Source organism: Phragmites australis, chromosome 2, assembly GCF_958298935.1.
Source record: "Phragmites australis chromosome 2, lpPhrAust1.1, whole genome shotgun sequence".
Lineage (NCBI taxonomy): Eukaryota > Viridiplantae > Streptophyta > Magnoliopsida > Poales > Poaceae > Phragmites > Phragmites australis.
In genome coordinates this window covers 47,260,961-47,331,458 of record NC_084922.1, presented here as the reverse complement: position 1 = coordinate 47,331,458, position 70,498 = coordinate 47,260,961, and the positions used below count along the sequence as shown (strand labels likewise).

General features: G+C 47.0%; 5 protein-coding genes and 1 pseudogene across 9 annotated transcripts; 2 read left to right on the top strand and 4 right to left on the bottom strand.

Annotated features, from left to right (window-relative positions):
• Positions 1–8,329: 8,329 nt before the first annotated feature.
• LOC133909351 (uncharacterized) lies at positions 8,330–10,865 on the top strand. Of its 4 annotated transcripts, none has more exons than XM_062351748.1 (10): positions 8,330–8,490; positions 9,041–9,105; positions 9,205–9,260; positions 9,355–9,409; positions 9,523–9,562; positions 9,719–9,816; positions 9,954–9,999; positions 10,082–10,206; positions 10,286–10,501; positions 10,592–10,865. In XM_062351748.1, exons 2-10 carry the CDS (start codon positions 9,052–9,054, stop codon positions 10,733–10,735), a joined length of 834 nt encoding a protein of 277 aa, XP_062207732.1. In that variant the 5' UTR covers positions 8,330–8,490; positions 9,041–9,051; the 3' UTR covers positions 10,736–10,865. The 4 variants fall into 4 exon arrangements, with proteins under 4 accessions (XP_062207732.1, XP_062207729.1, XP_062207731.1 ...); XM_062351745.1 differs by having other exon boundaries at positions 9,202–9,260; XM_062351747.1 differs by lacking the exon at positions 8,330–8,490 and adding an exon at positions 8,492–8,631 and having other exon boundaries at positions 9,202–9,260.
• Positions 10,866–11,557: 692 nt separating this feature from the next.
• On the bottom strand, positions 11,558–13,595 carry LOC133909350 (uncharacterized). Of its 2 annotated transcripts, none has more exons than XM_062351743.1 (4): positions 13,230–13,595; positions 13,036–13,130; positions 12,242–12,628; positions 11,558–12,150 (listed from the first exon to the last, which is right to left on the bottom strand). In XM_062351743.1, the coding sequence occupies exons 1-4, from the start codon at positions 13,483–13,485 to the stop codon at positions 11,728–11,730; spliced, it is 1,161 nt and encodes a 386-aa protein (XP_062207727.1). In that variant the 5' UTR covers positions 13,486–13,595; the 3' UTR covers positions 11,558–11,727. The 2 variants fall into 2 exon arrangements, with proteins under 2 accessions (XP_062207727.1, XP_062207728.1); XM_062351744.1 differs by having other exon boundaries at positions 12,242–12,625.
• A 205-nt stretch (positions 13,596–13,800) lies between these two features.
• LOC133909349 (uncharacterized) lies at positions 13,801–18,144 on the bottom strand. The gene is made up of 6 exons (XM_062351742.1): positions 17,942–18,144; positions 17,718–17,854; positions 16,464–16,843; positions 16,038–16,134; positions 15,677–15,964; positions 13,801–14,954 (listed from the first exon to the last, which is right to left on the bottom strand). Exons 1-6 carry the CDS (start codon positions 18,063–18,065, stop codon positions 14,004–14,006), a joined length of 1,977 nt encoding a protein of 658 aa, XP_062207726.1. The 5' UTR covers positions 18,066–18,144; the 3' UTR covers positions 13,801–14,003.
• A 5,963-nt stretch (positions 18,145–24,107) lies between these two features.
• On the top strand, positions 24,108–24,803 carry LOC133909348 (uncharacterized). Its single transcript, XM_062351741.1, has one exon. The coding sequence runs from the start codon at positions 24,266–24,268 to the stop codon at positions 24,587–24,589; it is 324 nt and encodes a 107-aa protein (XP_062207725.1). The 5' UTR covers positions 24,108–24,265; the 3' UTR covers positions 24,590–24,803.
• Positions 24,804–32,172: 7,369 nt separating this feature from the next.
• Positions 32,173–37,605, bottom strand: LOC133908274 (pentatricopeptide repeat-containing protein At2g33680-like; annotated as a pseudogene).
• A 10,988-nt stretch (positions 37,606–48,593) lies between these two features.
• Positions 48,594–49,390, bottom strand: LOC133910191 (uncharacterized). The gene is made up of 2 exons (XM_062352702.1): positions 49,232–49,390; positions 48,594–49,139 (listed from the first exon to the last, which is right to left on the bottom strand). The coding sequence occupies exon 2, from the start codon at positions 49,120–49,122 to the stop codon at positions 48,703–48,705; it is 420 nt and encodes a 139-aa protein (XP_062208686.1). The 5' UTR covers positions 49,123–49,139; positions 49,232–49,390; the 3' UTR covers positions 48,594–48,702.
• Positions 49,391–70,498: the final 21,108 nt, after the last annotated feature.

Below are 70,498 nucleotides of genomic sequence, written 5' to 3'. Positions count from 1 at the left end.
CGGAATTTTTTATGCCTATTTCGTTTTGAATTTTGAGAGTATTGAAATATTGTATTTTTTTAATATGTCATCTGTTGTAAGGACGATATATGACCATTGCTCTTTTAACGACGATAATAACATATTTTTATAAATTTTCAAATGCACTCTTATTTTTATAATTTTTATTTCCAAATAAAAAAATAATAGTAAATTTGGATAAATAAATTATGGCTATCATTAATCTATATATTCCTATAGACGTACAGACTCCCCCTTTGCCTGACATGTCACCCTGATTTTTGTAGAAACTACAGTCCCCAACCCTCCCAACCCTCGCACAGCGCTGCTCTCCGTCGCCCGCTCACCTCCGCACCCGCCCGCTCGGGCCAACTCGCTCTCCCACCGCCCACTCGGGCCTCCTCACTAGGCCACCACCACCTCATCCGCTGGCGGCAACGGCGGTGGCGAGAGTTGGTGTGCGAGGGGAGCGGGACCGACCCATCGGAGGCCGTCGCATCGCCCGCTTAGTCGCCGCGCTCGCCCACTGCACCGCCTCCTAGGCCGTCGCGCTCGCCCCCCTCATCGCCTGCTAAGCCGACGCATCACCTGCTCGGGTCGTCGCGCTCGCCTGCCACCCGCCTCAACCGTCGGTGGTAATGGCGGTGGAAGGAGCAGGTGCGGGAGGGGAGGCGGGAGCTTCCTGGCCCAACTGCCACCAGGGCTTTGTGGCGAGCCCCCGAAGGAGAAGCACCAGCCGCGGGGCTGCATGCGCGTAGCCTCGCCACCGTTGTCTGCTCGACCGCCCACCCGGTCGCTCGCTCGGCCGCCCACGTGCTCGGGAGAGAGAGGGAAGGGTGAATAAGGGAGATGAGTGGATAAGGGACAGAGTGATGACGTAGTGTGCTAGCGCTCAGGATCTCAATCGTTGTCAAATCCATCTGTCTCGACCTGTCGGTGATTGATACAGACATCCCAGGCTCCGCCGGTGCCAGATCCAACAACCTCGATGTCATCGTGGCAGATCTCACGCGGCGGCATGACAATGAGCGCCTTTGCGTCCACACTGGCACCCTCCGATCAATCATGTATCCCCAACCTCTCGATCGTTGGGCCCAGTTTTCCCAATCGCTGCCTCGCCGTGTTCGCCTTCTCTCATCCTGTTGATCGTAGAGGCGAACCCGTGGTGGCTGGGTGTTGAGGGACAACGTTATCACCAAGGCTAGCCCGTGCGACTTGCTCCTGTGGAGCTGCAGCTCCCCGTTGTCTTCGGTGACATCCTGACGGCAGCACGGTTTTCAAGAGGCGGTCAACCTCTCTTGTCGCCACCCTATTATCCTCCGATGACGTCTTCGAGGCAACACGGTTAGACACCAACAGCTCATTATCCTCCGATGACGTCTTCGAGGCAACATGGTTAGACACCAACAGCCCATTATCCTCCGATGACGTCGTCGAGGCAACACGGTTAGACACCAACAGGTGTTGTGCACTATCCTCTTTCTAGTGGCCTATTTGGTAGAGTAGCTAAGCAGCTTTCTGATTAGAATCAGGGGAGTTTTGCTAAACAGCAGCTTTCAGTTTTTAGCTTTCTGAGTGAAATCCGTGAGAGTGATTCTATCAAATAAACTATAAGCTGAGGAGTAAAAAACAGCTTCCACTAGTTCACTTTTAGTACAGAATGCGTCATGCAGTTTGATTTGCAAAAAAGAAAAGGGGGTTGATCAGGTCGCTGCTTATTGGAGATGTGCAATTCCGAGTTTTGTCTTCAGATTTGTATTCACCTCATCACAATGCCATTTGAATGGTGTGTCCCTCTACTCTTCATCGACTGTATGAAATCACGCTCTAACCAATTGTAATACAAACACCTTATGTCGGAGGGTGAACTCCTGTCGCAGGGATCCCGAGATACCCCTTTTTAGAGATTCGGCCGGGGGGATGATCCTGAATAAGTTCGTCGGAGAAATAAATGGAAGCGGAAATAAATGCCACGGCCGGTGGTGGGGGAGGATCGACCTAGTGCAAAGGGAAGTAAATGCACCGGAGTTTAGACAGGTTCGGGTCGCACAGGGGCGTAATACCCTACTCCTGTATGGATGCAATAACTTTCCCTGAGGGGGATCCCTCCAGGAATATGTCTGGTTACAAGAGTATATTGTCTAACTAAGAGTTTGAGGCTCCTTGTTCTAGCTCTGCTCAGGCTTGCTTGCAGTGTTCTTCGCCTAAGTGTGGCACGACCGATTGCTTGGGCTTGTTCTCTCTTTCGATGCTTCGAGTCGATCTTTTTCCGATGATGTCTGATTCTTCGATGTCGTCCTCTTTCTGTATACCCCTCCTTTTATGCACTCGCCGGCCACGACATACCCCGAACGGGAAATAAGGGGCACAAGTTCCAAGACGCCACGACTGAGAAATGCGTCATCATTTTCTCTGGGCGAAGTGACGGGGGCGGTGGAAAAACGCGGCGCACGTCCGGTCACTCGTCACTGTGGACGCCCTGGCGCCGGGCGCCGTTGAGAGGGCCCACCGAGCAGCCACAGAGGCACCCGTTGCGCCCACCCTGTCTTGTTCGTCTGCCACGGTAGGGTGGCAGGCGGAACGCCTTGATCCCGGCAACGTTATCTCGAGATACACCGGATGATACGGGACGGGACCCGTGCAATTAATGGCCCTCACGCCTCTCTGCCAAAGCATGATAGGGACTGACACTGCGGCGGGAGCAGTTGGGAATACCAGAATGTCAGGCCGCGCACGCCCATTAAATGCGGCCTCGGACCTCTGACTGGTTGACACCTCGTCGGCGGGCCCCTCGGGGGCCCTTCTGGGTCGTCGGGGCACCGAGTGCTCGGGGTACCGTTTACCTCCCCGAGCACTCTCGTACGAACCTTCGGGGAACCGAGTGCTCGGGGGCTGCCTCGTGCAACCCCGAGCACTTTCTCCCGAACACTTTTGTACTGACCCTCGGGGAACCGGGTGCCCAGGGGCTGCCGCACGCCCCCCCCCCCCGAGCACTCTTTCCCGGAACTCAGCTCTTCTGATCGTCGGGGGACTAGGGTGCTCGAGGGTGACCGGACACCTCCCCGAGCACTTTCTTCCCGGAACATGGACTCGGCGGGTCATCGGGGAACTGGGGTGCTCGGGGACCAGAGGCTGTGGCCCCGAGCACCCTCTCCCAGAACTTAGATTTTCCTCATCCCGCAGGAGGGACCTCGCGGGATGGTGACACGTGGCGGACGACTGGCCTGGCCTCGGGACTTAGGGACCCCCGGTTCCTGATACACCGACAACCTACAGTTTGATCTTATTTATTACACATGTAAATTCTATAGTATATGTTCTCCCAATGATTAGTGATTTTAACACTGTCATGTTTATGTATGCAGTTTTACAGACTATTCGTTATGCAGTTTTACAGACTATTCGTCACATTTTTCTTTTTTAGTTGAACCATGTTTTGCCCCAGTAATCATGTGTTTTTATATGATTTGTTTAATGATCAATGTGCAGCTATGTAAAGACTGAAATCAAAATGGTACCTTAGGTGTTCAATAGGAGTTCAGTTTTATGTCGTGTTTGTTTGGACTTAGATTTTTGGTTTTTGGTTGAAAAGTTAGCTTCTTTTTTACTTCTCAGCATGTCAAAAACAAAAAAAGTTCATTTCAATTAGCTTCTCAACTTTTAGTTTATTTTATCAAAAACTAGCTTTTCAAAAATCAGTTTCTCAATAATCTATTTGATTTAACTCCTAGCTTCTAAGAAACAGAAGATTGAAAAAGTCCAACAAAAAAGGACCTTATACTCCCGGAACCGGTTCCTTACGTTGTGTAATTCACGTCAGAGGGCAGTAGAAGCTCCGATCCACGTCCGCGGCACATCCAACGGCCCATTCTTTTCGCTCGTTGCTCTGGCTCGCAACGCTCGTCCCGGCTCCTCAGGCTAAGTCCACGAACCCGACTCACGTTGGCGCTCGACTTCGCCTTCCCCTCCTCGGCTCCTCCTCCTCTTCCTAACTAGATGCTTCGCTGCCGCAACCCTAATCCCCACGCCTTCCTCCCCTTGCGCCTTGGTCGTGGCTCGCCCGCGCACACAGCGGCCGATTTCTTCTCTCCATCCTTTCCTTGAACACCTCCTGGGCAGCGGGGCTGGGCTCTCCTACACCGCCTCCATCGCTGCCACAGCCGGAGGTCGTGGCGGTCGCCGCGCACGTGCGCCTCCGCTCCACCAAGAATGCGCATGCTGTCCTCACGCACCTCCGTGGCCTCGGCCTCCTTCCCGTCTCTGTCGTTGCCTTCCCCGCCGTGTTATCCTCCACCACCAACGGCTCCAAGTTCGACTTCTATCGCCGCGAGCTCAGCCTCTCTGATGCCGAGGTCCGCCGCTTCCTCCTCAGGGACCTCCTCAACGCTAAGCTCGGTTGGTAGCCTAGCAGAGCCGTTGTGAGCGGAAGCCGAGAGGAGCGTTGCTAGCCAGACTCATGTTGGGGACTGCTGGGCGTCGGATGCGAACGGACGGTGGATGCGGGTGCAACTGCCCTCTACGTCAGAGGTTCTCGTTCCTAGACTCCCCCATGGTGTTCCCAATTCAAATGATAACTATGAAAGTTTTCTTAACACGAACGAAGTAAATTTTATCACATACAATATATGATAGATTGCAGCCATAATTTCTTGCAAAATACGTTTGGTAAAGAAAAAAGTGATTTATATTATATGAATCTATTACGTATCTTCATTCCTCCAGTGGCAACGCGCGAGGTACCTACTTCAAGTTGTTAGGCCGATGAGATCCTGTTAAAAACTGAAACTCAGTAGGAAGCTTCTTGTGCCAACGCGGAAACGTGAGGTCCACTTGTGCTGCTTACACAACGTTCTCTGTACGGCCGTACCACCACCGGAGCCCAAAAAAAAAAAAAATCTCTACCTGTGTGGTGTGATACGTTTTCAACCTTACTGTTTGCAAAAATAGAAATAGAAAGGAGTTTCCACCTTGCACAATGTGTTCTTTTGTATAGGAAACAATTACTAATTAGATGTGATTGTCCAAGCTAGCTAGAGGCAGAAATTAATATCCTTCCTAATTTCTACCCCGTTTCCCACACGTAAATAAATGGTTTTAGTTGGGCCTAGCTCAAGTACTATATCTACTAGAAATAGAAAGAAATCTGGGGGTGGCAATCCTGGGCGAATCCCGATTACCACTCGTATTTATCTCTGACAAAATCGCGTCCAATTCGCGAGATCGTAACAGATCCGTTTCCAGTAGTCGGTGCCTCGCTGGAGTCCGCATCCCACTCGACTTGCTTGGCGCGCAACTCGATCCGACGCGCGCACGCAGCCCTCCTCCGCCGCTATTTAAGGCCACTGCCGCTCCCGCACCAACACCACACCGCAAGCCCTAGCTGTTACTACTCGCCACAACCAAACCCTAGCTAGTCTGATCCTTCTCGCTCTCCTTCTCGTCGCCGCCTCCTTCTCGCTCCATGGCCTCCTCCTCTCGCCGCCGCCTCGCACTTGTGGATGACGAGCTCGAGGAGGGCGAGTGCGCCCCCTACTCCTCGGCGTCCGACACCGATGAGGACGACAGCCGCTATCTGCTCCAGTCTCGTGGCCCGGAGAAGAGGCGCCGCCTGGAGGACATTGTCGCGGCGGGCTTGGATGCCCTGCCGTCTCCCACTCCCTCGTGCGACTCGGACAAGACACTGAGCGACGGCGGCGGCACCAGCCCCTCTTCCGTCGCGGGGCCGATGCGGCTGTACGGCTGCCGTGTCTGTGGGAAGGAGTTCGGCAGCCCCAAGGCCGTGGACGGGCACATGAGAGTCCACGACCGGCATAGGCGCCATGGCCAACAGCAGGGGAGGGGGAAGGAGATCGATCGTTATGTCGCGGTTAATGGGGGTTGGGCCGCCACCGGCAAGCGAGGCTGGACGGGGGACGACAAAGCTGTCTCTTCGAGTGCCGAATCGAACCACTCCATGTCCATTGTGGCCGCAGAACCCAATCTTCCCTTTCAGCCGGTGCCCGTGGCGTTTGCAGTAACCGATCTATCGTCCGAGTCCATGGCGTCCACAACAACCAATCTTAATTCCGGCGAGAGAAGCAGTGCACAGCCGAGACACAATGAGCCCATGGCCATTGTGGTCGCAGGAGCCAATCCTTCCACCGATCCCGTCGTCAATCAGCCCGCTGCGTCGTTGCCGCCTGCAGCCGAGCAAGCTCAAGTCGCCCACCAGCTCGCTGTGCCATCGCATGCAGCGCACCAAGGTCAACTAGTTGGTCAGCCCGCTGCGCCGCGGCGGGAGTACAGTTGCAAAGAGTGTGGGAAGTCGTTCCCGACGCACCAGGGGTTAGGTGGCCACGCCGCCGGCCACATGAACAGGAGGAAGGAAGCTGAAGCCGCGGCCGCGGCCGCGGGAATCCTCCAGGACGGCAGCGTGATCGCCGCTGCTTGCCGACGCGGCACCAAGCAGGCGAAGACGCACGGGTGCCGGAAGTGCCACCAAGTGTTCGACAAAGGAGTGTCACTCGGCGGCCACATGAGGAAGCACTATACTGGCCCGCCGATCGTGCACAGGAAGAACAAGAAGCGGTGTCTCGCGCCGCCCGTGGTAGTTGTAGCGCCTGCATCTGCCCCAGCCGCCGAGGACGTGGCAAACGCTGCATCGGCGCAGATGATCAAAACAGAAGTGCCACCGCTTGCGCAGAAGGTGGAGGCGGCCGAGCCTGCACCTATGCCGGTCGTGACTGGCAGAGTGCTTCTCTTTGGCGTCGACCTCGCTCGGCTGGTGCAAGCGCCGTCGGAGCAACAAGGCGCGGGCACGACAGAGGGCTCGCCGTCGAAGCAACAAGTCTCGGGCACGACAGAGGGCTCGGCGTCCGCCGGCGAGCAGCAGTAGGCGAAAGGGGTAGGATCTCGTGTGGGCTCTCCCGTTTAAGGAAAGTTGAAGTTAATTAGGATCATTATTCTTAAATTAGGTTGCTCTTGATTAGTTTTTTTATTGGGTAGATTGCATGAGAAGTTACCATATATGGTCACGGGAGAGATCCGATTTTGCACCCATGCATGTAATGGAAGCTAAGCATCTTCGTCGGTTAAGCTACAAACAAACAACTGTCTGTTCTACTGTGTCTTGTGTATCTATCTATCTAAAACTATAAGGAACCCAGAAATCTCAGCGTGCATCGCAACCAATTCTACAGCTGGAGAATTGTTATACGCGGATACTTAATAATCCAAATATAAATTGATCATTGATCCAGTGACAAAAGGCTAGCTATACGAGTGAGGATTCGATTGGAAAGATTTCTATCTTTTTGACGAACGGATCGGTTCGATTTCTAATTTTCCATGTATACAACGGGACGGTATTTACGTACGTAGGTACGCATTATAATTGCATTGCAAGTTGAAATACTCAACTTTTGGAATACTCGTATGCATATTACAATTATAATAATACTTTGCAGTACGGGTGAAAACAAGCCAGATATTTCCCGCCCGTCCAACCGAATGCTTATGAAGCAAATATGAGATGCAATAATGACTATTCAATACTATCTGTGTCCAATTCTAGATACAAGAAAAAAATAAAATAGAATACTTGATGACTCGTATCCATCCGAAGTATCCGAATACGAGGTGTTATGAGAAAGCTATTATAATTTCACTTAAAACATGATAATATATATGTAGATTGTCACATATTTATAGACTAATAATATTAAATGCTCTTATTTTCGTATTTCAATGATCACTCTTTGTGTGCTCACTTTAATTATGTCTCTATATTATTTAATGTGCTATATGAGGATATAAATAAAGTGAAAAAATTTCACCTATCTAACTAAATAAAGTTTATGGCACTAACTGTTCAGATTGTGACTTTAAGAAAAAATATAATAATAATAATAATAATAATAATAATAATTCAACACTACTTAAAAAATAAAATATAATATAAAATAAACTATATCCATATATATCACGCAGCAATACACTATCACCCACTTGGTCACTAGTCATCGGGGTCCACACGGCGTAATCCCCGCACTCCCAATCTAACCAACAAGATAGCACGTCGTCTTCCGTTCGCGTCGAGGCTTCGATGCTGCGGACTTCACCGACTCACAAGTCCGGTGCCCAGCAGCCTCCCTGGGGATCCGATCCCCTGTACCGTCCACACCAAGCTCTAACCATGCACCTAACGCCACAGGTCGACACGTGTCCTACCCAGCAGTGCTTACCGTCTTCCCTGCATCCCGCGCCGCACACGATCCTCCCGCTAGTCTCCGGCGCCTCGCTGGCTGGACCGGCTCTTTGGGCCACACTCACTGCATGTGGGTCCGATCCCGGCAGTCCACCGTAAAACTGTTCTACCCTGGCTTTTCCTTTCCCTCCTAAGCGTCCCAAAGCAGCAGCGAGGAGACCTGCGATTGCAGCTCGGGAGCAGGAGCTGCCATTTCTTTGGAGAGGGAGATCTCTAGCTCTTGCTTGCTGCCGTAGAATCAGCAGGTACGCGTGCTTCTGAGCAGGGGAGTAGTCAGGATTTTGCTTAGGAGCAGCGAACTCTCTGTTCCTTCCTTGCTTTGTTCTGGGTTTCATGGCTGTGCGAGCCCTAGACCAGTTCGGAATTCATGGGTGCAGAGGGAAGAGGTTAGCTTTCTTGCTCTCGAGAGGCACTTGTGCTAGGGCAAAGACGTCGTTTTTGGTGTGTCTTGCTTTCTTGCCAGAACCAGATAGCTCAGTCAATTTTGGACGAACAGTGGTTTTGGGAGGAGGGAGATTGTATAGCCTTGTAGGTGAAGTGCACAGATCCTTTTAAAACCTACATGAATTGCACAGAAGTATGGCCATAATTCTGACTGTGTAATTATAAGAAGGTTCCTGACGAAGGTTGAAAGAATTGCTGACAGGACTGAGAGGTACAGAAGGCTTAAAATTCCTCAGACTGGTAGTGAGACAGGAAAGCATGTAGTTGGGCAATAGAAGATACTAATCAATTACTCATCACTGACTCACTGATCAAGTGCTTATGCTCTTAATTCTTAATTTCTTATGACAGATTAAACAGAAATGGATGCAGATGGTAGCTCCAAGAGAAATCGTCCAGTTCGCCGTCCTACCAAGGTGGTTCACCAATATTCTTTTTATAGTACAGAGAATTGTCAAGAATTATACTCTGCGTTAACGTCTTTCTGTATTTCTTTTTCACAATCCCTTCAGAAGCTTAAGTTCAAACCAAAAGTGCCACCGCAGAAGCCGAAGAAATTGACTACAGAAAAGTAATTTCTATTTAGCTGCTAATAGTATCTCTCTAGTCTTTTCTAGCTAGAGTCTTACAGTCAATATTTAGTGGAACATATTCTGCTGTTTCAGGCCACAGCAGGAAGAACCTAAACCAATTGATGAAGAGTTGATGAAGATACTAAGGGTAACTGATTATCCAATTGTTGTGTCTTGATGTCAGATAGTATTGTATCGTTTTCTTAGGAGGGGGAAAATAGCATTCCTTTCCATGGCTGAACTTATGTTTGTTCTTTTCAGACTCGCCAAGTGGCTGCAAAAACTTCGCCAAATACAAAGGGTATTTACTGCCACACGTGCACCGAGATCTTATTATCAGGCGGTTTTTAAGATTTAGGAGCAACAAGCGTTTCAATCAGATCAGAACAATGCATATAATATCATGGGTTGTACTGTCATACATTCAGTAATCTCAAAGAGTCTACATTATTTCCAGACGAACGCTCAACACAGAATTCCCCCTCGGCACCACCTTCTGCAGCTGCTGTTAGCTTGTCACCGCCACAATCAGGAGTGCACAAGCAAAATCAGTCGGTGAGTGCCCCAAGATGGCAAAAATCTCAAGTTTCAACCTTGCTCTGTTAGAAAACATCCCATGTCCTTTTCTTGACAGACTTATGACTTGTATTATGTACCTTTTTCTTGTCTTGTTGGCTGTTGCTATGAAAAAGAAGGCACCACAAATTCCCAAAGCCTTTCCTGTTACTGTTAGTCCAGGTAAATTTGAGGCTCTGTAAGTTGCATTGTTCTGAACAGTACATTCCATTAAAATTCCACGTGAATATTCAACTCTTGTCAGGAATGTTTTACAACGAAAAAAGTGATGATGATGACGATGATGACAATGTTGAGTTTCAGGAGACTCAGCCAAGTTCAACTGAATGCGAAGCTTCAACACGTCCACCAGAGGAGCTTAATTTGCTCGTATGAACCTCTGAGCTCTCCAAAGTTACATTCATTTTGTCTGATACTCACGTGTTTCGCTTACAATTTGGAACAACAGGCACAAGATAGCAAAGAAAGAATGTTTCTCTTCCAGCTCCCAAAATCTCTTCCTTTGCCAAGAAGGTCCAGTGTAATTGAAAGGAAAGGAAAGATCACCGGCAAGGAGGTGAAAGAAGGATCCAACCTGCAGCAGTTGCCACAGGGTTATTTGGGCAAAATGCTGGTATACAAGAGCGGCAAGATCAAAATGAAGATAGGAGATGTCATGTTTGATGTTAGTGCAGAACTTTCTCATCTTTTTTTCTCCCCCTTCAGAGCTTAGCAAGATATTGCATATATATATGATGCTTAAGTTCTTCTGCAGGTAAACCCGGGAGTGGAGAGCAAGATGGTGCAACATGCAGTAGCTCTGAACACAAGAGAGAGACATTGTTGCTTACTTGGGGAGATAGAGAATCACCATGTTATTGTGACTCCAGATGTGGATTCTTTGTTGAATGGCAATTAGGGGTTAGGTTGTGATCTGTAGCAATTGTAGCAGCTTTGCATATATTCTGTAGGCTAGTAGTTGTGCAGTTGTACATGTGCTTGTTGTGGTTGTACTAAGTAAACCTTTAAAAGGACTGCTTCTCGCAGTTTTTTTTTTCTAGAATACGCAGGAGATGTGCGTATCTTTGCATTAAGGAAGACCCGGAAGAAAGATCCGGTAGCAAGCCAAGTTTTTAGAGATTAGATACAGCAGACCCTTAGGTCCACAGAAGAAGAAAGAAAGAAGAAAGAGGGAAAAAATACAGGGAGGTAAGCAACAAGAACCAGCCAGCTATAGCGCACTGCATAGATTATAAAACTGACTAAAATCTACGCAAGTGAGCCAGAAGCGTAGCAAGGTGAACCGCTCCGGCTGCGCACCATTGCTCTGCCGCTCTCCAGATGGAAGCCGACATTGATGCGGTAGAAAAACGGCTATTATTGAACACGATGTTGTTACGCGTCACCCAAATTGTCCAAGTAGCTAGGAGGATAAGAGAGTCCAAACCACGGCGCAGATCCCTTGCAACTCTACCTCTCAAGTCGAGCCATCAGTCACAAAAAGACGGATGATCTAGAGGAGGTTAAACTCCTAGAAGTCGCCACCAAATTTCCCTCGCCCAGACACACTGGAGAAGCAAGTGGTCCGTCGTCTCAGGAAGTTGGAAACAGAACGCACAAGAGCCATTCGCCTGCAGACCGTGGCGCTGCCGACGAATTTGAACGCACAAGAGCCTTCTTGCAGTTGATGAATGTTTGAGACTTTGTATTTTTCCTGACTCGAATTTGAAGAATAAAAGAATTCGTCATCTGAATTTCATTTTACCATTGTACTTGTGTGCTGAGGCTATTTTCTGTCCATACATTCATCAGAGCTTCCACAATGATACTCGTCATTTGAAAAATTGAAGTGCGGTTCCTAATAAAATGAGTAAAGTGGCTAAACTGCTGGATAGAACAGATCAAGAATGGTCACAGAAGGCTAGAGAAGAACTTAACTAGCCAATCCTTGCGAAGGTCTGGGCTACGCACAAGGAAAATCTTCCCTTCAACCTCGTTCTTCAGAAAATACTCGAATGCGGTGATTGACATCCTCTCGTTGTAACCGCAAGCTGTAACTGCTTTCCACAAGTCGTCGGCGAAGTCTCTGGGCTTTAAGCTTTTTAGAGCATCTATTAACTCCCCAATCTTCAGAACTAAGTAGCCGATGTCCTCACTAGCTGTCTTCTGCTCCATGGGATCGTCAAATATCTTACTATCAACAGAATGGGCGTTTTGGTCCTTTTTCAATTGAATTTCATCTGCTGATGGATCATATTCATCACTGAAGATGAAAGAAAGCTCATCATAATCTTCAATAGGCCTATTCAGCAACCCTGAATCCTTCGGATGAACCTTCATTGCAAAGTAACAAATAAATTTAGCCGTTGATACTTAAGCGTGAGATTTACTGCAAAACAAGAGGAGTTTTTTATATTCCCATTACCATGGCATACTGCTGGTTATCATCTTGTCGCATGCTTATCGTCCTAGTAGCACGTTCCCATGACGCAGAACTAAGGGCTTTCATCTTCTCTATCCTTCGCCATTTCTCCCTCAGAGTTGTCAATCTCCTTTGCACATCGGCGACGACGCACTCCCGCTGAAACTGCCGAGAAACAGCCTCTGCAGCTTCTACCAGAGTATCCTCCCTGAACAATGCATCTTTTCCCTTAGCATCTGAAGCCTGTTCCATCAAGTAATTGGTGAGGAACTTGGTCCTCTCTTTGCTCCACGTGAATCGCTTCGAAGAAGTCCTACTGCCGCTAACAATGACCTCTCTCTCATTTCCAATCACTTTTGGGTGCCATGCCCCTGTTCTCTTGCTGCCCTGCTGAACGCATATATAGTTCGGTCAGTGAGGATGACTAGCATTCCACTTACATCCAGTTCCTAAGAAGAATTATAACTGAAGTTTTCTTTGGGCATTTTGATGGCTATGCCTCATTGCTTACCTTGATTCAAAAGAAAAAAAAATAATGACTAAGCCTGATCGAAATGCGTCATCAATAACATTGACGTATAAGCACACATGTATTTACTTCTGCCAGACAAATTCTAAATGAACCCGTATCTTTTCATAGATTGAGATTTTGGCATATCGACCAACCAGTTGCCATATAATTGATAGAGGATTTACCATTCTACTCGGAAGAAGTACAGTACCCAACAAAAAAAGTGAGAAAAGCCAACAGAGAAATGCTGCAAAAAAAAAAAGAAAAGAACATGAGTTAGTGTTACCGTTCTGAGACGCGGCAGAGACGAGGCGGCGAATGAACTACTCCCGGCGGAGGACGCGGGCCGTGCATCGGGAGCGCCCCGACCGCGAGAGGTTGCTGGAGCAAACCGACCGAGTCACAATCTCCTCTGTACGCAACGGGGAGGTGTGGGAAGAGCGGGGACGGGGAGGTGTGGGAAGAGCGGGGGAAGCGCACCGGTGAGTCGCCGGTAGGAGGGGAAGCCGGCGGCGAAGGGCGAGGAGGGGAGATTGCGGGTGCAGACCATGCCCCGATGCCCGTGCATCAGCTCGCTGGCTCGGAAAGCGCTCCGTTGTGGCTGAGCGACGGACGGCGAACAAAGTGTTGCAGTTTGCCTTTGGGTGGGACTTGCGAGTGTGCTTGGGAATTTATTTTTCAAGGAAGCAAGCACGGACAAATGCCTCTCCAGCCTCCCACGTTTATATGTGGACATATGCACTATCCAACCTATCCAAAATGCTTTGGGATTTCAAAGTGCATTACAGTAATTAGAAGATGGATCAATTTCTTTGAATATTGCAAGGTTGCATCGATTTCAAATGCTCATTTGACAGTAGTGACAATAGATGAACTCGTATGTATCCTCGCAAAGGAAAGATGTAACCGTATGTACATGCCGCATGCAGTGAAGCAGCGTTTCTGAAACTGATTTTTGGCCAACCAGCTGGGTACCGGTTAGTATTTAATATAATGCCGTCGGAGCATATGCATGCATGAAGTGACTAAAATGGATAATTCAGTAACATGTAAAAAAAAACAGGACCCTACTGGGACATCCCATCGCGACACATCTCAACAAAATTTTCAACCGTCTCAGTCGCTTCAAACATGACTGTAAAAGCAAAGCAAATCAGTAATTGAATGCAATCCAACCCAAAATTGCAAGTCAAGAAGGTAAATGAGCATATCATTTTGCACAGTCAACTTGTTGTATCTAAAAAAATCGGTCAACTAAGGCCTCGACTTCTTCCTCCTGGATTTGTTGGAAGCCTTTGGCTGATCAGTACTTGCCGCTGGGCTTTTCGATAAACTGGAATTTGCAGCCGCTGTCCCTAATGAATCATGCTTCTCTCTGGTCACAGCTCCTTGAGCACCTCTGACCTGAGCCCTCTTATCCTTCCTCTTTGGACGGTAACTCGACCTCTCTCTCTTGGGCAGCCATCTCTCAGGATCTGGTGGTGGCCCTGGGTTCACTGGATCGAAGCCTTTCGGGTATCTAGGCTTCCGCTTCCTCTTCTTTGCCTTTTGTTTCTTCACTTCTTCGGGAACGTCTACCTTCATGTCCACATTCCTTGCACCAGATGTCTTCTCCAAGCTCTCAACATTAATTGCCTTAAGACCTGGCAATGGCTTCAGCTTTTTCTCGTATTGTTCAGCCTTCTCCAGGTTAGTGCGTGCTGAAGTTGTTACTAGCCCAGCCAAAGCATCGATGCTTCCATGGCTCTTTACAAGTTCCTCGTACAAAAGACAGGCCTCTTCATCACGTCCATGGTTGAGCTTAAACGTAGCAGCCTCCCGCATAAACACATCTAATTTGTTATCCTCAGTCATGGAATTTTCCCACCACTGGATAGCAGAATCAAGTACAGAAGCAGCAGCATTGGAGTCACTTAGACGCTCTTTTAGAGCTACTAGTGTAGCAACTGTAGCAGGCATATGCTGGATGTCAGGTATTTTAGACAGTGAGTCAGCAGCAAGCTGAAAATGGTTGGCACTAGCAGCAATCTGAGCAAGTGCAAGGAGAACCCCTTTAGAATTCTCAGGATGCTTCTCAGCATACTGTCTAAGAACTTCTTCAGCTTTCTGAACCTTCTTTTCTCTCACATGAACAGCAGCTTGAAGTAAAACAGGGAATACACTATCTCGAAACATACCAAGCAGTCCACTCACCAACTCATGTGCCTGAAAAAAACAAGATACCATCAATCCCAGTTAATCTGCCCTACGAAACAAAACATAAATTCAAGCAATAGAACATGTCTAGGAAACAGAAACGAGCAATCACTAAAAGACTATCACCTTAGAAAGTGCCCTGGTTATATTGATAATGATCATTTTCCTATGAAAGAGTGATTATATAGACTATAGAGTTATGCAAGGGCAATCTTATTGATGGTGGTCATTTTACTATCAAACAGTTATCATACCGACCATGATCATGTTGAATGTTAACTGAATCAACAACACTGAAGCTCAATAATACCAATGAAAGCAAACAAGCTATGGTCAATTGCAACTGAAAATTTGTAGGGATATCCTTGCTAAAACGTTAGGCTAGAGGTTCAGGATGTGTATGCGACAAATCCAATTTAGTAACAGACCTTTCCCACCAGTCTGCAATCCAACGATCATTCCTCATTTCTTAAGTCAAAAACAACAATTTGATATTATACATCACTGCTAGGGGTAAATTCATCAGAAATTCTTACTGAAAGAAGATTTAGAAATGTCACAAGTATGTGAGACGAAATTCAAATAGCAGAATGATTCTGGATTAGTAATAGATTAGAACCAAACAAAAATAAAAGCATAGAACTTAGTACACTCCGCACTAAAAATAAATCAAACAGGTGATCACTTCAGAAAAGGGAAGCGAGACATGAATCAACTTTGCAGAAACAAACCTGGTCGGTTTTATTTGCATGGAGGAGTAAAAGAACACGAGCAGAATACAGGGCTTCCTTTTGCCTTGGAGATAACTTGAAGTCAAGGCTTTCACTAAGTTGCAACTGGTTTGGAGAAGTAGATTTATCAATAAGCCGGTCAAGCTTCCTCAAGCTATCTGCAGCATCTTTTGTACCTTTTAGTGAAATAAGGTTTGTTGTTGCCACAGCAAGTGATGATAGATCCCCTGTTTTCCCATTTAGCATATTAACATAGGTTTGCATAGCTGCTTGAGATTGTCCTTGTAGCTGAAAATACGATGAAGTTGTTAATAGAATAAAGATTGGAATTTATTTTAGAGAAATTCCACAGATTTTTTACCTGCTGCACATACGCAAGCTGAGCAGAAACAGGAGCCAGTTCATATTCAATCTCGTCATCCGCATAATCTTCCACCATAAGCTCTTCTTTCCCAATTCTGAAGTACAAACAAGAAGAAAATTATAATCGAGCTAACAGTGTAAGCTTAAAGACTGGCCAAGGATGATATAGATCTTGCAAAACTTCACTAGTTGAGAGGCCTCTCCAACAATAAAATATCTGGGATTGCAAAAGAACATTTTAGCCATTCCTTGATCTCATGTCAAGGTAACTTAACTGAAAGAGTTAAAGTAGTTAACCTATGAAAAAAAAAGATTTTTTAAATTATCAAGCTAACAATATTAAAAGGGATGTGGTATGAATGGATTTGTTCATTAAACAGAATGGACGCATGCATTATAGCTATCTGTTCACCAGCAAAATCACCTTTTAGCCAAGTCCAACTGCTCTTTAGCTTCTGAATACTTCTTGTTTTCTATCAAGGAGCAAGCAGAATTGTATGCAAGCTCAAAGCTACGAGCATCCCTGAGTGCTCTCGTGGTAAGATCAACCTTTTGTGCAATCATAGTTGCCTGAACTTCAGAAGCCCTTCCAGCAGCAACCAGAGCAGCAATGATATTAATCTTCAGATCCATTGAGTCAGTCTTAAATTTTTGAAGCTTCTCATAGCTACTCATGCAATCATTCATTCTTCCTAGCCGGTAAAAAATCTGGGATTCCAGCTGGAGAACAGCAGAAGTTTCTTCTTGACCTCTTAAAAGCTCCAGAGCTTCTTGCAGTTTGTTTTGCCTGTAGTAGCAGTAGGCCTGAATAATAATGGTAGTTAGTACAACCACACAATTTGTTATTTTAGTAACAAAAATAATGATGCCCCAACGTAAAGTTTGGTCAAAATTGGTAATGAGACGTTTGAATACAAACTACTAAAAAGAAACAAATAAAACATAAGTAAGAACCTGAAAGAAAAGGCAAAGATCCGCACTCAATGTTGAATTGAGTCGTATCTTACTTCAGCACGTAATTTATTGCTTAAATCCAACAGGACCCTTACCTAAGACTTCACAGAAGTATGATAACCATAAATATAATGGCATGAAAAAGTAAAATTAAAAGAGTTGATCCTGTCAAGATTTTTAAGCTAGATTGCATTTTCCAACTAAGGATTCAAAGAGCATGTTTGCGATGATGGATCTTATATGAACAATAGTTACACTGGGCACTATTAGAACAGATGAATAAATACCAAATATATACTATCTCTTGCGTTGGACTCGCAGGAATATCAAATCCCTCAAATTTAAGTTAAAGCATTATAACATAAAACATAAGCTTCTTTGCATATATTTAGCTTACGTAACCATCAATATTCTTGCCAGTACGTCACAGATGACTGCATGTATAATTTTGCCTCCCCTCCCCTCAATATAGTTCTCCCAACATACGAATTGTAAGTTTTGGCACAGCACAGATTCATAGCATGCAATGCAACAATTACGTTGGCCAGCATCAGCAGTTTGCAATATAATCAGCACTAAACTACATTGGAAGCTCTTCAAATGAAACTTCCGTTTCCTAATCATCCTAATCACCAGATTTTACTACAGGACATATGCACAAACAGATCTGACCACTCCTATATCCACCGGGCCACCAAGAGTAAAAGGGGGCAACTAGCATCACCTTGCAGTAGCTGAGGTCGATGGGGAGGCGCTCGGCGGCGCGGATCGCGGTGAGCGCCTTGTCGGTCTCGTCGGACTTGATGTACGCCACCACCTTGCATCGCACCGCGTCCTCGTCCCCCGGCGCCGCCTTGAGAACTGCGGAACCAGTCGGGGGGTCAGATTCGAGTAGGGGTTAGGTTAGGGCAGGACACTGGAGACGCGAAGGGGGAAGGAGTGCTTGACCTTGGTCCGCGACCTTGACGACCTGGGTGAAATCGCCAGCCTGGATGTGGCGGTGGAGCGCGGAGAAGAGGTTCTCCACAGCCACCGGCTCCGCGGCGGCGGCCGCCTTCGATTTGGGCGGCATCGGGAGGTGGGTTAGCAGGAGGAGGAGACTGCTCACGAGGGCAGCACGCGGTGCGAGAAAACGAGCTCACGATTTTTCTCTTTTTAAGAAAAACGTCCTTTTTCTTTCTAGTATTTTGATTTTAAAAATAGCAATGTCTCTCTGCAAGAAATATTTTTTAACGAATTTTCAATGAAATGTGAAAAAAAAACTGAGCTAAATATTAGAAGAAACCTTTGTGCAAGACGTGCACGGTGAACTACAAAGACATTTTTTTAAGGCCATCAGAGTAATCCATTAAACCGAGGTAGTTTCCGAATTATAAGAAATACAACTTTGAATCCCGTCATGGCATAACATATAACACAGTGGCTAATGCAGATTCAGTAAGTAGGAATGCTCTCTCTCTTTCTCCTTCATTTTTTTTCTCCTTATATCTTCTCCGCCTCTAATCTTCAATAGAGTTTCAGTTGATAGTGGAGCTGGAGCCACCTAGCCCCTTAAGATCCGCCTTTGAGGCAGTATGTAGATCTAGATCAGAACCGTTAAGTACTGAGAGTATATATCATTTTGTTGCAGAAGCAAGAGCATACAACACATTAGAATTTAGAAAAATAAACTTTGCTAACTTAAAATAAAACTTTTTAGGAATTATAAACGTATAATTTTTTAGACGAACAAAGATAGAATGTGGAATACCTTTTTCTTTAGTGGGGTCGTTTTCTTAGAGGATTTTGAGTGGAGATATAATTTCTAAACCAAGTCTAAACTTATTTGCGGTATAGCTTATTTGGGACCTATTCAATAATGTTACCTGGGTGTGGGTGTTTATTTTTATTTTTACTGAATCGGATACTTCAAATTTAAGTTAAATTCTTATTTAGTGTGTCTAATTTTTTTTCGAATCGAGCATCCGAATCCGAATTGATACTTAGTGCCCGGATAACACTGCTATTCAATTCTGGTTGCTTTTAGCAATCGACCGGCTTCTCTGTGGGCGTAAAGAGCTACCGTGCTAGATTGCAAGCTGCTGTCTGCTGTGAGACGGGGCAGCCAAACCGCAACTACTCAGGCTCGATTTCTTCAGAGAACGAAAAACCGGTTCAGGCTCGACGAATCGGTACTCCGTTGTGGCGCAGAGCAGAGCAGAGCCCGCCAGTGCTCGATCAATTGCCCAAATGAATGTTTTCACATGTCATAGATGTTTGCTCCCTTGGTTTTTCCTGCCTTCGCAATAGTTTATTCTTCAGAGCTTTGAACTCTGATTCTCTGAAGGATTAGGTTAGGTTTATTATCCAATCCTGAAGACAAACATGTCACCGTCAGTCCAATGGATTTGCTCAGCTTGTCAATTGTCATCCTCCCTGCTCGCTGCCTTTCCGGCTTCGTGCACTCGCGGTGAAAGGAAAAGGCGGCGAAACAACGGCTTCAACCGGAGTCCACAGATTCTCCCCAACGCCGGTCAATGCTGATCACCTTTGCTGACCGGACACCTAATTCTATTTCTACTAGTATATCACACCTGAATAATGGATGTTGAACGGCAGGGCATAAAGCCTACCCACGCCTGACTTTCTTCAGTGCTTCAGATACCAGCAACATGTATATCTAGATCGGTATAACCGGGTGAAAATCACATAAGCAAATAAAAAGAATGAAATATAAGCGTGTCATGCTCGTCTCCAAAGTTGTTCGATCAAGAACAGACACATACAATCACAACTAGCTTAGTGTCCGTTTGTTGTAACAAAAACATAAATATCAGATATAGTAATATCAAATAAAAACTCAAAGTATATAGATATGGATGCGTAACAGGAGTATTATCGAATGAATATACCGAGAACGATGTCGTAGTTTGATTTCAAATAAGATAAAAAATAGAAGGAGGTTATTCACTAATTTATTTATTTATTTTTATTAGTAAAACGAGTTCTAAATTTGTAGTCAGTAATACGGCGGGAGGTTGGAAGTTGAGGATAGGTAGTAAAAATAAATAAATTATTTAAATTTTAAAAGTGTTTATTAGACCGAATAAGAGTATAGAAAGAGGTGATATAAAAACCATCTCGTGTTTTATATAGTAAAAATTGACAACTCCTTTCATTACATTCTTTCACATCCTGAAAGTGATGGTGTTAATTGTATGCTTTGTTATCGAGCCGTTCCTCACGCAGCTAGCTGATCATTCTGTGTAGACGGAGTCGGGAAAGTTGAAACCAGCTATTTGCGTTAGGTGGCCGACCTATTGCGCACTGAGTTGCAGCTGTGCGCCACGCTCAGCTCGTCAGCAAGGCAATCACACCACCTAAAACTTGAGAACAACGTGTGCTATTATTTTTCAGTACAAGGGTGGCTGGGAAACCTTGGTCGACTGGACCACGGCTGATGCTTGGTGGATTGCACTAGCAAACTTCCCACTGAATTCTCGCATGTCTGTTGCGAGCAGCAGCGCGACTTCGGCGGTGACCTGCCTTCCATTCATTAAGATTTCTTCCCTGCATTACCTGGTAGCTTAAGGTCGATGTATACCTCTCTCCCTTTGGAGCTCAGACACTATAATCTAGACTTGTAAGAGCAACTCTAATCGGCTCCGTACTCCTCTCTCTATCCTAAATTTTAGTAAAAGTAATTAAAAAAATATATATATCCAACTCTATATTTTAAAACTTCTTATTTATTTACCCTCTCTGGCTCTCCACATCTAACAAATGAGAGAGGTTGCCTATCTAACTGTTATTGCTCTTGCGTAGGTGAGGATATGAGAGGGAGAGAGAGTATGTGAGGGCTGACAGGTAAATACGTGTTGTACAAACAGTTAACACACAAACACCCGTGTTATAAGAGCAGTTACCTTATAAGCACACGTGTTGTAAGAATTTATACGAGTAATTGTCACACAAGCATATACGTTGCAAGAACAGTTACCACACAAGTACATGCGCTATAAGAGCAATTGCCTCACAAGTATACGAATCTGTAATAACAGTTATCACACAAGCACACACGTTGTAAGAGCAATTTCCACATAAACATACATATTGTAAAAACAGTTACCTCACAAGAACACGTGTTATAAGAGCACTTACCATATAAACATACGCGTTGTAAGAGCAATAGGGAAGGAAATAAAATAACACCGTTTAAATATAAAACGATTATTTGTTAGTTACAAGATATTAATAAAATAGATATTATGAATGCAAAATTTAAAAATGGGTTAGAGCACACTGAAAAATAGGAAAGGAAATATAAATAGAAAAATCTCTTTTAAGGAAAATAAGGAACCATAAATAGAGAATAAGTTAGAGTTGCTCTAACATCCACTTGCAGAGATGATGCGATCAACTTACTTGCTTATGTAGTACTCCCTCTGTTTCATAAATAGTAGTTGTATTTTTTTCAATCATGAAAGTTAGATTTTAATTAAAGTTTTCTCACAAAATATATCACTTATAGTTACAAAATCTATATAATATGAGATCATTTTAAATTATATATCTAGTTATATAATTTTTAAACACTAAACATTTTTTAAATTTGATTAAATATTAATCAAATTATATAAAAATTGATTTTTTTTTAAAAAATACGTATACTATTTTTGAATGGATAGAATAGCTCACAAAACATTTGCCGCTGTTTTCAGCCCTGGTGGAGTGCTGAAGAGTGGAGACCGCTGATGACTACGATATCTACGTATTTAATCATGGATTTAATTTTTTGTCAGAACAAAGGAAACACCGATGTGCGAATTGAGTAGTAGCTTAGTTAGTTAGCGTCTCTAATAATGGGGATGGTCACTCGAGCTCTAATTCAGGTTTTATCGGTTCATAAGTATCTCCTTAAAAAGTTGGTTTCAACGAGTTTTTTATCCATCAGGTTTAGTACTTCTCTACTTTAAATTTTAAAAAAAATACCGAAGGAGTCTCGGTGGTTGAGAAAAAAAAAAGAAACACTGGAGCAGCGAGTATTGAGTGGACAATATCCAAAACTGATGATGCATCGGCTACAAAGTTTTTTACCCCTTTTTTTATTTGATTGCTACTTGTAACTGCTCAGCCATCTTCTTATCATAGCTTCACTTGATCGCTTTCTACGTTCTCACGGTGGACAGTCGCATGAAAGGTGCAGGATATAATTAGAAGTTGGGCAGCCCAGATAATTAAAGTCAATTTATAATTAGAATTTGATGCAAACATTATCAGCAAAACCTGCAAAATTAGCAAGGGAATTGGTTTTTTTAATCGAGTTCCGACAGACTCTGAAGGATGAACAGCTGAAGATAATCTTGCTTGCCAGTTATTTCCATTGCTATTACTTCACTTGATTGGAACCAAGCATTGGCTTTCATCAATGGCCTGTTGCAACAAAAATGGACCTTATAACTTTGGGCAACTCTATCTGTTTATAAAAGCACTGGTTGCTATTTTTCTTTTCAAACTGGGTTAGGTATCTGTGCAAATCAAGTTTGCTTTTCTGGAAAAAAAAAAGGGCGACAGGCAGAACAAACAACACCATACATTACGACATGCATCCAGATGAAGTGATAAAATCATTTGTTTACCATATCTGTTACTACTATATAAAAATACTATCAGGATGATAGTCTAAAACCTTCGGATCAAGGTAAAATACTATCAGGCATGATCAATTACCTTATTCTTTATCCAATCATGTCTCCACATCACCTTTGCAATTAGTGTTCTCTGATGTTTGGGGGGAAAGCTCCAACTAAGTAAAGAAAGACGTTAGAAATTAAACGAGACAATATGCATGTCATAATGTGCATGTCATAAAATGGAGTTGGGTCTCTCTCTCTCTCTCTCTCTCTCTCTCTCTCTCTCTCTCTGTTCGTTGTCGCCGAACCACTTTGGCTTGTTCTTATCCAGGCCAGGTCTATTGAACAAACTTGCCGTGTCGAACCAAGCTTTCCTCCCTTCCCATGTTCCACCTCGGCAGCACGTCATCCAATCAAGATCGGAATCCCATAGAGCGATCTTGTCAGTTCAGCAAAAAATAAATAAAAAAATGGAGCAATGTTCGCAGTTCAAGTCTCAATGCTGATGCTACCAGATTAATAGCCAATAGAACAAATATAAAATCTTTTAGGGTTTTTCTTCTATTCAAGACGCGAAGACCTCGGGATTAGCATGTCGTTAAATCATGTGGCGTTCCAGAATTTAGCTTAATTGTGCAAAATTAAGCTGAGACCTGTAAAATGATCCAAAGCGTAGAGTACTCGTGATCATTTCCCTCCTTCCAGAATTTAGTGATTTGTTCCTTATGACCCAAACATTGGAATGAATCATTGAGCTGTTTTTTAATTATTATTTTTTGATAATAATTATTGAGGCTGGGTTGCTCTGGGATACTTGTCAAACTTGTCTAGCAGCATGGCACATTGATTAGCTGGTGCAAATCTGGAGAACAGCCTACCTGAAATGTACCGTATCTAGTCTCTAGAAAACTTAAAACTTCATATGGCGATGGCGTCAGATGTCAGGGCACCGTTGAGCTGACTTTTCGATGTTATCCGATCTCTCTCCACACACATCAAATCAAAAGTGACTTAACAAGCAACACGACACGAACTCGGTCATATCACAATCCTAATTGTACGCATTGTTTTTCTTATACTCCTTTTTTACTTTATCATTTTCTTCTTGACTCGCCATAACGAAATGATTGCCTGATTTCCGAGACTCTAGACATCCTAGGTAGTAGGTAGAAGCGTCAACAGAGCTTCAAGTTGGCATACCGAGCAACCTGCTAATGCCTCTGTGGCGTTGTTTCATGACTCGTAAGCAAACCAAACTCCGAAGGGAAACAAGCAACCAACCAAAACCATCTGCTGGACGAGTACAGTTACCTGGCGGCCGTCCAAATCGATACAATCACAGCACGAGCTATGTATCATCCTAGCTAGAAACTAAAGAAACCATCAGCATCAAACATGGCCTGGCAGAAGCGACCGAAGCCGAAAAACAAATGCAACACCCAGAAGGCAATCGACCACACGCAAGAAATATTGAGCCCAGGTCAAACACCTCCTGAAAGTGAAACCATTACAAAACCAGCGCGGGTGGCAAGAACAGAGCTGCAACTTCCTCACCTATAAAACAACGAAGCGTCTAGCGAGCAAGAAGCTGTTACCACCAAAGCGGCAAAGCCAACCAGTTCTTCAGCCAAACTAATTGGCATCGCCTTGAGCCAGTCAAATGGAGGGGCTCATCCCGTTCATCTACAAGGCCATCAAGGAGCGGCGGACCCGGAGCTACTCCAGGTGCAGCTCCACCGGCTCGGCGCACGGCCGGTTCGGTGGCCGCGTGGACGACGGCGTCTGGGGCCAGAAGCAGTGGGTGGCGCCGGTGCGTGAGGACCTGGCCGATGGCAAGTTTCCGGCGGAGAGGGAGATGACGCACCGCCGTCACCGGTCGCTGGAGGAGCTGGCGGGGGAGGTGGGGGCCTCGCCACAGTGGCGGCCGGGCGCGCTGCCGAGAGGGCGGAGCCTCAGGATCTTCTCATGCATCGGCGGCATGTGAGGACGCTCGCGGCTCCCGTGCTTACGTGCATGCGCTGGCGCAGGAGGAAGGTTGGTGCGTGCAGGATCAAGGAATTTGCTCGTGATTTGCTTAATTTTGAGGTAAGATTCAGTGGAAGGAGTAAGGAATTAATGTAGTGGTTGTACCGTGTTATCCATCCAACTACCAAAGTGTACATGCTCATGGTTTCGATCTATGCGTTTGTTTCGTGCTACTGATCCAGCACTACACAGCGGCGATTTCCTGAGCAAATTTGCTCTGCGTCGGTCAGCATCAGAAACAAGTTCAGAACCGACATCTTTAGCCTTCATCTTATTTCAAAATTCAAACCAAACATCGGGACCCAGTTCTCGATCTGATGTACGCCTGTATTGCTCGAAGCTTTGTGGTTTGGTGGCATGCAATGAAAGTACCATGAGTCACGACGGCGCACGGCGGTGAAAGAAGCTGTCAAATCAATCTCTATGGTTGTGGCCAGTGGCTAATGCTTCTGAAGCTGTCAAATCAATCTCCATCATGGTATCCACGTTACTGTTTCACATGGGCGATGCTTTTGAAGATGCCGCGTACGGTACCAGGCCGTAGGGTGGGCTGGGCTTAATTTGCAGACGAGACAACTCGTCAATACACGTGTTGAATCCCGTCAGGACGGGCGGACGGCCCAACGCTTGAATATACAGGCCACACTCGGTGGACTTGCTGCCTAAGGCCAACTCCAGCAGTTCCACTATTCAGTACTACAGTACACCGTAACGTACCGTGCCAGTGGAAAGTCGGGCAGCAGCTACTCTATTCGGTGCGACAGTGCCGCATAGTACTGCTACAGTGCTGCGGAGAGTATAAACCTGTATTTTTCGGGGTTACTGTAACAGTACGCAACACTGTACACAGTGCGGGTCCGGAGAGAGGAAAACACTGTAGTATACTGTAGAAACAGTATTTACGGAGGCTGACAGCGGAACCGAAGAGAGAAAAAAAATAGTAGAAGGTACGAAATAAGATAGCTGCTGGAGATAAAAAAGGATGCTGTAACAGTGATAAGAGATATTTTAATAATATTTTTGAGGATTAAAATTTAAAATAACTGCTGAAGATGTTCTAAGACCATCTTCAATAACAGTGTTACGGGGTGTGGATTCCTTCCCCAAATTTGCCAGCAGCTACCACGGATCGGCTTCACTGTAGCACCGTTGCCAATTCTGCTGGAGCTGCTCGATAAAAAAAAAAGTACTACAGTAGCTTCAGCACAGTGTTTTACGGGAGCTGCCCTAAACTGGCAACTCCATGCGTGCCTCCTCCTATATTTTTTTGCACGGAGCAACTCCATGCATGCATGTCAATCCCGCCCTAAACTGGCAAACCTTTGCGCACCATTGGAGGGAACTAAGAAATCTTAGACTTGGGCTAATCTTCCGGACCGGCAAGACAAACCCGTGGCAACACTGTAGAAAGGACGACGGGCGATCGAGGAGGCCGTGTACCAACGGCACGGGGGCATGAGGCCATCCCAGCCGCGGGGTAATCTTGCCGGCCCGCCCGGCAGCTCCTCGCCGCGGCCACGCGGGGCGCAGAGCCGGGCCCCGGTCGCAACTCGAGAATCTCCACGGGCAAGCCACAAGACGGTGGTCGGCGTCGGCCCGAACACGCGCGCGCACGTACGTACGATCCCACGACCGAAACCGTAAAAGCATTCGTCCGAGCCGCGCCTCCGGCCCGCTGCCCCGCGACGCTGGCCGAGGCGCCGAGCTACGAACGTCGCAACAGCCTCACCACAGCCGCACAGGGGAGGGGAGCTGGTCAGCCAGCCAGCCAGGAAAGGAAGGCATCAGTGTGCCCACCCCAGCCTGACAGGCCAGGCGTCAGTGCGTCACTGTCGAGGATCTAAACGCATCTCGAGGCGTATCTCACGGCTAATTAATACCACCCGGTGGTCGTTGCCGGACAACCTGAAAAAGCTCCAGTGAAACCATTCAGGCCTTTCCACTAACCTGAGGATCCAGCGCTGTAATATATGAACAGGAGACTGAGTTTTTTTCCCTACGAAGAGAAAAATTGATTGTTCTAGTAAAATTGTGAAAGGTAGCGCATCTCTCGTACCCCTTCTACCCGTAACTCCGTAACAAGTAATTGAGAGCAGCCGTGCAGCGCAGAGAACGCTTTTCACCGTGGAGCCAAAAACTGGAGCCCTTTTACGCCAAAACTGAAGTAGCTGGCGCTGCACCTACATGGCTGAACTCTTGTTCCTTCGTTCTCTCTCTGAGAGGAAGGAATCAATACCACAAAGCTCCCTTCCTCTCTCTCCCCCCTATAGCTCGGCGTCCTCTACTCTAGTCTCACTCTTGTAGCTCCTCCTCTCTCTCTTAAACCCTAAAGAGCTCTCGTCTGGAACCGCGCGGTCTGAGCGCTCCGCCGCAGCCCGCCAGCAATGTCGACGTTCACCCCCCCGGCGCCGCCGGTGACAACTCCGCCGTCGCTTATGGTGCCGGTGGCGTACGGCGGCGGAGACGGGGCCGAGGTTGCGGCAGCGAGGGGGTCTTACGGCCCGGTGATCGCCATGCTGGCCGTCGTCTTCGTGCTGGCCGCGGCGGCACTGGCCGTGGGGCGGTTCTGCTTCGGGCGTCGTGTTCTCGGCCACGCCGGCGGCCACGACCTGGAGGCATGGGTGGAGCGCACGTGCGGCCCGTGCGTCGGCTTCGTCTCCACGGCCCCTGCCAGTCGAGGCGGTGGTCTGGCGAAGGAGGAAGGCGGTGGCAGTGGCACTACCGCGGTGGCGGTCGCCGCAGCGACGGAGCCGCCGCCGGAAGGAGCAGAGCGAGGGGAGTGTACTAGCGGCGGCGGCGGCGGGTCCTGAACCACTCCTGATACGGGTCTTGTAAATTTTTCCATGAAACATGTCGGGGAATTCGTGTCGGGATTTTTGGAGTTCTAATTTGTACGCCTCTGTCTGGAGGCGACGGGCTAAACCCCACCTGATTCTTGGTGATGCCGCGGGAGATGCGGCGAAATGGATTTGGTGTTTGTTTGCATGCTCCATTTACTCAGTGTTCGACGCGTTTTTTCTTCTTTCGTTTTAGACCCTGGCCCGTGCGCTCGTAGAGGTTTGCGGCGCTCCGGTGCTCGCCGCCGTCGCCCTCAGTTCGCTGCGGCGTAGAGGTCTTGTGCTCTGCTGTGACCCGTACGTGCTGACATGATGGAGCAGGGCGGGCGCGTCCCTTTTGTTTGGCTGGCATCGCATCGGGTTGGATGCATGAAGCCTTGTGGCAGCCTGGCAGGAGCGGCACATGAGCAGGTCAGAGGACACAGCGTTGACTGTCCTTGGCGGCACGGGACTAGCCCGCAAATACGCACTCTTCCAGATGGTCCTTTTCACGTCCGCCGCACGCGGTGATGCACACACAGAGAGATGGGTAACTGCATGCACGCGAGGGTTGAGAACTTGGGACTGGGTGCAGCGCAACAAGAAGACTATTTTTGACGTGATTTTCTCCTCGTTCCTCCAACTCGATCCTGGCAATGTACCGTATACAGTAGAGAAGTTGCACGCCGTTAGCGTGCAATATTAACCTGTTTCCTAAGATACATGAGCATCAAATCATTATCCCATGTTCTTATCATAGGTAGCTCTTTTTCAGTACCTAAAATAAGAGCATCTAGCAATTTAACATGCTATGAAAAAGAGTATGATATGTATTAACAATTATTAAAGCAAGTGATATTTAACTTGATGAGGAGTGTGTGTCAAATGAAGTAAAAACTTCCGACGTTGATTATATGATTATCACATAAGCCAACTCAAAGCTTTACCCAAAAGTCATATGCTACAGTGATTTTCACATACATAAACTACCATAAGTTGAGATATCAACCCTTCCACTTTTAGGCAAACTTTGAATATGGAAGCAGTACAAGTCCATTTCAGCCATAATAATGGATATTGCATGTTTTCGATTAATTTCAAGACAAATATGTAGACTAAGAAAATGAAGGATCATGACCCTACAGATTTCAGGATTTATGATACGTGTACTGCTAAATGTTTTAAAGCAGAACTAAGACATCCTGAATCTGGTATAACATGAATAAGTACTTTTGTAAAGTGAATATATGATTGTCAACCTTTAACCCCATTGGCAATCATAGGATAAAAGATTAATTTGTACCTAGGTATGCACAGGAGTAGGCTATAAATATCAAGCGTACATTCCCTTTCAGTTGCTGATGTTGAACACAAGCTCCCCTCGCTCCCATTAATTGAATGTTGTGTGGAAACAACATATTTTGAAAAATTCTATAATGCTTCTTATGTACCTATAAAATCAAGAATTTAGGTAATGACATTTGTATAATAATCACATGAGTTTTTATTTCTGCCATGAATTACATACATTGAAACTTAGAGAGCACAATAATTACCCTATAAATACTTGCAAACATGTTCTGGCCATCCATTTATGAAATAATATTAAGATGTGATACCTGTCATCAATGGAACAAATAATAGCAACTATTACTTTGATACATTCACCAATATTTGCAGATAAAATAAATTTCAGTGCTATATCCATGCAAGGCTGCACAAATGATAAAAGAGTGGTATTAGCTTTCAAATGCAAACTTGTGTTGCAAAATTGATGGAATAGGCTGTGTAAGTTTCTGGTGTGCATGAGGAATGAACTCACCTAGGCATTTCTTTATTCCTCAAGATGACAACGTTGGGTGTTGCTTATACTATAGAGGATAGAACTTATAAAGTACGGGGTCAACGTAACTACAGTATAGTAGTAGTTGTCGATAGAGGTGTCATGAATCCTTGCGATTCCAAGGGAGCAGGTTGTGAAGAAGGGCAACTTACTTTTATATGTGTCAACACTGTGAAGTATATTGTTGGTGCAAGTTTCTTCAGATAAGGATATTAAGCTTCTTGAAGATTGAAGCATAATTAATTTAATTACAACAAAAAAAATTCACAACAAAAGTAATTGCAATATCAAAAATGAAATGTGTAATTAAATTGATAGCATTAGCTTTATAGAAATAACTAAGATCCATACTATATTAAAAGAAAATATTTAGTTTTATGGGACACATGCAAATTGTTGGTTGATATTTATAGATCAAAGTTTGACATGCAAATAATCTGCATGCCAAAAGTTAATTCATAAATGTCAACCAATAATTTGCAATCGTACCATAAAGCTATTTTTTTTAATATATCGCAAGCCTTGGTTTGTTCTTTAAAGCTAATGCTATAAACATTTGTTTTCGTACGTAATTGATATTTACATTACAATACACGGAGGACAATGGTCATACTGTTTGGTTCAGTGAACTTGTTGGATGCTAAATTTATAAAAATTTTATAGGGGACTCTGTTTCTGCATCCGATACTTGTGCCATACAGTGTAACAACAGAAGAAACCAAAAATAAAATAGCAAAAACAGCTATAGTATGTCAAATAGCGAAGTTATAAGTGTAATATGGAACTGAACAAATGCTCAAGCTAGACATATATATTTTAAAAGCTATTAATAGTCAAAATTTCAAAAACATGACTTCATGTATGTCCAAAATGACAGGTATTTGTGACCGAGAGTTGGATTGTTTGTTCTGATCTGAATGTCCTATTATGTAAGTATTCCCATTGCAACATGTTGTGGGAGGGACCGCATTCAGTTGAACCTAGTGATCTCCTTTATGTTCTATATCTAGGTGGTTCTACTATAGAAATTTCTACAAAATATGGGCCATTTAAAAATATAATAGATGAATCATGAATTCATATAGTGGTTTCACATTACTTAATTCATAGTTTTGGTCTTTGCTAGGTAAACGATTGAAGGGGCAAATCCAAAAAACACAACAAGTTATTCTACTTGGAATCCGTGTTGACATCTAGAACAACATGATTTTGTGATCGGAGGGAGTAAAATAACCGCTAATGAGAACTAACAAAAATATATACGCAAGTCTTACTTCTGCAAAATCAAAATGATTTTAAATGAAACGAGTAAATATTCTTGTACCTGCTGAGCTTTGACCAATGAATTCAACATGTATGATAAATCTATCATCAATACTTTATAATGAGTAATATATTTCTCTGCATCACAAACCAAGCATCAAAATATTCAACCTTTATGATAAGTTGACGAACAGACAACAAAAACACAACATTGTTTTCTAGCCAACATACAATGGATATTTCGTTTGTTGTGTAAGGATCACAAATAAAATTCAACAGAACCTGCTGTGTATACTTCTTATTGTAGATTACAAGAGTTTGCCAAATGTATAAAAGAGTGAGATTCAAAGACAGTTATGACCCACCTTGACAAATGAAAGGAAACAAAATTTAACAAATATGATTTTTTTTTCAATCATCATATAGTCTATAGTTCAGCAGAATAAGAGTAAATTTCTCCCGGTTATTTATATGCTTAATAAGTAAGCAAACAACATGCTTATGGCAAAAAAAAATGACAACAATGTAAATAGCAGTGTCATGCTTAAGTTGTAGCCATATATATTTTTAAAGCTGCTTTTGTAATATAGAACAACAATAGGAATAACATCGCCATGCTTAAATTATAGCAATATGTTTAGAACCACTAGTACATGAGAATAACAGTGTTATTTTCACATAAATATGCTACAAATATTTTGAACATGAGCACTTAACATTACTGTATAGGTTAGTGACCATGAGCACTTAAATATGTTCAGGTTCTTTCACCTACCAGACCTCTTATCTTTAAGTAGAGCAACAATCTCAAAGAAAAGTAAAATACAAAGAGACATGCTTCCAGCACAGAAACAAGAGGTTATAACCTGTAAAAATAATTCAAGATGGTAAAGAATGGTACAATAGTTTGCTATCGATTTTGCAAAAGAGACGATCTGGATTTAAGACAACTTGTTGGTGCGCAATATTGACATGTTGCTATAGGAATTTAATACATAATTTTTACATAATATTAAGTTGAGGGAGGGAGGTGGAGCTGGGGCGAAGAGGAGGTGGACGGCGGCACATGGTAGAATGAGCAAGCGTGCGAGGGAGCGGCGTGGGGGATGCTGAGTGTTATGTTGAGTTGTTTATATAGGTAGAAAGTATCATTACGATTGATGAGTGGTGATGCTTTTAAACTGGAGTTATCATAAAAATCAACCTTGGTAATTTTGCATGAATGTATTTCCATTTCATTACATATTTGCGATGGAGATGGAAATGAAGAGGTCAAACCTAGGTTCCTGATCACCGTATCCCAGAAGCATCAAGTTCTCGCTATTGAAATAAGCGTAATCAAGGGTGATGGGAAGTGCATGACGAACACCACAAAGTACGTGGATGCAGTCTCAGAGCTGCTAATAGGTCGTCCATCATTAGAAGTGGTTTTATCACAATCAACATCCGTATGACCTCCATCTGATGACCTATGCTCTAAAAATATGTTATAGCAGCATCTGCATTGCGTCATCAGTAGACCCATCAACCTCCAACATTTGATCAGTTGACCGAGAAACCGATTTGGCCAATCGGAATGGTGTATCTCCTTTGAGCAGCTTCCCTTGCGGCTTTATGCCTCTACTCGTTCCATTGCTCTGCGGAGTTCTCCCTCGCGAGCCTCTTGGTCTTGGTGCGGTAGTCCATTCCCTCCTCGCCCGTGTGCCTCTTGAGCGTGCCCTTGGACGGCAGAGGATTCCTGAGCCATGAGACATCCTTCTTCTTGGCTACCAATAAGAGGGTTTGGACATCACTGCGTTGACGACAACCCTCCTTCTCCCAAGGCTAGCGAAGGACCCAACCCTAATCTTCATGATGGGCACCTCAGCGCAGGAGAACTTCTCCCTGTGTGGGTCGATGGAGCATGTCCGCAGAGTGATCCCGAGGGGCGAGACGCTGCACACCTTGCCGAGTTGGACCTCCCGTTGGAGGTAGTAACCGAGCGCGACACAGGCCGCAGGGAGGAGCCGCACCTCGACGAAGGCCACGACGGCGGAGACACAACGGCAATGGAGACCACGGTGGTGAAGAGACGGATCAGCGCACGAGGAAGAGCCCCTCTCGCCATATGGGTGCGAGTGACCCGACTAGGCCCCACAGCCTCGAGAGCAGCGGCGTGAGGTGGTTGCTGTGGTGGGCATAGGCGACATCCTCGGGGCAGTCACTGGAGTCGGCGACCTTGAGGTGGAGCAGCGGCGGCAGGTCGAAGCGGGCGAGGGTGAGGAAGGGCCGCGGAGGCTGAGGTCGAAACGGACGAGGGTTCAACCACTAGTCGCAACGCGACGGGGTGCTGGAGGAGGAAAAGGGGCAGCGGGGGTGCAAGGAAGGGCGAGACGCGGGGAAAGTGCGATATTGCGGTGCGATTGAGGGAGAGGACCGAATCGGAGTTTCCCTCTCTGATCGAGCTCAGAGTGGAAGCTACGCGGTATGGATGAGCGCCCGTCCGAGCAGCCGAGATGCTACAGGTCGAGCTATATCCGACGGACATAAGCTGCTGCACGTGTAATCCGACGGTTGATGTTTTTTTTTACTGACGTGAACAGCTTCAGACGCGAGGGTGCGACCAGGTTTAGACTATGCATAGATAGATTGCGTAGTGCTTAGCACGGAACGGTTTTTATCGTTCAAATGTGCTCCATGAATTTAAAACCACACACGCTCTGTTAACTCCGTCGACTGATATAACGTAGTGTGAAAAATGCGATCGCTGCATCACTGCATGCAAAGAGGTGTCGTACCCAAGGTTCACGTTACCGACTGGAGCTTGGTTACCGAGCTCCGGCGGTAACCGAAATCTCGCGGTAACCGCGGTTACTGGTCAAAAATTCAAAAAAATTCGGAGAAAATTCATTTGGCAAAATTTGAATTTTTGCGAAAAAATCGTGTTTTTGCCCTTTCGGTAACCGCTCGGTTTTGGTCGGTTACTGAGCGATTTTCTCGCATTTTTGATTTGGTCGATTACCGAGCGGTTTGGGTCGGTAACCGCTCGGTTTTCTCGATTTATCGAGCGGTTTTATCGAATTTCAGCGCAGTTCAACAAAAAACTAAAAAAGAGCTCAATCTTGTAAAATCAATAACTAATTCATCTGAGCTTCAAATCAAGTGAAACAAATTTTGTTGGCTTCCTTGTAACATGATCTACATGATAAAAGTATTTATACTCATAAAAAAGTTCAAAATTTTCTGTGAGAAATTTTATTCGTTAAACCAAGTTAAATGCATAGTTTACTCTTTGCTAATCCAAAAATCATGAAACTAATTTTTTTAGTCTTATTACATGATCCTATATCTTTTAAAAATACATGAACTCATGAATTAGTTATTGTAACATGTATGATTGTGTAAATGTGTTGCGACTAGATTAATTCATAACTGACCCATCACACCTCAAAAATTAGTGAAACCACTTTCATTAGCTTATTTATACTATGATTTATGTAGAAAAAATAATAGTAGACATGAAAAAGTTAATTACAGTCCTGTTTCTTAACATATTCACTTTATGCTTGTGAACTTTGTAAAAATCATAGAGAATTTAATAAAACTCTAAATAAAGTGAAATAAATTTTAAAGATTCTCTTAAAATATGTTTTATAAAAAAAAAATATGTGTTTGCATGTTACACTTTTCCTTAACGTGAGTTAATAACTGAGCCGCACGCTTCAATTTTTTTCATTTTTTTCAAACTTTCTACCTATAGAATATGATGCAAACGACATTATTTTTGAATTTTTTTTTTCATAGAAGGTCTTAGAATTGTGTCTAGTTTTTTTAAAGATTTTTTTGAATTTTTTTTTTCAAATTTTTTGAATTCAAATTTTAGTTACCGTTCGGTTTCTAAAACCGGATCGGACCGAGAAGATCGATAACCGCGATTTTTGGACGGTTACCGATGATTTTTTAACCCTGGTCGTGCCGGCCAGCAGGCAAGGACCGGGACCGGGCAAGCTAAGCAAGGGACCTAAGAAAGAAGCCGAGCAATAATAATTCATACGAATTCAAATGGTTTCTAATGATTCCACGAGTAGTAGAGAATTGAATGGTTCCCAGTCGGAGAGTACCGTGGTCCCTATTGCCTTTCCGAGTTCAAGAATCGATCGGTCGTCTGGTGCAGCACATCCAACATAACTGATGGTCCTTTTGAGGCCTTCAATAGTTTTTTTTTTCTTGCTCAAAAAATAGTTTTTTTATTAAATTTTTATTTCAACCCCAGTTGGAGTCTGGTAACCAAAGTACTGATTATTTGATTGGACAAAAGCAAACAAGATGATTGATTAGAGCGGTATTGTTCCCCGGTTGATACAACACCTCAATAGTACATCAACACATATAAAAGGTCACGTGAGGTGAGTACTACGTACAGACAACACGCGTACTATCCGTCATGTACATTCCGTATGCATACGTTGATGTGCATATCTGGTTGATACTATAAAGTATAAACCATCTTAGCATGATTGAGAGCGTGTATTTTAGCTAACCATCTGAGCATTCAGCGTACTTAAGCAACGTGCAATGTAGTTCAATCATTCCCGTTGGATAATTAGAACCGGCAGTATGCGAAAGAAACGCCTTATCGACCTCGATCGTGACAAGGTCGTTACCTTTTTTAAGCTTGGGAAAGCAGTCCGGGGAGTACCAGGAGTACTTGCTTTTTTGAATGGTTATTTAGACATATTTGTTTTAGTTGGAAAATGTGAAAAATAGTTTATAGATGGTAGATTGTAAGAAGTTGGATCGTAAAATTTATATTGTAAAAACTGGATTATGAATTATTACAATTTGGTGAAAATTGAATCGCTGGATTGTTACAACCTGAATGTTATATTATAACAATCCAGTTTTTACAACCGACTGCTTGTTTCAGTTTTTAAATTATAATAATAATCTGACTTTTACGATTTAACGGTTTACTTTAACTTTTAAATTTTAATTACAATTTAGTTTTTACAATTCTAAACAAAGAGAGACTTTGTCTGAGACATACGAATTGGAAACGACCAGCGCACAACGGAGCAAGCGTGCTCATCGTCCGCTGTCTGCCGCCTTGCAGGTCGGTGTCACTCGGTAAGTAGCAGAGCCTCATCCTTGAACAGTCTTGATCAGTTCAAATTGAATGCGAAAGCTGCTTATACTGTGACCCTAACCTTTCTTTCTTTCTTTCGACACGACTGTCGGGCTGTGAACCTGTGTTTAAGTAGGACCTGGGACTGACAGTAGAGAGTACCGAAAGTAATAAAGAAATCCTGTTCCCACCGGCCTGCAGTTAAGAGCTACGCAAGATCGGATAATCAGGCATGCAGGCAGGACCAGGAGATCGCTGAATTTGATCGGGGCCGGCCCGTGAAGCGATTTCGATCAGGATGAGTCTTGGGTCAGGGCGTCAGGTTTGCAGCAGGCCCCGGAGAAAATTTGTCTGGACCCGTCCAGCCATATTTGGTCCAGCCTTGGCCTCTTTCTGCATTACTGAAGTCATCTGCTGGTGCTACCTACCGATCGCCTGCCCGCCCCGGCCGATCTGTCAAATATATATATACACACTAGTTGAATACTCGTATGTTATAATAAAAATTAAAAATATATATATACATAATGATATTATTGGCTCCTCTAAAACTAACCATCAAGTCTGAGTAAAAAGAAATAGATCGAAAAGTATTGTTAATCAAAACTTTCGGTTACAAGTAATCATCATGTTGTGGCGTTTGTCCTTAAAAAAGGTAATAGTGTTAGCATGTCACTTCACACCTTGGTCGAGCAACCAGCAGATATAGAAATGAAAAGATTTCTATTTCCAATTACATGCAACATGGATATAGCTAAAGGAGTTAAAACCAAAACAACGGTTGCATGTTATATGATCAGGTGCAGTACCCTCTAGCTTTATCTCTTCGAATAGGTCAAGTGCACCATTGCTACACTCATTTTGTGAAAATCCAGAAATGATCAAGTTCCATGCAATAACATCCCTATCAAACATACTTCTGAAGACTATCATGCCATCTTCAAGGTTCCCACACTTTGAATACATTGTAGACATAGCACTTCCAATAGAAACACCCAAGCCAAACCCACACTTCAAGATTTGGGCATGCAATTGCTTCCCTGGCTCCAAATGTTGCAAGGCACGCACGTGCTCTAAAAACGCTAGTTATAGTCAAATCACTAGGCATGATGCCCTCTTTATCCAATAAGGCATACAACAACAGGGCTTCCTCATGCTCCCCATTCTGCACATGCCAAACGATCATTGTTGTCTAAAGGACAACATTGTCAACATCGTACAACTGATGAAACCCATCTTTTGCATCACCAATACAACCGCACTTGGCATACCTGTCAACCATTGCACTCTTTACATACACCTGCATCCCAAACCCAATCTTCACCATCAAACCATGTGCCTGCTTCCCAACCGCTAACAATCCCATGTCACTGCATGTGTTCAGTACCCCAACAAAGGTGAATTCCGTTGGTGAGAATCCTGCAGCATGCATCTATAAGAACATCCGAGTTGTGCTGTCCTCTTCTCCATTATGAGCGTACTGAGTGATCATCACTGACCACGTGATGGAGTCCCTCTCCTTTGACGACTCAAACACATGCAGAGCTTCATCCATATACTCAGCCTTTGCATACACAGTGACAAACGAATTCTCCACAGACACAAATCCCACCAACCCATCCTTCACAACCAGCCCATGCACCTGAAGCCCCATAAGCAAACCCGATGGCACACTAGCTGTGCTAAGAACTACAGTGGTGAGAAACTCATTTTTCTCCAACAAACTCTCCTAAAGCATCACCTGAAAGAACTCAAATGCCTCCTTGGAGCACTTCCCCGCAGCATAACCGGACACCATAGCGGTCCATGACACCTCATTCCAATGCAACATTTCATTAAACTCCCTGCGGGCATCAGAAGTTAGTTTGCAGTACATGTTGAGCAAGGTGGTGGAGACTGCTGTGGACATTGGCAGAGCCGGCAGAGGAGGGTAGCTTGCAAGTGAGAGCATGGGACATGGCGTTGGCCAACGCGGCACATGTACACACCAGCCAGTGTGGGCACGAAGCGCAGTACCATGAGCTAGTGCTCAGGGACGCTGGACCAGAACACGTCGTAGAGCCAACGACAGAGGCAGTCTTTCCCGGTGCCTGATCCGGTGCCCCGGAGGTGTCCAGTCATGGCGTGGGCGACGTCGACGTCGACGTCGTACAAGAGCGCAGCCACGAGGTCGTCAGCCGCGATGACGGAGCCCAGGAGCACCCTTCCAAGGATGGTGATGAGGGAGTCCATGGCCGCTTTCGTGCTGTGAATGGGCTACGACAGCCCGTCGATCGGCATCGTCGGAGATGGCAGTGGCTGTGCGATGCAGGGAAGAGGAATGGATCCTTCGGCCACCCAACATCTAGAAGAATGGATCCTTCGATCGCTCTCCGTGTGTACCTGCACCTCCTGCTGCCTCCACCTGTCCCCATCCCTCTACCGTGGGCTGCCATGCGCCATCGTTGACGAGCTCCGAACTCGACACATCCATGGTGGCACCTTCCTCCTCACCCCAGACCCCACGACCTGTGCGACCGCGATGAGGCGGCATAGGAGCCGGAGCTGGGGAAGAGGAGGAAGAGCAGAGGCAGGTCGACCGTGACGAGTGTGACTACGGTGATGACAACATGGAGCTGCTCTTCTCTGGGATCTGCCGCCACCGAGATACAGTCGTCCTCCTAATCTCTCCATGGAGGCATCCCGCCGACGCATTTGCGTGGAGGGAGCCCGACGGCATCCGGTGATGCATCTACGTGGAGGGAGCCCGATGGGATCCGACGGCGGCTCAGGCGAGGGCAGCAGGATCCATGGTGACTCAGAGCAATGGCGCCCCTCGTCGATGCGCGATGTGGCATCCATGGCTGCGGGATCCAGAGCTCGAGGCATCGTCCGATGGGCCACAAGCAACACGGGGACGGTGCGCCGATGACGACATGGCTCAGTTGTCCATGCCACCGGCGCACCGGCGCCAAGATCTGGATTTCTCAGGGCGCCGAGACGTGCTGCACTATGATTTCTATGCATGTGGGAGGTTGGGCAGTCCAGTTTGTGAGGGAAATGGACACGCCACGTAGGGCCCACCTATCAGCGCACAACAGTCGGAAGGAATAACGAGCGGAGCGGGGGCAAAGGGAGATGCAGTCATTCGGGCCGCTCATGCCTCGATCATTTGGATGGACGGAGGAGGACGGTTGGATGGTCTGCCTGGTTGAGGAACGACCACTATGTATTTTTTGAGTAACTAGTTGAATACTCGTGTGTTGCAACAGAAACAAAAATTACACAAGATGACATCAAGCATATGTATAGATATTGCTTACATTAATAGATGTAAGGAGCTATTAACATTTTGATATCAAGGCATTCACATTGGTATCTAATTTTGCATCATAGCATCCACATTTTGTTGACTCATTTTGTGAAGTACAACATATTTTTTAGACAAACAAACCACAATCTTGAGTTTAACACCCTGGTGGCCCTACCGTTTAGCGTACATTTGACTACATGACATAAAATCATATTTTGAGCATTTGAAACTGCAGCATTTACTCTGCAAACATGAGACAAGAATCATTCAAAGATCACAAACAATCCTATGGACTGCCAAGTTAGAAAAGTAACTGCCATAAACCTTTTGATTGGAAGCTATTGCTTGAAATAAAAATATTATCCAAGATGGAGCACCCACAAATTTAGATAATATCCACAATGCTGACTAAAACTACTAGAAATAGTAAATATTTAGCACTCTACATTACTTGTTATTGACTAAGATCATAAACTGATATAACTGCTAAAAATAATAAAGTGTTTAGCACTCTCTAGAACCTGTAATTGACAAACACCACAAGATGATTGCTCCATTGTGATTGCTTTCTGAACTGGCTGAAGAGGGCACAAACATATCTCCTGAAATTTGGTTGCAGCAGGATATTTGGCATACTATCAAAGAGAAATAGTACCTTGGACCTCTTGTTCCCCTATACTTATGCATTTATCTTTAGTTCTTCATCTTGTAAACTTGTATAGTTGTATTACTGGACCTTTTCAACCTATCAATTGCAGCTCTCCAGCTCTTCCCTTAAGAAACATCCAGTAAGTTAGTACTCTAATACTAAGATGTGTTCAGAGTATCTACCAACTCAAGTACATAAAGCACTGAAGACTTAAAATACCCTCCATCACTAACTGCTATCAAGCATTGCGCATGTAGTGAGCGATGCTGCCATGCTATCACAACGCTAATTGGTCTACTACATCTTTATCTGAAATTTGTTTTAGTTTCTAGATTCATTGGCCAGATGAACTGCATTCATAATAATGCATCACGTATTCAATTGAAAAGTCTCTCAAATCTGAAAGGTCACTATACAATGTTCAAAAACCTGGCAGTCACTGCTGAAGCAGAAGATAAATAAAGATAGTATTAGGTTCAAATAAACAGAAACAAAATGTTCTCTTTTAGCTATGCTTGCACCTATTTTATGTATTATTGCTCAAGACTACTATCAGTGATATGGAAACCGGGGGTTCCCGAGTTCTGAGGCCAGGTCAGCACAGTGCCACATGGCGCCATCCCCGAGGGTCCGAGAAGAGCCAGACCCGGGAGGGGGTGCTTGGGGCCAAGAACAGTTGGCCCCTGAGTACCCGGAGTTCCCCGAGGACCCGAGAAGAGCCAATCTGGGAGGGGGTGATTGGGGCCAAGCATAGTTGGCCCCCGAGTACCCGAGAAGAACCAGGCCCGGGAGGGGGTGCTCGGGGCCAAGAACAGTTGGTCCCCGAGTACCTAGAGTTCTCCGAGGACCTGAGAAGCCCCTTGCCGGTGGACCCCGCAAGGGCTCCACAGTGAGGTGTCAATCGGTGGGAATCCCGATGCTGCATTTAAGAGGGAGCATGGCCTGTCACATCCAACCACTCCCCCCACGCCTGTCGTACTGAGTACGTCAGTCCCTGCCACCGGCTGGCAGGAAGGTCCCATCGCGTGTCACCCTGCGGGACCCATAAAGGAAGACGGCTTGAAGATATCGTTGTTGGGCTCGAGGCGTATCGCCTGTCGCCCTACGACGTCAGACCGTGTCAGATCTACTCTGACCGGACGGGCATGCGGGGATATTCAGTGACTGGCCGGTGGGACCCCCCTGCACCTGCTAAAGTTAGGGCGTAATGACCGACGGGACCGACCGAAGGGTGCATTTTCAACCCCTGTAACATCAAACTGTAGACTCACAAAAGTTGCTTTCCATTTATGGCTTACGAAAACTCGTGTCCCCGTTCTGGGCACGCCGAGCCTCCCCCCGATAGGATAAAAGGGGAGGGGGGGGGGGGGGAGAGCACTTCGTAGAAGAACAAGTTCTGCAAGGTTGAAGTTAGAGGCTAATCGGAGCTCACCTTCGCACAAGTTCAGAGAGACCGGCACTTGAAGACCGGAGCTCAAGACTTGATAGATAGACCAAAAAACCTTGTAACACAGAAATTCAGATAAAGGCATTTCAAGAGCATTAATAGCACATCAGACACACAGAGTAGGGTATTATGCCTCTGTGCGGGCCGAACCTGTCTAACTCCCTTGTGCATTTACTCCTACTAGCCGACGATCATCCGTCCCACCTAGATCCCACACATTCGCATTAACCCCACGTACGAGGTAGATCTAGAATCAGCCCATCGGCCGAATCTCAAAGGGGGTCCCTCAAGATCCCCGCTTGCGGTGTTCATCCACCGACAACTACCATTATAGTCCTCGTAAAGTTATTATGCAACAGTAAGTTGTTACATTCTGATAACACTTTCACCGTAAAAAGAACCCTGTTTAGGAAGTACCATGCACCTAGTTTTAATATAGAACGGATCTCGCGTGTCAGGGGGCAGACCAGTAGCAGTGGTGCTCAACAAACACAATAGGTAATGTGCATGAAGAGCCAAGGAGATAAGGTTGTACTTCATTAAAAGGAACAAAATTGTAGTAGATTGAAGCAAGACATCGTTAACCGCTCAATTATGTCTCACAAACTCAAGCAAGCCAAAAATTTTCAGTGCTCAGCTTAACTCACATCAGTCACTAAGCAAAACTCTAGTGGGGGGCTGATGAAATCACTAGTGTAAATGTATAATTTCTAAAATTTGCTGGTAAGAACACATCAGGTGCACAACAGTTACAGAAAGGGGAGAGCTCTCATATGAAATCCTATGCCTGGTGCAGAGCTGATACATATTTTTGCTCTGGTCTTTTTATGCAACTCTCTCGTCAATTAAATGAAATTGTGAATATGATACGAAGAACACATACCCTCATAGAACCTCCTTGAAATATTTGACAACATTCCATCATCGCTTTCAGCCCTGAAACATTATTCGAAACAAGAATTGTTAGCCTTTTCAGATCTTTACAAATTAGTGCAAGAAAGAACGGTACAAATGACTAATAGACAGAGTAGCAAAATAACAAGGCAATATTACTAAGAAAAGCTCCATAGAGAAGATCCTTAGGATTGTTCATGAAAGGACCCAGCAGCATCAATATCTCCATGAATTTCACAAAGAAAATTTCTTTCACTCGAACTGCATAACTGAATTCACTCCAGAGATGCACTCTCCACACCAAAGCCCTCGCTACTCAACTCAGACCCCATGTCGCCGGCGAGCATGGACCAGCAACCATGGGTCGTTGCCAGCATGAGAGTGATTAAGGCTGGCTGTAGGACGACGGCCAAGAGTATGGGCACAAATCAATCTAACCCGCTGAATCGACACCCTCCCTACCCGATCGATCAACTGGCGGCACAAACCATACTCCTCATGGAAATTGATCCCCCACGCCTGAATTGACACAATCCCCTCCCAGATCGAGCGTGTCACAGCGTGAACCGAACTCCTTGTTGTCGAGATCGAGGCCCCTTGATCGAATCAAAGCCCTCTCCTTCCAAATCATGAGCGGATTGGGAGAGGGATCGCACGTGCTGTGGATGGGTCAGACGACGGCGCTCAGTGTATGTCGGCAGATGAGGGAGTGTAGAGGATGCGAGTGGTGGTGACGGCGGCGGTTTGCGAAGGAGGGAAGGGGCGGCAGAGGCGGAGGAAAGGGGGTGGCGGGTGGCGGAGGAAGAGGGCGGCTGTCGGTGTATCAGGAACCAGAGGTCCCCGAATCCCGAGGCCAGGCCGACCATCCGCCACATGGCGCCATCCCGCGAGGTCTCTCTTATGGGATGAGGAAAGGCCAAGTCCCGGGAGAAGGTGCTCGGGGCCACGGTCGGTGGCCCCCCGAGTACCCCAGTACCCCGATGATCCACGGAATCCGAGTATCAGGAAGAAAGTGCTCGGGGAGGTGCCCGGTCATCCCCGAGCACCCTAGTCCCCCGACGATCAGAAGAGCTAAGTTCCGGGAGAGAGTGCTCGGAGCTGCGTGCGGCAGCTCCCGAGCGCTCGGTTCCTCGAAGATTCGTACAAGAGTGCTCGGGAGAGAGTGCTTGGGGCTGCATGTGGCAGCCCCCGAGCACACGGTTCCTCGAGGATTCATGCAAGAGTGCCTCGGAGAGAGTGCTCGGGGAGATGAACAGTACCTCCGAGCACCCGGCACCCCGAGGACAAGGATGGGCATTCTCGGGAGAGAGTGCTCGGGGATGTGAACAGTACCCCCGAGCACTCGGTACCCTGACGACCCAGAAAGGCCCCCGAGGGGCATGCCAATGAGGTGTCAACCAGCCAGAGGTCCGAGGCCGTATTTAATGAGTGTGCGTGGCCTGACACCTCTAACTGCTCCCGCCGCGCTTAACGTCAGTTCCTGCCACGTTTTGGCAGAGAGGCGTGGGGGCACTAATTGCACAGGTCCCGTCCCGTGCCATCCGGCTTGTCTTGGGATAACGTCGTGAGGATCAAGGCGTTCCGTCTGCCGCACTGCTGTGGCAGGGGAACAAGACAGGGCGGGCACGCCGGGTCGCTCTGCGGCTGCCCGGTGGGCCCTCTCCACGGCGCCCGTTGCCAGGGCATTTATGGTGACGGGCGACCGGGCGTGCGATGCATTTTCCACCCCCGGTCACTTCACCCATAGGAAATGATGATGCCCTTTCCATTTATGGCATCTCGGAACTCGAGCCCCCTCCTTTCCGTTCGGGGCATGTCGTGGCCGGCGAATACTTAAAATAGCCGGCAACACAGAAGGGAAAAAAGAAGACGAACAAAAGACCAACAACGACGAGAGACCGAGGGTGGACACTGTGAGCAAGGTTGAGCACAGTTCCAGCCGAAGAACAAGGAGCCTTAAGCTCATAGTTAGGTCAACATCCTTGTAACCAGCAACATCCTTGAGGGACTTCCTCAGGACAGTTATAGCATCCATACAGGAGTAGGGTATTACGCCCCCATGCGGCCCGAACCTGTCTAAATTCCGGTGCATTTACTTCTTCTTGCGCTTGGTCATCACCCCCACCATCGGCCGTTGCATTCATTCCCATTTATTCCTCCGACGAACTTATTCAGGATCATCCCCCCGGTCGAATCTCTAAAAAGGGGTCTCTCGGGATCCCTGCGACAGGAGTTAATCCTTCAACAGCGGCTGGCGGCGGAGGGAAGGTGGCCAACTCTCAGAATGGTCACATAAAGGGAATAGGTTCCTGCGGCCGGCGAAGATGTCACCCTTGGTGAGCACGATAGGGCAGGTACAGGGTCTGAGATGGTTCTTGGTGCGGTTCTGACGGGCGAACAACATAAAGGAAGAATGAAGGTAAAATCCTAACACATGTGGGGTCGGAAGAAAATTCTTGACGCAGGGCCACATGTTGGCGCTGAGTTTTGTGAGAGGGGGCGGATCATAAAGGGTGCGTCAAGGCTCTTTTTAAGTAGTATTTATATAGGGTGTGAAATAGTGAGTTCTGTCGCCTGGTGATCGGACGATATCTTTATCTCACCCATTAATCAGGCGATAGCAATGTTTCATCTAATGAATGGTCAACACCTTATTGTGGCCGATTTGTTTTTGAGCCGACCGAATTTAATTTTATTTGCGGCATAATAGGTGTCAGTGCAGCGTAATTTTTATGTTTTTGATTCGTCAAGTGGCATTAGATGTTTGTGCATTATTTTGGATAGCTGGATTTGACGGAAACAAAAAGCTAAACACGGTAATGGGAATAGCGATATACACGGACAGTGGCATATACGATATAGAAGCAATATAGAAGACCAACCTCTGTGCACAACATCCTTCAGATACCTCCTCTATACTTCATCTTCCCTGAGCGGGTACACCTTTCAGTACACATCATCTCTCAGACGGTTGCCCACAATACTAATGATCATCTCTTCAACTTCAGGGTCTACTTTGAAATCCCACATCAATCAGACATATAAGTGTTTGTCACTTTTGTGCACAGGTCTGAAGATACCCTTGTCCGATGACTGAAATACGGACAATACTACTCCTTCCGGATCAAATAATATTTCACTTTCCCTGTAAAAAATCATAAACTGCCACTGATCTGACATACCTGGCAACAATCGACAAAAACCCTAATATTATTCCAACAGAACATAAAAATTATGTAAAACTATGTCTATAAAAATGCAAAATTAATTACAAACATGGCCCAATATGTAATTTATACTGCAACAAAATATTCTCAGATTACTACATCAAACACCGCTAAATCCTACATCTACTACCTCAGTTATGCCTACACGATATCTAGATACTACGTCTAATACCTAACATATGTATAAATACTACATCTAATTGCTAAAATATGCGTATAAACAGGACTAATTGGTAAACTATGTATAATCCTAATTCTAAACCTAGATCTATATTCTAATATATGTCTAAAGGCTATCCTACCGGGTTTGTAAAAAAATCCTAGATCTAACCTCTAACCTATATCAAAAACCTAGTACTAGTGACCATCCTATCATGTTAATAAAAAATAGAGAAAAAACATATCTCTTTTCTTCGGTAGGGTTTTGCCGCAAAATTTCTTCTCCCCTCCCCTCTCCTCTCCTCCTCTACTCTCTCTCCGCTGTCTTGGAAGAAAATGACCCGTTGACATCGGCAAGGCTGACGCAGCCGATTTATATACCCAAAAGGTATCACTCACTATTTGAACGACACCTTTTGGACGGCCCGCTCAACATTGCAGCAAGAAAGATCTCATATGTTTAGCGAGCAAGGCCTTTATCTCACTTATTGAACATACGACGGTAGTCTATTGCTAGTTTTTTTAAATGGTCTTATAATTTGCAAATATATATATTCCCGATCTGTTGGTGCTTGAGGAAAGATGAAATCCATGCATGTGCGACGTGTCCACGCCTGGATATGCAGATGTCACCATACTTCACAAAGGGATTTTCATTCCCTTTAGCGCTCAAACGGCTTCTCTTCATGATTCCCGTAACGAAGAAATTCTCAATGCCATTTACTTTAGAATGGGATTCTCTTCTTTCCCTTCACGAATTCCTTCGAAGAGAAGCTGTTGGAGATAAGAGAAAATAAAGAGAATATGAATGGGAAAAGGAATCAAGAAGAGAACGAAATAAAGAGAATATGGTTTGGGACGCTCTTAGGCGCAACTGGCTATTATTTTAATAATGAAAATACAAGTTCCGGCCTTTATATCAATTAAATGTCAAGATATTCGGATGCATATAACAATCTTATATTTACTAATTGGAGGTTCCTTTTGGTGCCTCCACGTTAATCCTAGAAAAATCCTAGAAATTCTGATAAAAAAGCAAAACATCCAGCCATCGAATTGATTGATTGATTATTTGTAACCATGGATCAACAACCAGACGAAACAAAATAGAAGATTAAAAAGTAAATAATAGAATCCAGCCCCAAGACTACTTCTTGTTTTGCCTTTCCTTTTCTTTCTTTTTTGGTTGTAGATACCCTTTGTCCAACAAGATTACGTTAGCAAACTTCAACTTAGTTACGTTAGCAATCAACATATTTTCAAATCAATTAAAATATACCAATTAAATATGCGTGTAATCAAACATTACAAAATTAAAATAATAGAACGCAAACATATTACGGATTATCACATAAAAATAATATCAAAGAATTTATAATGTATTTTCAAAAAAATAATATGAGATACGGTGACCACATTAAAAATAATAAATTTCAAAAAATCAAGAAACAAGTAAAAATCAATTTGCATAACACATAAAATGAAAATTTTAAATTAGATCTATTCACAAATAATAAACATGATTCCAATATTATGAACAAAAATTACATTATATTTTATATTTCAATATTTAAATATAAATAGCTGATGTATCTTAGCATACAACTATTATTAATATAAATATCTATAATTCAACCGTAAGTTAAATTTCTAGCCTGTGCAGTCGCACAGTTTGATGTGCTAGTTTTTTAAAATTAGACACAACTAGCTATGGTAATCAGCTACACGGTTTGAAGAAAAAAAAGGAGACATTAGAATGACGAACTTGAGTTTCTACCACAAAAGGAGTACACATCTTTGAAAATCCTGCGTTCCATCGCGAATCCCCCTATCATGATAACCTTCTTATGGTCCGTCTAGCTCATGTGAATGCATGCTCGGATCTTGGAACCACCCATTAACGTGGACCGGCCATGTCGAGAAGATGGTAACCTGGACCATCCAATTCCAATGCGCAAGGTGATACGGCCAGCACTCCGACGTGCGTAACTCATCGGCAAAATTAGACAATAGCCAGGAAGCTTCGGTTGGTGTACACGACGTCATCCCGTCAAGAAGATAAGTTGGTGTACCGTGTACACGACGTCTTGTCTGAGTTCCGGGCGGCTTTTGATTCGGCGAGCACGTCATTCGCCAGAATCCATGTGACGCAGGTGCGACTATTCGACCGCCGCCGTTCCAGATCCTGACGTAAAGCCCTGCCGGCAGTCGCTAAATTTGGTACACGAACCTGCGAAACGTGAGATGCGTGAGCGAACATGCTTTTGCTGATGTCCCGTTTCTCTCTCTCTCTCTCTCTCTCTCTCTAGAAATTCTACGAAATTTCTAAAGAAGAATGTTAAAAGCGTTCTCGGAAAAAATGATAAAAGACAACCTAATCTCAGATCTTCTCCATTGGAATATGTGTGTATAGGCAACATGGTGTTCACTCTGAAGCCTCATTGGCATCGGATTCGAGTTTTTGGATCTAACTCACGGGATCAGTCAAGTGCCATGGTTAGAGTCCAACTGTCCAGGTTATTAACAATACATCAACCAAAAATTAGCCACCTATAATCTGATTCTAACACAATATAATTAGTGTTGTAGATGAATGAGATAGTGGCAGAATAGAGTGAATTCATTATCTTTTATTGATCCAATTTTAGACTTGTTTAGCATGATTTTAGATTCTTTTAGAAACGTTTCTCTCAGGAATCATTTTTAATTTTTTGAAAATATGTGGTAAGATTCTAGATTCAGATTTTTGAAAAAAAATGACCTAGAAGTGAATTAAAATAGGTGAAACATCATTTTAGTTGATTCTCATTAAAAATAAAAAACGTTTCACATGAAACGTTTTACATTTTAATACACTTAGCAGTGATTTAAAAAATCACGGACACCTATTCTATACTCCTAGGAGTATGTACTCCCACATGCAATATATCACCTAAACAAACACTTTATACTCTTTTATCATTTTTAGTATACTCTAATACTAATTCTAAGATACTCCAATATGAGTTGTATGAAAAAAAAATCAATGTTAGCATTTTATTTTTGCTATATACTCTTTTTTATACATAAAAGAAGTATATACGCAAATTATGATAAAAATCGTGGAATTTCATAAAAAATTTCGTGGGATTTGTATTGTAGTATCTTATAATTACTAATGAAGTATATTTAAAGTGATAAAGAAGTATAACACACGTGTAAAAATAGTATATGAGAGGTGGAAGTACATACACTCGGGAGTACATACTAGTTTTCCTATATATATATATATATATTCATAGGGGCCAGAAGAGAGCAACCACAACAACCAGTATCGATTTGTGTACGCTAGATAATCTAAACCAACTGGAAATAAATCAGCAAAACAAAAATGCATCTCTACAAGCGGGACGATCTGACAAGATGACTCTGCGCGTCGAGCGGGACGAACGCCATCGCAACGAGCACGGCGAGCAGGCCCACGGGCACCAGCAGCAGCAGGAACGGCGGCGGCGACAGCGGCGGCAGGACGAGCGGCAGGAACACCAGGGACGCGGCCACGAAGAGAAGCACAATCACCAGCTCGACGCTGAAGTAGCCCGGCGGCGTGGGCGTCGATCCCTGGCCACGGCTCGTCCCTGTCCCCGGCCGGCGTTGCTGCATGTGCTCCCCGTGCCTTGCTCCCTTGCGGAGAGGAGCACTTCTCCTCGCCTCCCTCCTCTCCATCACGCACCGGTGAGACGGTACCGCGACGGCTTCTTCTTGCGATGGGATCAAGAACCAGAGTTCAGGCTCAGAGCTGCTGATTGCAAAGCTCATTCAGGTAATCCCTTCCCCTGGATTTTAAGCACGAGAACCCTCTCTGATCAGTCGATGGAGATCGCCTAAGAAGAGAAGGTTGCAAGAGAATGGGAGCTCAAGTGTATACGAATGCAATGCATGTAGGGCGGCTTCTTGCTTGCTAAGCAGGTTCGTTGAACGACGCGGCGGAGGCCTGACTCAGCTGCAGATTTTGACTGGATTTGTACCCCCGAACCTCGTATTCCATGAACCGTCAGACGTGAGTCGTCTCGATCGTGCCCGGTCGTGGCCGTACTACGTTGTGTGGGACGACAGGGAGATCAACTTGGGGATCCGCCCTTTTCGGCCGGTGCAGGTGCAGTGTATGTGGGCGGTGCAACAGGGGTATGGATGAATTGAATTCCAGGAATGGTAGGAGTATTCGTCATGTTGGTGTTGTGGCGGCGTGGGGTGGGAGACGGGAAAAAGACAACTCTGTAAGGGATGTATTATCTTGCATGTTTATTTTTTATATGATATTTATTTATTTATTGATTTTTTTAACTTGCCTCTCTAGTATGAATTTTAATACAAATAGATGATTTTAATAGTCTATACATGTGTAAGGGCTACTGGAATTTTCTGCTCCGGCAGGGGACTACTGGGGTTGTGGTTGTTGGTCGCCTTTTGCTTTGCTGAACTTGGCGTGCTGCGAGCCGGCCGACAGTTTCGGCGTCGGACGGCTCCCTGCAGGTTCAGTGTTCGACTGTACGGAGAGTTCGTCCCCCCTGGCTGAGGATGGACACATACTACAGTCGCAGTATGGCCGTCGGAATCATGTCTCTCTCTACTTCCGGATGCTGATAATCGTGTTGATACCACGATTCTAATTGGTGGAATGATTAGTTAATATTTTTAGTGAACTACAGTCGGCTTTCCTTTGCCTTCTTCTCAAATATAGATTGAATACTAGATGTCTCCTCTGCAGAAAGAATACGTATGCATGTGTTCTAACTTCAACGCAGTGAGAACATTGAGGAGACTAAGCCAGCCTATTCGATCCAATAGTGGCGCAATCGTGCAAGATCTAAGAACGTACGTACGTGATGGGCATGCGCAACGTAAGCCCCTAAAACCCTGTATCCCAGCCCCACACGTCGTTTTCCATGCATGTGAGAAATTGTAAGCTTCCACGTCTGACGGTGGATTTGGTCTGGACTGATCTCAGCACGAGATCGTACGTGCTCTCCTTTTTGCGCGCGAGAGAGATTGGAAGTTGCAGCTTGTGATGACAGTCACTCAGTCAAGCAACATTATTCTAGTAAGAGCATCCGCATCCGTTACTTGCTCTATTAGGTGCTACGATTAGTTAGCTAGCTTCACAACTTCTTTAATTACTTGTGTTGTATCTATTTTCTTTTCACATAATTATAGGTGCTAAAGTGTTATTAGTTTTTCAAATTCTAATTTATATATAAATTTATATACTGATAATATATATTTCCATGATACTACAAAATGGAGAAGAATTATTAATCTGATTTTATATGAAGAGAATAATTTGAATGTGACTAAAATACAACATAACTAGAAATAAAATCAATCTGTTTCTAGCTGAATCATCAAAACCACTGCTGCAGACGGAGACATATGTATATACGTGACTTTGTCCATGTCGCACATAGCAACCAGTGGAAAAAAAAAAAAATCCAAAATTAGATCACATACGTGATCGTATTTATCAAAATAGATAATATATCATCATATTTATAATTTTAGCATATGTATTCGGCACCTTATTTACTGAAAACCGACTTTCGGTACACCGTACGCTGAAAAAATATGGATACAGCCATATTCGGCACCTCATATGCCGAAAATCAGGTGTACTAGCTCATATTCGGCACCTCGTGTGCCGAATATGGCTGGGCCTACGAGCAATGCTATCATTTTATGCCGGGAAGTGTTGCGTCACGTAATACTTCCTGTTTGTTATTTTATGTTGGGACCGGCTACGTGACGTAATGTCCACTGACAGAGACAGAAACGGGCGTGTTGTCATTTCATGTTTGAAGCTCTGTCATGTGGTCACTTTGTGTCTAAAGATAAAGTCAGGATAGATGAGTTGTCATTTTATGCTTAAAGCTCTGGTCACTTCTTGTCTAAAGGCTGAGTCAAAACATAGATATGAACATATGTCATGGTTTGAGCCTAAGCACATTAATGTTAGCAATTGCCAACTATCGACAAAATTAGAAATTATTTGTTAATTTAAATGTACATTTCAAAATTCCTAATTCACCATGTAGTCTCAAAGGTTGTGAGCAGCCTTAACACTTAGCCATGTTTGAAGATGCACAATTTAAAATGTAGTAGTTGCAAATATTCCCCCTTGTATCATTGATCTCAAGATTCATAGTGCATAGCTGTTGATTACCTAGATTATCTCAAGATGGCGGTGGAAAGTGGCAACGTAAACTAGTGAAAGAATGTCAGTTGTGCCAGTCCATGCTATCAGGGTAAGGTGGTTGTCGTCGCCGAGTTGGTGATTGGAAGTTGTGAGGATGGGTAGAAGCAAATCTACCATAATCTTCATTGTCCTCCAGAGATGGAAGCCTCGGAGGGAGGGGTCGTTGTGGCATGAAATCATTATCCTCGTCGTCATCTTGAGCTATCACAAGAGGAGCACATCCTATTTCCTTGTTGGTCGTATGCCATGTTGATGTGGTGCGTGAACGTCCTCTTGCAGTGTACCTTGAACATTCTCCTATATTGCTGCTGGAATATCGAGGCATTGGTGGCATGAAATTATCGTCCTCATCGACCTCGTCATTTTCTGGTTGAATAGTAGAGGGCGCCCTTGTACCCATCAGGTTCGCTAATCTTCATCGTCTTCTATGCGAACCAGGCATCACACCCCCATTGAAGAGCATATATATCACCAAGAAGTTTGGGATTTCTTTGTTGATCAACTCAGCGTCTTCCGGGAACGCCTAACACCTAACATATGTGGGATGCATACTGATTGGACAATATCACCATCATTCTTTGCCTCATAGAGAAACCTAGCACAGAAGGATGGTCGGTTAGTTCGCATGCCCTGAGATATATTTTATGTCGCTCATGCAAAAGGGCCCAAAGGTCGTCGGTGGTTACATGGTGGAGCGAAACATTAATGCGGAACAAAAGGGTTTTATATGCAATTTGAACACGGCTTGGATTAGGTTGTTCTCCTTAAAGGATCATACTTTCCTCCACGCACAACGTGCAACGAGGCATTTAATGCTATATCGATCATTGTAGATGTCCATTAAAAACTTGTACTAGAAGGTCTCATCATAAATTTATTGCTCCTTGACTATAACGTTCTGTCTCTACACCAAAGCACGAATCTCTTGTTATGTAAGAAACATTAAATAATTATTAAATATCATAATTAATATGTAGCAATGGTTAATAAATAAGTAATAAATAAAGTTATGTGCTATAATTATTTGATAAACATTAAATAAATTTAAAATAATTACATTAATAATGTAGTGAATAAGACATAATAGAGATGACTACGAAAATAAAATTAATAATTTATGAACAAGTACAAGTGCATTGCCTACTCAACGACGACAACGCCGCACGTAATCCTCAGGAGTGTAAGCATCTGATGGATGTGTAGCCCTCATCCTAGCGGCATGCGCTGGCCCCTACCACATGTGCCCTTGCTCGTCATCGTCATCGTCCTACCTTGTTGGATCCTCACTGAACGTGTATCTAGACCCGCTAACTTAGCCATGCATGTACCATGATGAAGGATCCTCATGCGGAAGTATGGAAGCCTGGAGTACGTGCTCCGATGGAGTCCGGTGTGCCAAAGTCTCACCATGCTGGTACCATTGTGAACCCGTAGGTGCATCGGAATATTAGGGGTACTGGCCACTTAGAAGCTCGGCAAAGCTACTGGTTTGCATTGCAGCAGCCCAGTCAAAATCATTTGGGCCGTTCCAGTTAGGCGTCTGTTGTGTGGAGTAAATGACATCCTCGTGATGAGTCGATACTATAGACGGATGTGTCATCGTAGTCTGAGGAAGTTGTGTCCACTACGGGGGCTACGAACCCAGTGTACACTGCTCGGGCTCAGGAGCCTCCGTGCACTCCTCGGCTTTAGCACCGGAACGTGACACATGATGCTCCGTAGCCGAAGGTCCTCTCGCGACTGTGCCCGAACGGGTTCCTCACGGGTACTGGATGAGTGCCTGCTATGGGAGGCACGAGACGAGTCCATGTCTAGTGGGTCGTACCCCCTCAAACGCGGGGCACAACCACCTAGACCATGTAATACGGACAACAAGCGAGACCATCTCGTTCTCATGTAGTCCCGGAGAGGGTTCTGATCCCTTCGCATTGATGACCCGCTTGCTTCCCCACAAGCTTTCTCTGCCTATGTATGCATTTCGTACGCTGCTTTGGATTGTATAAGACGAGGGTCATGTCAGTAATACATAGGTTTAACTAATAAAAATCATGAGAAGTACCGCATCACTTACCACAATATGAAGAAGGGGGGGCACAATCCTCGGGGAAGGGTCTGGGGGTCGGCTCTACAAATCCGCTGAGTAAGGTGCCACACTTGCGCGAACGATATAACAAAAGGTACTCCCAGTACGTGTCATCGTTGTATTGTCCAACAAGACCGACGACATCCACCGCTGCTGACTCTGTCCACCTGTTTATGTGCTCGGCATTAATGGATGACCAGTCCTACATGCCTGCGATTCCCTGTGCACTCCTATTGTATGTGACATAAACAATTATAATTTCTTAACATGGATCACTTAAGGTAATAATAGTATGTATAATAACACATTTACTCGTATGCTCATCCAGTGTCTCGTAGGGGAGGTATTGGAACCAACTGTCAGTACCCGAACTGCCTCTGTACACGCTCGGGAGAATAAACTTTCACGTTGTTCATGTACAACAAGAAGCATCTGATCATCCATAAGTGTGATTCACGCAAATAAGAAGATGCGATGAGGCCTCCAGTCGCAATTTCAGCCACTCGTGCCATACGCCATGGATCCCACTCCACGATATCGACACTAAGGACGTCTAGGTCACTGATTACTTGGGAGTAGTTACCATAGTCTTACTGTTGACTTCATTTCATCCTGGCATGAATTCATCGATACCCCATTGGAGGTCTCATGCCATCTACAACGTCATCAGAGATAGGGACAGGATAGTAGCTCTTGCTCACTCAAGGTCGACAAACTGGGAAGGATTATCAGCTCTATAACTGTAATAAGTGTAGGAAGCCTGAAACATATCCCATCTTATTTGACCAGCCAATACCATTATGATATATTGCAAAATAAGTAGTACAACTAATAGGTGAATAACAATTTAGAATACAAACTATGTCTACGATCAACTTCATAAAACAAACAAAATTGCAACAACTCTAATAAAATACAGTTCAGTTGTGGCCTGATAGTTTACTGTCGGGTCAGGCAAATTCTCCCGTTATGGCCAGGTTGTCATGGATTAGGGTCCAACGCTCCGCTGGCTATCATGCTATCCACTGGCTAAACGTAGCACGCGAACAGCTACTAATAGTTTGCCCCCCACCATTTGTGTCCGTAGATGGTTCTCCTGTGCTTCCTGCTCTGCCATCATCTTGCAAGTGATCTCATTTAACTCTCTCCGTATCTCATTGAACTTCGCTTGCTGGTTCCGAAGACACAACCCTTTGAACCTCTTTACAAGAGCCTTGTTATGGTACCTTGTGTACAGGTTCACGCCCAAGTGTCGCATGCATCACCTTTTCTCCACATCAGGTCATAAAATGGAGTAGTTTGTGCTACCATGTAGCACGTATAATGCATATAAAAGGCCCTTGTTGTGGTCTAAGATGATGCAAACTCGTTCCCTATTGGCCATAACACGTGTCCTCACCAAGGTGAGGAACCACATCTAGCTATCATTGTTCTCACTCTCAAACATTGCAAATATGAGATGAATGATCTGATTGTTTGCATCCATCATCATCGTTATCATAAGGTTACCATGGTACTTGCCACTAAGAAATGTGGCATCCACGCATACAACCTGCTTGCAATGCCTGAAAGCTTCGATGCATTGTCCAAAGGACTAGAAAAACCTAATGAGGTATCAGTCAGTGGTGCTATATGACCCATCCTCCAGCTTGATCGACTCATCCGCATTGGCCCACTGAGTCCCTGGATTCGTCATGTCAATCTTCTACAGCAGCCTCAGAGCATAGTTGTAAGACTCTTTGAAGCTTTCAAACAACATCTTCAACGCCTTCTGCTTCGCTCGCCATATGGTGTGGTAATTGATCACTATACCCGTCTTAGTCTGCACCTCCTCCATAATGAATTTTGGCTCACATTCTATCAGTGTACCAAGTAAAGGGGTACCCCGACTAAACGAACCCACGAAGGGTACAAACGGTCAGGGGAACATCTCCTATAAAATCTAGTCGGTCGATGGGCTACCCCGACTGGTGCAAAGCCTCCAGCGACCACTCTCACCGCATCTTCACATAAACCCACGACCAGCCCCCCTGGTGGCAGGACCTGATTGAACACTTGTACGAGCAATCCTCTTCACCAGACACCAGCCCCAATGGATAAGGTTATGGGCGGTGCAGGGGGTGTGTCCCGTCCCGTGTGAGACTCCACAGGCCGGCGCAGCACCGCACGATAGATGGGATGTTATCAGCCATTCAGTAGAGGCAAGTGGGTGAGAATGGCGTGCCGAGGCTTGGACTAAGACGGTGCACAGAGGCAAGTGGACGAGAACGGCATAGAGGCAAGTGGATGAGGACGGCGCGCAAAGGCAAGTGGATGAGGACGGTGCGCAGAGACAAGCATACAGGGACGGTGCAGGGGTGCACCATTCCGTCCCATCGCATTAAATACAACATGATAAGGTTCTACAGGTTGGGCAAAGACGGCGCGCAACTGCATGACGTACAATGCTGTCAGAGCAAAGTTACGTGCTCGATACTCCGTAATAATGACCCGAGATAGATATTAGGATGAGCAGAGGCCGTCTATGTAGAAACGACACGTCAGTTCTCCCATTCCCTAGTATATAAAGGGATGAAGACCCCATTGTAAAGACACAACAAATCAGTTCCCGTAATCCTCTAGAACACCACTGTAACCAAGTGAGATCTACTATAACACACAAAAGAACTAGGACGTAGGGTTGTTATCCTCCGGGAGACCCGAACCTGTATAACCCCCGGTGTCCAAGAATCCTTCGTTTGCACGGATAGACACATTCTCCCCTTGAAAACGCAGTTCACGCACCCACCAACACACCCCGAAATCACTATCATGGATTTACCCCCGACACATTCCTAATAACCTCTTCGCTGTATGTATGTGGGTTGTGCCTACTGTGCACAAAATAGTTCTCATATTTTGGCTCATGTGCTCATACGAAGTAAGGACAATTCAGGTGCTTGATACACCTGACCTCATACCCCGTAGGGTTAAACTGACTGCACTTGTGGTCCCTTCTTATGATTATAGCATAGTTGCTAGTAAAGTGGATGACCTCCTCCCTGTTATGAAGCCGTTGTTCGACCTGGATGTCGCTATTCTGGTATCCCCAATTGGATAGGGTGTTATACTTAATGATGGCACAATTCAGTAGCCCAGCACCACGAAAGTACTGGATCACCGGCACCGGGTTATTGTTGTCAGCAGCTTCTTCATCAATGCTACCACCGACTTCATCATCCATGCATCCTGCATGTACTTCAGAAGTGTCCACTCTAGCTCACTCTTTATCAGAACTGCCCTCCCGATATGCCCTCCCTCCTCTTCATGCATCACATGCTGGCCTAAACCTTCTATGCTAGTCACTGCATCTCCTTGCATAAGTCGTGACACTATGTTTACGTACACTCCCATTTCAAAGTTCTCCTCCAATGCCTTGCATGAGTACAAAGCTCATGCGTTATCCCTTCTCATCTCAAACAACGTATGGACAACGACCAAGCTATTTGGAATAAGCCGTGGCCGCACACCCTCTAGGACAACATTATATGACTATTGGTTCACACGTAAAAGACTCATTACATATGATTTAAGACCATCTAGATCAATAGTTACCTCAATCATACCCTCTATATGCTAACAATTCTGAATTGATACGAGCCTCCCGTGCAAAACAGTGGAACGTTCTCCATAATAAATATGGATAGTCATAACCGTATCAGCTAAACAAACGTACATGTAATAAATATAGACGTTCTATTCTATTGATGTTCAATGGATATTGACATAATTTATCCGTACAGATAGCTAATCTTAGAATTTTGTAGTGAGAGATTGGCTCAGAATACAGTGGCCCCCGAGCACACGAGTCCCCCGAGGACCCAAGGGAAGTCAGTTTCGGGAGAGAGTGCTCGGGGCCGTGAACAGTAGCCTCCAAGCACTCGGTTCCCCGAGGACCCGAACAGCCAGTTCCGAGAGAGAGTGCTCGGGGCTGTGAACAGTGGCCCCCGAGCACTCGGTTCCCCGAGGACCAAGAAAGGGCATATCCGGGAGAGAGTGCTCGGGGCAGCGAATAGTGGCCCCCGAGCACTCGGTTCCCTGAGGGCCTAAGAAATCCTTCGCCGGTGGCCCCCACAGAGGCCCAACGGTGAGGTGTCAACCAGTGAAAGGCCCGATGCTGCATTTAAGAGGGCGCATGGCCTGTCACCTCCAACTGCTCCCCCACGCTTGCTGTCACTCCTTGCCACGGCCTGGCAGGGAGGCGTCGGGATATTTAATGCACGGGTCTCATCGCGGGATATCCGGCGCACCTCGGGATAACATTGCGAAGCCCAAGACGCCCCGCCTGCCGCCCTGCTGTGTCAGGCTTGCTCTGACCGGGCGGGCACGCTGGGCTGCTCGGTGGCTGCCCGGTGGGCCCTCCCCGCAGCGCCCGTTGAAAAACGGCATGATGACGAACAAGACCAGATGGGGCGCATTTTCAACCCTCCCCGTCACCTCACGCAGTAGCCCATGATGGTTGCTTTCCATTTATGGCGCCTTGGAACTCACGCCATCCCTTTCTGGGCACGCTACCGCCCCGGCGGGCACCCCGGAGAAAGGAGGACAGAAGCAGGACAGTAGCCAAGTGAAGCACAGACAAGCTGAGGTCGAGCACCGAAGAACAAGGAGCACAAAGCTCTAGACTAGACAAATATTCTTGTAACCCAGCAAACACTCAGAGAGACATTCTCAGAGCATTTATAGCATACACACAGGAGTAGGGTGTTACGCTAAGTGCGGCCCGAACCTGTCTAAAAATCCACTGAGCATTTACTACTTCCTGCATCCGATCATTCCATTCCACCTGCATCGCATTTACGCCCATTTATTTCACTCGCAAAACGGATTCAGAATCATCCCCCCGGCCGAATCTCAAAGGGGCTCCCTCTGGATCCCCGCTTGAGGACTTCACCCTCCGACAGTTGGCGCGCCAGGTCGGGGGGTTGCATCCCTGAATTTGTTTTGTCCTCTGCAGAAAAAATGGCAGGTGGACACCGTCTCCGACGCACCGGCTCCAGCTCTAGTGAAGAAATAGAGCCCATTGCTCAGGAGGCCCCAGTCTCTGCTGCTCCTCAGCAGCAGCCACGGTCCGCCCGCACGACGCTCCCCTCTCATAGGGACAATGGCGCTGGGCCCAGCAGGGCCGCCGCCGCCGTTGCAGGCGTGCCGCCCAACCCTCAGCAAGTGGCAGAAACTTCTGCCGCGAGGTCCACGTCTGGACAGCGCCGGGCGCCGTTACGGCGCAGGCTCGCCTTTGGCGACGCCAGTCCTGGGAGCGCGTTGCTTGCTGCCCAAGCGCTCCTCAAGCACCTGCCTGTCCAAGCGGCGGGGGAAACCATAGAAGGCCGCTGGCTCCAGGAGGTGGCCACCCTGGTGGGCACGGCTCACCGTCAGGTGCTGGCTGAGGGCTCCCGTGCCACATCCCACCGCGGCGCAACCAAGGCCAATCCATCCTCAAGTGGCGGCCAAACCGGCCCGGGGGCCTCCAAGTGGAGTGCCGCCCCCTGGCCACGACCGGAGCTTAGGACCTCCGCTTACATCTCAATGAGCAGAGGGCCATCGAAGATACGCGCGTCATCCTCGAACGCCAGCGGGAGTCCCGGCATGAGGCCGAGGCAGAGGACCAAGCTTCCTCTATGCCGGCCCGTGACCACCGGGGTTCCCCGTCTCACCGGCGTTCACAGCCCAAGGGTGCTGCCCACGCTGCAGGGTACGGCACAGGCTGCCGCGGCTTCACCAGCGAGCTCCGTCGGGTCAACTGGCCCACGAAGTTTCGGTTAGAACTGTCAGAGAAGTACGACGGGTCCATTGACCCCGTCGAGTTCCCCCAGATCTACACCACCGCCGTCCAAGCGGCATGCGGCAGTGAAAAGGTGATGGGCAATTATTTCCATGTAGCCTTGAGGGGCTTTGCCCGTTCTTGGCTTATGAACTTACCCCCAGGATCCATCAGGCGTGGCATGTTTCGCGCCCCGAGCAACCCGCTGCCGATCAACCTGATCCTTCCCGCTCTGACTAGCGGGAAAAGAAAAAGAGAAGTAGGCGTGAGGCTGTCCCTGTCGTGCCGGCCGAGGGCCTTGCCCGTAGGCCGGCAGAAGGCCCTGACCGCAGGCCAGCGCGCCGGGCGACCGCCGACAGAAGGCTCGCTCCCGCAAGGGCTCCGGCTCCCGCGAGGGCCCCTGCTCCCGCAAGGGCCCCTGCTCCTGCGTGGCCCGAGCCGGGAAAGTGGTGCCAGATCCACCAGACTGAGTGGCATGACCTCACGGAGTGCCGCACGGTCAAAGGCCTCATCAAGCGGTGCCAGAAGGACCGCGAGGAGCGCCGAAGGAACGACGGCGACAGAGCCGCCCCCGAGAACCAAGAGCTCGGGTTCCAGGAGCCTGAGCACACCGTCGCCTTCATCGACGGAGACGCTTACACGCCCTCCTCCTGCCACTGTGTCAAGACCATGCGGCGCGAGGTGTGCTCGGCGACCCCGAGCGCGGAGGCCGCAAGGCCCTTGAAGTGGTCGGACTCCCCGATCACGTTCAGCCTGGCGGACCACCCCGCAAGTACTGCAGGCGTGGGGCTACTACCCCTGGTAGTGTCCCCCACCATCTGCAACGTAAATGCCAGTAGAGTGCTGATCGACGGTGGTGCAGGTCTCAACCTCCTCTCCCGGGAGGCCTTCGAGAAGCTGCAGGTGCCTTCCAGGCGCCTAAAGCTGTTGCTCCCCTTCTACGGGGTGACACCCGGGCACACCTTGCCCCTCGGGTAGGTCAAGCTGCCCGTAACATTCGGGAGTCGGGATAATTTCCGAATGGATAACATCATCTTCGATGTCGCGGAAGTCCCCCTCCCCTACAATGTCATTCTTGGGCGCCCGGTGCTCGCTCGGTTCATGGTGGTCACACACTATGCATACCTCACGGTTAAGATGCCAGGCCCTGCAGGCCCCATCTCCGTGCCTATCGAGATTGGCAGTGCCGTCTTTTGCGCCGAGTAGCTTTACTCCACCTTGGTCTCTGCTCGGGCCGAGGTCGAAGGACACTCAGGGGGCCTGGGACCCTCTTCATCCAAACCCCGACTCGCTGTCGACGCCTCCGTTCCAACGAAGGAGGTCGTGGTGGGCGAAGACGCTTCCCAGGTCATCCAAATCGGTGGTGACCTGGGCGGCAAATAGGAAAGCACGCTCGTCGCCTTCCTCTGGGCTAACGTCGACGTGTTTGTATGGTAGCCGTCCGATATGCCCGGGATCCCTAGGGAGGTGATTGAGCACCACCTTGCTGTGCGCCCGGACGCACGGCCGGTGAGACAGAAGGTCTGGAGGAAGGCGCCCGAGCGCCAAGAGTTCATCCGGGAGCAAGTAAGCAAGCTCTTCGATGCCGGCTTCATCCAAGAAGTCCTCCACCCAGAGTGTCTGGCAAACCCAGTTATCGTCCCGAAGGCCAACAGCAAGCTCCACATGTGCGTCGACTACACCGACCTAAACAAGGCTTGCCCAAAAGATTCTTTTCCTTTACCCCGCATAGATCAAATTGTAGATGCCACTGCGGGGTGCGATCTTTTGTGTTTTTTAGATGCAAATTCTGGTTATCACCAAATCCGCATGAGGAAAAAACTTCTTTTACCACTCCGGTGGGGACTTATTGTTATGTGTCAATGCCATTTAGTTTGCGCAACGCTGGGTCATCTTTCCAGCGCGCCGTGCGCATTACCCTTGATTCGCAGGTTGGCCACAACGTCGAGGCTTACATCGACGATCTTGTGGTCAAATCCCGAGACCGCGCCACCTTGCTGGAAGATTTGGCCGAGACTTTCAACAGTCTCTGCACTACCCGCTTGAAGCTCAACCCCGAGAAGTGCGTCTTCGGGGTACCCGTGGGCAAGCTCCTCGGTTTCTTGGTCTCTAGCTGAGGAATCTAGGCCAACCTAGAAAAGATCTGGGCCATCGAACAAATGCGATCCCCGGCTCGACTCAAGGAAATCCAGCGTCTCACCGGCTGCATGGCGGCCCTGGGGCGCTTTATCTCCAAGCTCGGGGAGCGAGGACTCCACCTCTTCAAACTCTTGAAGAAGACCGGTCACTTCAACTGGTCGCCGGAGGCCGAGCAGGCCTTCCACGACTTGAAGAAATACCTCAACTCACCGCCCGTACTGGTGGCCCCCTCCGAGGGCGAGCCTTTACTGCTCTACTCTCGGCCACTCCTCAGGTGGAGAGCATGGTACTGGTGGTGGAGAGTGATGAGTCCTCGGGGCAAGGTGCTGGGTCCCAGCTCCTGACCGCCCCCGAGCAGTCTCCAGTTCTCGCGGCTCCTCCCGAGCAGGGAGTCGAGCCCGAGCACCTGGCTCCTCCCAACCAGGGAGTCGAGCCCCAGCACTCGGTTCCTCCCAACCAGAGAGTCGAGCCTGAGCACTCGGCCAGCCCCGACCATGGCGCTAAGCTCAGGGGCTGTGATATGCCCTCGGGTGAAGCCACAGTCCGGGCCTGCCGTGTACAGTGACCGGTGTACTTCGTCAGTGAAGCCCTCCGAGACGCCAAGACAAGGTACCCCCAAGCCTAGAAGCTGCTCTATGCTATGCTCGTCGCTTCCCGAAAGCTGCGCCACTACTTCCAGGCGCATAAGGTCTCGGTGGTTACTACGTATCCACTGGGGCCGATCCTCCGGAACCGACAAGGCACTGGGCGCATCGTCAAGTTTGCGCTAGAACTGGCGGAGTTCGATCTACACTTCGTCAGTCGCCAGGAAATCAAGAGCCAGGCGCTGTCTGACTTTGTGGCAGAGTGGACGCCCGTCCCCGAGATCAACCATGAAGAAATTTCCGCATATCCCGGGCACGATGCGCCCGGGTACTGGGTTATGCACTTCGACAGATCCCTCACGCTAAAAGGCGTGGGGGCTGGAGTGGTTCTCACCTCCCTAATGGGTGAAGTACTCCGATACGTCGTGCAGCTGCATTTTCGAGCAACCAACAACATGGCGGAGTATAAGGGCCTCATCGCTGGCCTCCGAGCCACGGTGGGCCTTGGGATTCATCGCCTGCTGGTCAAGGGAGACTCCTAGCTGGTGGTCAACCAAGTGTCCAAGGTACCAGTGCATGGATCATCAGATGGCGGCGTACGTGGCGGAAGTCAGGAGGCTGGAGAGGCACTTCGACGGCCTGGAGCTGCGGTACATATCTCGTCGCGACAATGCTCTGGCCGATGACCTCTCTCGCCTGGCCTCTTCCCGGGCGCGCGTCCCTGCTAGAGCCTTTGAAGAAAGGCTCACACGGCCTTCCGTCCTGCCTGCCGACCAGGACGAAGGGGAACCCTCGGGCCTAGTTGAGGGAACCCAGGCGGCGCCCTCAGTGGGGAATCACATCAGGGTGCCGCCGTCCGGTGAGTGCGCTGCGCTTGCCGACGGTTCTCAAAATGCCTCCTGGATCGACGAGATCCGAGGGTACTTGAAAGAAAATATACTTCCCATGGATGATACCTCTGCCGAGAGGATTGCACGGCAATCCAAACGCTATGCCTTAGTAGATGGGGATCTCTATCGGCGCGGCACGGATGGTGTCCTCTTGAAATGCATCACCCGTGCAAAAGGCGGTGAGCTTCTCACTGAGATCCATGAGGGTGAGTGCGGTGGCCATGCATTATTCCACACGTTGGTTGGGAAGGCCTTCCGGCAAGGTTTCTACTGGCCTACAGCTCTCCATGACGCTTCCGAGTTGGTTCGGCGTTGCAGGGTGTGCCAGTTCCACGCAAAGCAGATTCACCAGCCAGCTCAGGCTCTTCATACCATCCTCCTGTCATGGCCCTTCGCGGTCTGGGGGCTGGACATCCTAGGTCCATTCCCCTAAGCAATCGAGGGCTATGAGTACTTCTACGTCGCCATCGACAAGTTCACCAAGTGGCCGGAGGCGGTCCCAGTCATCAAGGTTACCAAGAACACGGTGCTCCAGTTCATCTACGGTATCACAAGTCGCTTCGGTGTCCCGAATAGAATCATCACCGATAATGGCACTCAGTTCACAAGTGGCCTGTTTGGGGACTACTGCGAGGACCTTGGTATCAAGCTTTGCTTCACCTCTGTCGCTCATCCTCGGAGCAATGGGCAGGTCGAGCGTGCAAATGCTGAGATACTGAAGGGGCTCAAAACCCGGACCTACGACGTGCTCACAAAGCACGGGAAATGGTGGATCGACGAGCTACCTGCTGTGCTATGGGCCAACCAGACCACGCCAAGCCGCGCCACCAGAGAGACTCCTTTCTTCCTCGTGTATGGCGCCGAGGCGGTCCTCCCCTCCGAGCTCACTCTTGGCTCCCCTCGGATGAATGCCTACTCCGAAGGCGAACAAGAACAGCAAAGGCGCGACGACATTGACTACTTGGAGGAGTGCCGGTGACGTGCTACCATCCGAGCAGCCAGATACCAGCAAAGCTTACGGCGCTATCATCAGCGTCACATCCGGGACCGGTCACTCGAGGTTGGGGATCTAGTTCTCCGACGCGCTCAATCGCGCGAAGGAATGAATAAACTGTCCCCCATGTGGGAAGGCCCTTTTACCGTGATCGACATTCCACGACAAGGCTCGTTTCGGCTGGCTGCGGAGGATGGGCAGCCGCTCCCAAATACGTGGAACATCGAGCATCTGCGCAAGTTCTATCCCTAGGTGGACATGTTTGTGCTCGGGCCAACCAGGCCGGGGCTACCACCAACCATGTAAGTCACCCAATCTTGTACAAAATTGTCAATATATACTCTTATTTTTCAGTTCATTTCTCTGGGATCCATATGTTTAATCTGTTCGGTGAGATGCTCGATTGTGCGAGAAAAACACGCTCTCTCATTTTTCCTGTTGATAAAAAAAAATCCCAATCGGTATACGCGCAGGCAGTTGCCGCTGACCTAAGTCTGTTGTGGTAGGCTGTGGTGTCCAGTGCCATGGCAATACCCCAAGCATCACCGAGCCTCTGGGGTTCTCGGGTAATCCTACCGCTTGAGCAAAGAATGGTCGGGACCGCCTAGACCCCAGGGGCGGGCTGTCGGTGCTCGGTCCTGTCAGTCCTTCCCGGGCGCCATCGAACCATAGGACCTCTGGGTTATGTCTCTGTCTGTATATACTTCACCGGTTCAGGTATTCGAGAGGTCTCGGGTAAAAAACGAGAGTAGTCTATAATGAGTACCGCACTAACAGAGCGCACCAAACAAGGAATCTTTCCATATTTTTCTCAAGCTTACAGATCAACAATCAAGAAAAAAGCAGCCCGGCCGCAAGGGCCTCAGTGCCCAGGGCACAGCTCGAGCCTATGGGGTCCTCGGGTAGTCCTACCACTCGGGCATGAGTGGTCGAGACCGCCTAGCCCCTGGCTCCCTCTCATGCTTTCTAGTGCTCGGGCACTCTGTCCGAGGGAACCAAGTTCTCGGGTACCCCGAGCTCGGAGCGTACACCACTCCTGGATCGGCCGGCCGGAAGGCTGACATCTGTCCGGTGAGTGAGTAAAGTCATACGAATTTACATTCTTACTTACTCAGTAAACTATTGTTCCCGAGTTATCCTCAGGACCCTCGCATTCTAATCTGTTCGACAAGATGGTCTCCTCGCGCACAAAAACCTGCCCACGTGCTCGCTTTTTCCAAAACGATAGAAACAGACAGTAGTCAGTTGTACTGTACGAACGACGATGTTTGACCGAAGTCCTTCATGGTGGTCGTGGTGTTCGACCGGCTTGGCAGTACCTCGGGCACTACCGAGCCTCTGGGGTTCTCGGGTAATCCTACCACTTGAGCAAAGAGTGGTCGGGACCGCCTAGACCCTGGGGGCGGGCTGTCGGTGCTCGGTCTGGTCCGTCCTAGCCCGGATACCACCAAACCGTGGGGACTCTTGGTCGCATTTCCGCCCGCACGTGTCTCCAGTCTGCTTGTTTGAGAGGTCGCAAAGTGGAAAAGTGCTCACTGGGCGTGGCGTGTTCCGCGCTGGATCGACCTATCTCCCGAGCAAGGAAGTTCGTGCCTTTGTCTTTAGACTCGGGGGCTGGACGCTCGGTTGGTCCCACTACTCGGACGATGAGTGGTCAGGGTGACTTTGCTCTCGGGGAAGGAAGGTCGGGCTCGGTCCGGCTAAGTACTTCTCGGGACGTCAAGTGAAAAGCGAAAAGACATCATCAAGACAAGCATTGGAGTTGCGATCCTGAAGAAGGGCTTCTATTATAATCAAAAAGAACCATTCAGAGGGGATCACTCCCATATATTTACAACAAGTCAAAAAATAAAAACCTAATCTAAGTCGGCGGGCACTGAAGGCGGCGAGGAGGCTTTGCTGCTGCTGCCGCTGCTCGGTTCCGGCGGTGGCTCCTGTGTGAAGCACGCCGCCACCTCGGCTGCGATGCCCCGGACAACCTCCCGGGCGGCCTCTTCCTCGGCCTCGACCACTCCCTACCAGACCGGTTCCAGCGAGAAGGTGGGGTCTCGGCTCTGGTAGCAGGCAAGGACGTGCTCGGTCACTGCTTGGGCCAGAGCGCGCCCCTCCCGGGATGCCAACTCCTGCACAGCCCGCGGGAGAGCCTTGAGGCGCCAGCTGATTTCTTTGAAGCCGAGGGCGAGGTGGACGATGGTCTCTTAGTCCATCCCTTTCTCGCCCATGTTGACTCGCCCGAGCCCGGCTACCCTCACGGACCTCCGTGCCTGATGAAGGATGTTTCGCATCATCAGCTTCACGTTGGCCTGCTCGGCCACGACGGTCTCGAGCTCGTCCCTCGAGATCTGCAGCCGCTCCTCAAGGCTGATCCCATCGGCCGCGCTGGTCGGGACACCGCTGGTCGCCGGGGCTTCGGCTTGTCCCCGCTTCACCTCCTCGGCTAAGGTAGGAAGGGCCCGCTCCAGGGCGGCCAGCTCGACCTCCCATTTGGTGGCCTGCTCCTCCCGAACAGTAAGGGCCACCGACGCCGAGGCGGCCTCCGCTTCACGCCGAGCAATCTGCTCCTCCTGGGCATCTTGAGCCGTCGCTGTGATCTCGACGTCAGTCTCACGGATCGCGACCTCCTCCTCGTGACGGTGGACTTCGACGCGACCACGCTTGAGCTCGTCGCTCCGGCGGACTAAGTCTGCCCGGGCGGTCTCCACAGACTTCTCGCGCTGGCCGATTGCCTCTTCCCGAGCCCGGACCAGCCGCTCCCGAGCAAGCAGTTCTGCAGCCCACCGCCACGAGGCCTGCTCCATGCAGCTGGCCTCCTCCTGTGCGACAACAGCTTCGTCGTGCACCTCCTCCACTGCTTCACGCTCCTCGACCACCGCACGCATTGCCCTCTCGTGGGTTGCGCGGGCCGAGGCGATGCGGGCCTCCAGGAGCTGACCGACCTCTTCTAGCCGCCCCCTCTCTTCGACGAGGGCGGCACGGTCCCTTTCGAGCTCTCCTCTCTCCGTCGCCACGGCCGCCTCCAGCCGCTCTATCACCTCTCGGGGGCTTCCAAGCACGTCCGGGAGGGGTTCCGGGGCCTGGCTGGACGACAGCCGGGCACTGGGTCCCCTGCGAGCCCTCTCAGCAGAGGCGCTCGGGGTCCCCGATGGCTGCCACGTCGGCGCTGCCCTCGCCGAGACCACTTTCGCTGCGGTCACTAGCCCCGCCCTCGAAGTGCTCGGGGTGGGCTCGGACGGCATCGGCTGCTCGGGCGCGGCCGCTGCCCTCGACTTAGGGCAGGGCGACGCCTGCGGCTCCGGTTCCGCTGGCGCGCTCGGCTCAGACGCGGGCACGCTCGGCTCGGGAGCAGGAGCCGGCCTTGGCGCCTCTAGCGGCCTCTGGTCTCCGGCGGGGTCCTTGGGCGGCCTGAAAACGGAAAAGGTTAGTACCCTAAAACCGACATCCGGGCAAACACGCTCGGGAGAAGAAAAGGACTTACGTAGACTTCGGTCCGCGGTATTGCCACCAGGACTCTGGAATCTTGAAGTCAGGGCCTTGCGGCTTAGGCCCGGGGTACGCTTTCCTCCTCTTCGGCGGGGGGCTCTGTAACACCTTGATTTTCATATTTCTCAAATTTCTAAAATCTTTCAAGATTGTTGAATAGCTTCACCAGTAGTATAGGTTTGAAACCTATTTTCTTAATCAATCAATCAATATAGATTATTATTTTGTGTGCAATGCATGCTGAGTTTTGTTAGGAGCCAGGTAAATGCATTAGAGTTTTTTTTTCTTCTTTTTCTTTCTCTTTGGTGTTTTGAGTGAAAATAATTTTGAAAAGGTTTTTACGAAACTCAGTAGTGAATAAGTTAAGGATCTTAATGGTTGGAATTCAAAGTCCTTGAATTCATCATCTATTCAATCCTTGATCATAACTGATCCTTCTCTAGTTCAATTCAAATCCTATCCAAATTCTTGTTTAAAAGTCAATCTCTCCTCTTTCTCAAAATTCTACATAAATCCAAATTCAAATTCTTTATCTACTCATATTCTTGTTCAAGCTTATCTTTTAGTTTCTCTCAAATTCACTTCAGGCTCAATTCAAATTCAAATCATATTCAAATTTCTCTACAAAAGTTTCTTTTCTAAACCCTATATATACCTAAAGTATCTTTGGGCTCAATCTTGCTCAAGTTCAAACCCTTAGCCAAGTCTTCTAGATGGCCCAACAAAGGATTCACAAAATCTGCAAATTTTCGCGGAGCCCTAGACAGCCTCATCTTCTCATGACATTTCGGAGTACAAAACGGCTTCAAATGCAAATCTTAACAATACCAAAGTTGTAGGTCTCGTCGAGAGCTTCGATTTGAACCTATGGAAGACCTCTTTTGGATAATGGAGCTAGGAGTTATAGCCCCCGAAATAAGTGCTACGCAGAGAAGTCCGAGTTCAAACAGTTTATCTTGTGGTGCATTTTTGGAAATCAAGATGGCATTTTCAGAAGTTCCAATGACTACAAAAGTTGTATATCTTTTCGAGTAATACAATTTAGAATCAAGAAACATCCAATTTGGAGTCGGACGATGGATATATCATCCTCGGAATACAGAGCTGCGAAAAAGGAAATCGTAACCGACTCGAACTCGAATCCGATTCGTGTTCGGTTTGGACTCCACCTCAACCAGCCGTCCCTAGCCATATAAATATGAGTTGCACGCCCTCGTCTACCTCTATTTCACACCCCAAGCCCTAGAAGTCACTGCTGCCTTGTCCGTGCGTCGCCGGAGCGCCGCCGTTCGCTAGAGCCACCACCGCCGTCGCCCATGATGCGCTACGTCGTCTTCTCCGCAAATCCTCCTTCTTCCACCATCAAAGCAAGGTGAGGACCCCTTATTCTACTCCCTTACTACTATTTTAGCATTATACTAAGTCCCTAGCTAAGCCCTAGCCCCGGCCAAATCCCGATCTACGCCGCCACGGTCGTCACCGTCGCGGACAGCCGCGAGACAGCACGCTGTAGCTGATAGGCATCGATGTTCCCGACCGATCAGAGATCAAATCACCAAGCCCTTTCATCAACGCATGTCTCATGATGTTTCCCACGCCCTCACGAACCAGTTTGGCCAGTAGATTAGCCAAACTATCGAAATCAAGGTCGACATACCCACTGTCCTCCGTCAATCCGAAAGCCGTATGGATGCACCAACCACGGCACGGCGTGTCCCATGGAGTCTTCTACGTGACCCTAGGAGCCCATCCCTGTTTTTGCAGCGACACAACCTGACGTCATTGCCAAGCACAGCATGTCGCAGTCATCACCCGTCTCATCTCCGTTGATCGTTCTTCCTCTCAGTGGATGATCTACCAAAACCCATTCCATAGCATTGTGTTCCCGGGTTATATGAACATCTCTATTCAAATGGTTCCTCAAATTTCATAGCCACTCCTAGAACGCTAGCGTCTTCGTTCTTGAATCTGTTCGCAGTCACCACCAAACCTAGAAGCAGTCATCGTTGTTTTGCCGCTACCTCGGATGACCCCTGCCAAAACCAACCATACCGCTGAGTTAGTCTTTCTGCGTTCTATGCTATGCTTCCCTCGTTTCACTGAAACACTACTGAAGCCAACATTGATGTCTGTGGCCAAGCGCCCGATCGCTGTCTTCACTGAAACCCAAACCACCACCGCTACATAGAGACACCAGTAGTATTCTAAACCCAGAAGCTCAACTTTCGACCTTTTTGATCCATCATAGGTGGTCGAAACTAGATCTTAGTGTATCCCTTCTTTAATCCAAGATGTTACTTGCATAGCATGCTAAGTCAGCGCCACATCAGTCTCCTTAGCCTAGTCAGCGAAGTCTAGTCTGCCCTACACTTCTTGAATCTTGCGCAATGATATTGTCAAGCCTGACACAGTGATTGTGCAATAAAGCCTTTCTCATAGGAAGATAGTTCCGGAAAATTAGCATTTCCTTTTCAGTCTAATCCATCTCTCGAAAATTGTTCTCTTTTCATCTTAACTCCGATTTAGACGATTCTTGCATCTAAACGTTTCTAAAATCATCCCTATCCAACCATAGTATTTTTAAAGTATTTTAATGATGTTTGGTATGTTATTCTTAGTGTCTTCCTTGGTATTGTTTGCTAGTAATTCTCGCGATTAGTCGATAACGTTCCGAAGCAGTTCGAGGGACTTCAAGACCAAGATTTCGACAATACTGAGCAGCATTGGGTAAAAGACAAGTGTCCTTGATCATATTGAACCTATGTTTTTAAATGCTTTATTTTACAAAATTGCATGCAATGTATGTCAATATGATGGGTAGTCACTTATGTTAAGGTTTTCCCTAGATTTTCCCTTATCATCCCTTGGAACCTAGATGGTTATTGGTTAGGAGTCTTTTATGGGTAGATTGCTTAGCCATGCTTTTGGGATATTGGGAAGTGTCATAATCTTGACTAATGAATATATGCAGTAAT

Bases quoted from the DNA above. Each gene is read 5' to 3' on its own strand.
- LOC133909351 (XM_062351745.1), top strand. From the start codon at position 9,052: ATGGATGCAGATGGTAGCTCCAAGAGAAATCGTCCAGTTCGCCGTCCT. The intron at 9,106-9,201 runs GTGGTTCACCAA...CAATCCCTTCAG, and splicing joins CAGTTCGCCGTCCTACCAAG to AAGCTTAAGTTCAAACCAAA. The intron at 10,502-10,591 runs GTTAGTGCAGAA...GTTCTTCTGCAG, and splicing joins TAGGAGATGTCATGTTTGAT to GTAAACCCGGGAGTGGAGAG.
- LOC133909350 (XM_062351743.1), bottom strand. From the start codon at position 13,485: ATGTCCACATATAAACGTGGGAGGCTGGAGAGGCATTTGTCCGTGCTT. The intron at 13,131-13,229 runs GTGCGCTTCCCC...GGTTTGCTCCAG, and splicing joins CTCCTACCGGCGACTCACCG to CAACCTCTCGCGGTCGGGGC. The intron at 12,151-12,241 runs GTAATGGGAATA...TTTGCAATGAAG, and splicing joins ATAACCAGCAGTATGCCATG to GTTCATCCGAAGGATTCAGG.
- LOC133909349 (XM_062351742.1), bottom strand. From the start codon at position 18,065: ATGCCGCCCAAATCGAAGGCGGCCGCCGCCGCGGAGCCGGTGGCTGTG. The intron at 17,855-17,941 runs GTCAAGCACTCC...CTGGTTCCGCAG, and splicing joins CGTCAAGGTCGCGGACCAAG to TTCTCAAGGCGGCGCCGGGG. The intron at 16,135-16,463 runs GTGATTTTGCTG...TTTGTACTTCAG, and splicing joins CAGTTGGACTTGGCTAAAAG to AATTGGGAAAGAAGAGCTTA.
- LOC133909348 (XM_062351741.1), top strand. From the start codon at position 24,266: ATGGAGGGGCTCATCCCGTTCATCTACAAGGCCATCAAGGAGCGGCGG.
- LOC133910191 (XM_062352702.1), bottom strand. From the start codon at position 49,122: ATGAGCTTTGCAATCAGCAGCTCTGAGCCTGAACTCTGGTTCTTGATC.